Genomic DNA, 72089 nt, shown 5'->3' on the forward strand with positions numbered 1-72089 from the left:
AGGGAAGGAAAACTAGATCGGTTCCTGGCCAATCGGGACGAAGAACCAAGGAAAAGAAGAAGGGATGAAGATGTCGGACGATCTGAACGATCACCCCGCACACCGGAAAGACATGTCCACGTGATACACGGCGGATTCGCTGGAGGAGGAATCTCCAAGTCATCCTGCAAGTGACACCTCAAAGAAGTATACCACGTCGAAGGCAAGAAAGAAGTGCCAGACATCCCAGCAATCACGTTTACCAAAGAAGATGCATCCGGAATCATTTCAGGACACGACGACCCCATGGTCATCACAATTATATTGGGAAACGCCAACCTCCACCGTACATTAATTGATCAAGGAAGCTCCGCCGACATTCTATTCAAAATTGCCTTCAACAAGCTCGGCTTAGAAGAGAAAGAGCTAAAAGCATATCCGAACAGCCTGTTCAGACTTGGGGACACCCAATACAGCCACTAGGATACGTATCATTACACACATGGAAAGGGGAACCAATCCCGAACACTTAAGATATACTATATCGTGGTCGACATAAGCTCAGCCTACAATGCCTTAATAGGTCGGACGACGTTAAATCAACTCGGAGCAATAGTTTCAACTCCACATCTATGTATGAAATTTCCAATTACAGAAGGGATAGCTACAATAAAAGCAGATCAAAAGATGGCGCGTCGCTGTTATAACGAAAGTCTAAATCTCCGAGGCGAAGGAGGAGAGTTCCACACAATCGAACTCGGCAGAGATCAGAGACGAGAAAAACTCCGTCCATGACCCGAAGGAGAAATAGAAAGAGTTCAGATCGGAGATACCTCGGACAAAACAACTAATATTGGCACGATCCTGAAAGGAGACGCAAAAGAATCACTAATACGGTTTCTACGAGATAATGTTGATCTCTTCGCATGGAAAGCTGCCGACATGCCAGGCATAGATCCCGAACTAATGAGCCACAAGCTGGCAGTCTACCTGGGATCTCGACCGGTACAACAAAGATGAAGAAAACTTGGGCCAGAGCGGTCTCAGGCTGTAGAAGAACAAGTACAAGCACTACTGGAGGCAGGATTCATAAGAGAAGTTAAATACCCACTATGGCTAGCAAACGTCATCTTGGTGAAAAAATCAAATGGGAAGTGGCAAATGTGCACTGACTACACCGACCTCAACAAAGCCTGCCCAAAAGACCCTTATCCACTCCCAAGCATCGACGCTCTAGTAGATGCCTCATCAGGATATAAGTATCTCTCGTTCATGGATGCGTACTCAGGATACAACCTGTTCCGGGGGTTACCTGAAACGTACAGCTCGGTCGTCTGGAGAGGCCCGAGGTGGGGGTTCAGGGACCCGAGCTTGATATGTGGGGTGGTTGGTGGTTGTACCTGCAATGACACTCCGATGCTTAAGTTAGCATGGGTCCAAGCAGATATATGTAGAATGTGGAATGAATGCCATACCTGGGTGTTCCAGTGTATTTATAGTAGTTGGTCGTGATCTTCCCTGGATAAGATATTCTTATCTTATCTTATCTTTTGGGAGTTTTATCTCTATCTTTGTGGAACCGCCTCTTCCAGGCCTTTTCGGCCTTTAGGTTTTGGGCTGCGTTCCTTTTGATGGGCCTTCCTTGCTTTATTGTCCGAGGTCCGACCTTTAGGCGCGGGCCTTAGGACGAGGTCGGACCTTTCATGAACTTGCCGAGTTGGAGGAGCCCGGTCAGGGTATGAACAGTGCCCCTGCCCGAGTTCGTCCTTTTTGGGAGGTCGAGCTCGGGCATAGTGGTTTTTCAAAATTCAAAAATGGCCGTTCCTGCATTTATTACATTTTACCGTTTTTCCTCGATTTCCGTTCCGGCCCTGTGAAGGCATTATTTATTCGTTCCTTTCCTTTTTCTTCGTTTATTCTGTTCCCTTCCCGTTTTTCTAAGTTTCGCCATTTCCTTTTTCGAGCACCGCTTCTTCTCTCTCTTTGTTCTTCTTCCCCGAATCTTTCCGTGTGTCTTTCCGGGGTTTCCTCTGCACCGCCGTTTTCGTTCTCCTTGCTTTGGAGCTCTTCGCCTTCGTTTTCTTTCTTCCAGGTTTGTTCCCATGTTTTTCTTTTTTTGTGCGCATATGCTTCTGTTCTTTGTGTGGCTCTTGTTTGTTTCTTTTTTCTTTATGCCTGGGTTGCCCCGAAAAGAGGCGCCGCCATTGCTTGTTGTTTGTATGGGGGGGGCTCTTTTTGTTCTCTCTGGTATTTTGTTTCTTGCTTTGCTGAATGGGTTTTCGCTGTCTGCTTTATGTGATTTTTGCTTGCTGTTGTATTCTTCTTTGTAGGCAAGAATTTTATGTCTCGAAAGGTTCTTCAAGCGATGTCGACCAAGATTCCAAGTGGTCTTGGTTGGGTAGATCCTCTTCCTCTAAGAGTCCCTTCTGTGGTAGATTCTGAGTATTTAGCTAGGTTCCGTAGGCACTGTAGCATATGTGAAAATAGAGAGTCTGAGAGGGATTATGAACTAGTAGCCCCGGATTCCGAGGAGAGAGTGTGCTTCCCGCCCTTAGATAGTTCCGAGAAGCTCTTCTTTTATGCTTATGATTGTTTTTTCTCTAAGTTGAGTGTCCGACTTCCTTTTACCGACCTGGAGTCCGAGGTGTTATGGTCTTGTAACCTTGCCCCTACGCAGCTCCATCCAAATTCTTGGGCGTTTTTAAAGCTGTTCCAACTTTTGTGTCAATTTTTGGGCGTCTCTCCCTCTATTTCTCTTTTTTCCTATTTGTTTGTGTTGACGAAGCCGGGGTCGGGTGGAGGGAAGGTATCTTGGGTCTCTTTTAGGGCTAACCAGGGCAGGAAGTTTTGTACCCTGTATGATGAGTCCTTTCATGATTTTAAGAACTTTTATTTCAAGGTCCGGGCTATTGGAGACGTCCGACCTTTCTTTCTAGATGAGAGTGGGGAGCCTTCTTTTCCTCTTTGTTGGCAGGAGAATGTAGTGTCTGCTAAGTATACTTTTGAGAGTCTAGATGAGGTGGAGCAGGCTTTTGTGGGTGTGGTGAGCAGTTTATGGGGTCGGGCACCTCACTTGGACACGAAGAAAATGTTGGGAGATCCAAGCCTTCTCCGTTCCGAGTTAGGTAGTTCCCGACCTCTCCGAGATTCATCTTTTTTTGGTATTTTGGCTTTGCTTGTTTTGGTGGAATTTCTGTTGTGGTAATCCTTTTTCTTTTATTTCTGCAGAGATGTCTTCTCAGGCGGATTCCATGAAGTTCCTTCGTCGGACGAAGAAGTCTGTGGCTGCTCGGAATATCGAGGCTGGGGAGGCTTCTGCCCGATCTTCTGCGCAGAAGACTACTGTAGGTGTTCAGACTCGGTCGAAGACTATTCCGACTCCCCAGTTCCGACCTATAAATCAGGATCCTCCGACCTCTGGACCTGTTACCTCTTCTCCTCCTTCGTCCTCGGGTCCTCCTCCCAAGAAGCAGAAGACCTCTCAAGAGCTTGCCGGTTTCAATGATAAGGATTTTGATGCTCTTGGTTGGATTGAACAGCATATTCTCCCTCAGACCTTTATTTCTACTGATGATGTGTCTATGGAGCATCATTTTCAGTATATGGCGCGGAGCTGTGTCCGGATGGCTAGTCTTCATGCCGCTATTGCCCGGGAGTTCAAGAAATCCCCCCTTGGGGCGACCAGCTCCCGACTTGAGAAGGCTCAGTCTGAGTTTGAGAGGATTAGTCAACTGAAGGCTGCCAGGATTACTGAGCTGGAGGCCTCTTTGGAGAAAGAGAAAGCTAAAGCTACTGCGGCTGTGGCGGCAGCGAAGACATCTGAGGAGATGGCGAAGGCGGCGACGGAGAATTAAACTCGGATATATACCGAGCTCGTGGAGACAAAGGAGAGGTTGCAATCCGCTCAGGATGGTTTTTACGAGCTAGAAGGTCATGTGGCCAAGGGTATGGATGCTATGTTTGAAAATTTGAAGGCTCAGGTCCGGGTTCTTGCTCCTGACCTGGATCTGAGCTTATTTAGTACGGATAACGTTGTTGTGGAGGGAAAGATTGTTCCTGCTCCCAACGAGGATGAGGTTCCGGTGTCCGACCCCAAAGTTCCGGTTGAGAACCCGACTTCACCTTTGGCCGGGGATGGATCTGGTGTGGAGGTTTCAAACCGGGATGACGTTGCCATCGATGCAGTCCCGATATCTATGTTTCCTCCGCAGCCTTCTGTTGATGTGGAGTCCGGAAAGGACCTTGATCCTCTGTAATCTTTATTTTTGGTGTTTTGCCCGGCCTGTGGGCTCTTTTGTTTTTGGATGGTTTCTGTGAACGCTTTGGACACCTTTTGCTTATAGCTACTTGTAGTAACTTTATTATGCGGTGTTTTTGTTTGCGTTTTGACTTTTTGTCCCGCTTTTATGCTTTTTAGTTGTTTTTGGATAACAACTTTTTAGCTAGCGCTTGGAACTTTTGCTTTATCCTTTCTTTTGATTTCGTTTTTTTCGCTTGTACTTTTTAGTTGTATAGCAACTTTTTAGTAAGCGTTTTCGAAATCTTTGTTTTCGTTTTTTCGCTTGTACTTTTTAGTTGTATAGCAACTTTCTAGTAAGCGTTTTCGAAATCTTTGTTTTCGCCGTTTTAAGGCTTCTTTCTTTGGATCCGGGTTTTTCCTCGGACCTCGGGCATTTCGAGTACCTCCTTTTGTTGGGTCCGACCTTGTTGTTGGTCGGCCTTTTAAGTTATTTTTGTAATCTCTTTTTATTTGGCTTTTTGAGCCTTTTCAGAGTTACTTTATTACTTCTCACATTAATTTGAACCTCGTCGCTTTATCTTTGCCGACCTTGTGTGGCCTCTTGGCAAATGATTTTTTGCGTTTTGCCGAGCATAAATTAATGCGCCTTGGCGGGGTACTTTCTAGGATTTGTTTCATCATGAGGAAGAAGAAAAGAAAATAGAAAAATTTAATTAGTATTAAAAAAGAAAGAATATTTACAGAGTGTTTACCCTTGACTAGGTCGGGTGTCTTACTTTAACCGGGTGTCTCATTAAAAAACCCTTGTAGGGAAAAAGAGTACACCTCGGGTTAAATTTTTCTAGCTGTAGTACCGTCTTAGATTACAGGCGTGCCAGGCCCTGGGCAGCTCATTGCCTTCTAGGTCGGATACTTTGTAATAGCCTGTCCCTAAGACTTATGTTACCTTGTAGGGTCCTTTCCAATTTGCAGCTAGCTTTCCTTCTCCCGACTTTTGTGTTCCGATGTTATTTCGGATTAGAATCAGGTCGTGAATGGAGAAGCTTCGCTTTATTACTTTCTGATTGTATCTGAGGGCCGTTCGCCGTTTTAAGGCTTCTTCTCGGATTCGGGCTCTTTCTCGGACCTCGGGGAGGAGGTCGAGTTCTTCCTTTTGTGCCTGCGGGTTGCCTTCTTCGTTGTAGAAGATGACTCTGGGTGACCCTTCATCTATTTCGATAGGAATCATTGCCTCCATCCCGTAAGCTAGTCGGAATGGCGATTCTCCCGTTGTAGAGTGTGGGGTTGTCCGATATGCCCATAGTACCTGGGGGAGCTCCTCGGCCCATGCCCCTTTGGCCTCTTGGAGTCTCCGTTTTAACCCGGCCAAGATGACCTTATTTGCAGCCTCTGCTTGTCCATTGGCTTGTGGGTGTTCGACTGAGGTGAATTGCTGTTTGATTTTTAGTTCGGCCACTAAGTTCTGAAAGCTTGTGTCCGTGAACTGTGTTCCATTGTCTGTTGTGATGGAGTAGGGGACTCCGAACCTTGTGACAATGTTTTTGTATAGGAATTTGCGACTTTTCTGAGCCGTAATGGTGGCTAAGGGTTCAGCTTCGATCCACTTTGTAAAGTAGTCGACCCCTACTATGAGGTATTTGACTTGCCCCGGTCCTTGGGGGAACGGGCCGAGTAGGTCAAGTCCCCATTTTGCGAAGGGCCACGGTGCGGTGATGCTGATAAGGTCTTCGGGTGGTGCCTTGTGAAAATTGGCGTGTTTTTGGCAGGGGGGGCATATTTTCACAAATTCCGTTGCGTCTCTTTGCAAGGTCGGCCAGTAGAACCCGGCCCGGACTACTTTCTTGGATAATGCCCGAGCTCCGAGATGGTTCCCACACATGCCTCCGTGGACTTCTTCGAGGACGCTCTTTGTTTCTGAGGTCGGGACGCACCTAAGGAGGGGGTTTGAGAATCCTCTTCTGTATAGTTCGCCGTGAATTAGTGTATAATTCTGGGCGTCTTTCGTGAGTCTTTTAGCTTCCTTTCTTTCGGCGGGGAGAGTTCCCGACTTCAGGTAGTTGAGTATGGGGGTCATCCATCCTTGCTGTTGGTTGGATATATTTAGCGTTTCTTCCTCTCTTAGCACGGAGGGGGATTGTAAGGTTTCCTGGAGGAGACTTCTGTTGTTACCTCCGGGCTTGGTGCTGGCGAGCTTTGAGAGGGCGTCTGCCCGGGCGTTTTGTTCCCGAGGTATGTGCTGAATCTGTATCTCTGAAAAGTGGCGTAGTTGTGCCTGTGTTTGGTCCAGGTATTTTTTCATGGTGGGGTCTTTGGCCTGGTAGCTTCCCTTTACTTGTGATGTGACGACCTGGGAGTCGCTGAAGATCGTGATTTTCTGGGCTCCGACCTCTTCGGCTAGCTTTAGGCCTGCTAGTAGGGCCTCGTATTCGGCTTGGTTGTTCGAAGCCTGGAACTCGAATTTTAGGGATAGTTCTATCCGCGTTCCTTGGTCGCTTTCGAGTATAACCCCGGCTCCGCTTCCAGTTTTGTTTGAGGACCCGTCGACATACAGGTTCCATGAGAGTGGGGTTCCAGGGGTCTCAGTGTATTCTGCGATGAAGTCGGCTAGATACTGAGATTTTATGGCAGTCCGGGTTTCATAGTGGAGGTCGAACTCGGACAGCTCCACCGCCCATTGCAGTATCCGTCCTGCCAGGTCTATTTTTTGGAGGATGTGTCTCATGGGTTGGTTTGTCCGGACTTTGATGGTGTGGGCTTGAAAGTAGGGACGGAGCCTCCGAGCTGTGAACACTAGGGCGTAGGCGAATTTTTCTATCTTCTGATAGTTTAATTCGGCCCCTTGTAGTGCGTTGCTTACAAAGTATATGGGGTGTTGTCCTTGGTCATTTTCTCGTATTAATGCTGAAGCGACTGCTCGATGTCCAACCGAGAGGTATAGTACGAGCTCTTCCCCTTTTAAAGGTCGGGTTAGGATTGGTGGCTGTCCGAGGAATTCCTTGAATTCTTGAAAGGCTTTTTCGCACTCCGGGGTCCATGAGAAGGGTTTCCCTTTCTTTAGGAGTGAGTAGAGAGGTAGTGACTTTATTGCTGACCCTGCCAAGAATCTTGATAGGGCGGCTAGCCTTCCATTCAGTTGTTGTACTTCTTTGACACACGTCGGGCTCTTCATATTGAGTATCGCTTGGCATTTGTCCGGGTTTGCTTCGATGCCCCTTTGAGTCAGCATGAAGCCTAAGAACTTTCCGGCCTCTGCGGCGAAGGTGCACTTTGTCGGGTTAAGTCTCATGTTGTGTTTTCTGAGGGTACCGAAGATACTGGTGAGGTCGGTCACCAAGTTTTTGTCTTCTTGTGTCTTTACCAGCATGTCGTCGACATACACCTCTAGCTGTAATCCAATGTGCTCTGAGAACACTTTGTTCATTAGCCTCTGGTAGGTTGCCCCTGCGTTCTTCAGCCTGAAGGGCATTACTATGTAGCAGTAGTTTGCCCTTGGGGTTATGAATGAGGTCTTTTCTTGGTCGGGTCCGTACATCGGGATTTGATTGTATCCCGAGTATGCGTCCATGAAGGAGAGATATCTGTAGCCGGAGGCTGCGTCTACTAAGGCGTCGATGTTTGGTAGTGGATATGGGTCTTTGGGGCAGGCTTTGTTGAGATCCGTGTAATCGACGCACATCCTCCATTTTCCATTGGGCCTTTTTACCAGGACCACGTTTGCGAGCCATAGGGGGTATTTTACTTCCCGAATGAACCCTGCGTCTAGCAGTGCTTGTACTTGTTCTTCTATTGCTTGCATGCACTCGGGTCCGAGCTTCCGGCGTCTTTGTTGGACAGGTCTGGATCCCGGGTATACTGATAGCTTATGGCACATCAGGTCGGGGCTTATGCCTGGCATGTCGGAGGCTTTCCAGGCGAAGAGGTCGAAATTCTCCCTTAAGAGGGTTATGAGTTCCTCTTTTAGGCCTGCTTCGAGGTTTGCTCCTATGTTTGTTGTTTTTTCAAGTGTGTTCCCAATCTGGACTTTTTCGGTTTCTCCCTCTGGTTGTGACCGAAGATCTTCTCGGGCTTGAACTCGTCCGAGTTCTATTGTGTTGACCTCTTTCCCTTTTAGGCTCAGGCTTTCGTTGTAGCATCGCCGCGCCAGTTTTTGGTCGCCTTTTAGGGTAGCGATTCCTTTTGCGGTAGGGAACTTCATACAGAGGTGTGGGGTCGAGACTATAGCTGCCAGTCTGTTTAGGGTTGGTCGTCCAATGAGGGCATTGTATGCTGAAGTGACGTCGACTATAATGTAGTCGATGCTTAATGTTTTAGATTGCTCGCCTCTTCCAAAGGTAGTGTGTAGCGAGATGTATCCTAAGGGATGAATTGGGGTATCCCCTAGCCCGAATAGGTCGGTGGGATAGGCCTTTAGTTCTTTTTCTTCAAGTCCGAGCTTGTCGAAGGCCGTTTTGAATAAGATATCTGCCGAGCTTCCCTGGTCAATCAGGGTTCGGTGTAAGTTGGCGTTTGCTAGAATAATGGTGATCACCATTGGATCGTCGTGCCCGGGTATTATCCCTTGAGCATCTTCTCGGGTAAATGAGATGGTAGGTAACTCGGGTAGGGAACTGTCTTCTCGGACGTGATAGACTTCTTTGAGGTGTCTTTTTCGCGAGGATTTGGATGTTCCTCCGCCTGCAAAACCTCCATTTATCATGTGAACGTGCCTTTCAGGGGTTCGTGGGGTTTGTTCGGCCCGATCTTCGTTATCTCCCCGCCTTCTCTTCCTGGTCTCTTCTCCTTTCTCTGCTATGTATCTGTCGAGTTTTCCTTCTCTGGCTAGCTTTTCTATAACATTTTTTAGGTCGTAGCAGTCGTTAGTAGAATGACCGTAGAGTTTGTGATATTCACAGTATTCGGACCGATCTCTCCCCGCTCTCTTGTGTTTTAGCGGTCGGGGTGGTGGGATCTTTTCGGTGTGACATACTTCTCTGTAGACGTCTACCAGGGAGACTCGGAGGGGGGTGTAGTTGTGGTACTTCCGTGGTTTGTCCGAGTTGGGTTCTTCTTTCTTCTTCTGTTCCCGATCTCGATCTCGGAGTGGGTAGGTTGATTCCTTCCTAGAAGAGTCTCTTAGCTGGGAGGTTTCCTCCATGTTGATATATTTTTCTGCCCGCTCCTGTACCTCGTATAGGGAGGTCGGGTAGCGCTTGGATAGGGATTGGCTAAACGGTCCCTCTTTTAGGCCGTTTGCTAGTCCCATGATGGCTGCTTCAGTGGGCAAGTGTTGTATGTCCAGGCAGGCTTTGTTGAATCGCTCCATGTATTCTCGGAGAGTTTCTTGGTTACCTTGTTTGATCCCGAGCAGACTGGGGGCATGTTTTGTCTTGTCCTTTTGAATAGAGAACCTTGTTAGGAATTTTTTGGTTAGGTCTTCGAAGCTGGTGATTGATCTTGGTGGCAGGTTGTCGAACCACTTCATGGCCGACTTGGTGAGAGTGGTGGGGAAGGCTTTGCATCGAATCGCGTCGGAGGCGTCGACTAGGTACATTCTGCTTCTGAAGTTGCTGAGGTGGTGACTTGGATCGGTGGTGCCGTCGTAGAGATCCATATCAGGTGGTTTGAAGTTTCGCGGTACCTTCTCCTTCATGATCTCTTGCGTGAAGGGATCATGGTTGCCCTCGGGGGTGGTGCCGCGTTCTGTTCGGTCTTTCAGGTTGGCCTCTATTTTCCGCAGTTTTTCTTCTAATTCTCTGCGCTTTCGAGTCTCCCTCCTCAGATCTTGTTCGGTTTCTTTCTACTTCTTTATGTCCTCTTCGAGTTGTTTCAGTCGGTTTTGTTGTGCCCGGACTGCTTCTAGGATTTCCGAGTTCTTTTCTTTTTCGGAATTTTGTGGATCTTTGTTTGGGAGTGATGTCTTTGGGTGATTCTGTTTGTTTCCTCCTGGAGTGCGTGGTGATAGAGGGCTGTCCGGTCGTTCTCCGGTGTCAATTTCGTCCTCTTGTTCAGATGCAGCGCGGTTATTGTCGCGAGGGTCGTCCGCCATGGTAGAGGGATGACTTCCAGGTCCCCGGCAACGGCGCCAATGTTCCGGGGGTTACCTGAAACGTACAGCTCGGTCGTCTGGAGAGGCCCGAGGTGGGGGTTCAGGGACCCGAGCTTGATATGTGGGGTGGTTGGTGGTTGTACCTGCAATGACACTCCGATGCTTAAGTTAGCATGGGTCCAAGCAGATATATATAGAATGTGGAATGAATGCCATACCTGGGTGTTCCAGTGTATTTATAGTAGTTGGTCGTGATCTTCCCTGGATAAGATAATCTTATCTTATCTTATCTTTTGGGAGTTTTATCTCTATCTTTGTGGAACCGCCTCTTCCAGGCCTTTTCGGCCTTTAGGTTTTGGGCTGCGTTCCTTTTGATGGGCCTTCCTTGCTTTATTGTCCGAGGTCCGACCTTTAGGCGCGGGCCTTAGGACGAGGTCGGACCTTTCATGAACTTGCCGAGTTGGAGGAGCCCGGTCAGGGTATGAACACAACCAGATCCCAATGTATCCACCAGATCAAGAAAAAACCTCGTTTCTCATACCAAAAGTGAATTATTGCTACATCGTAATGCCTTTCGGCCTTAAAAACGCGGGAGCCACTTATCAAAGGCTAATGAATAAAGTCTTCTCAAACCACATCGGAAAAATCATGGAGGTCTATGTGGACGACATGTTGATAAAGACACAAAGTGAGGAAACATTACTAACTGACTTGGTTTAAGTGTTCGACACCATACGAAAGCACAACATGCGACTCAACCCGGCTAAATGCACCTTCGCAGTAGAGGTAGGAAAATTCCTGGGCTTCATGCTCACACAAAGAGGAATCGAGGCAAATCCAGATAAATGCTAGGCCATACTCAACATGAAAAGCCCGACCTACGTCAAAGAAGTCTAACAACTCAATGGGAGACTGGCAGCCCTGTCCAGATTCCTAGCAGGGTCAGCAATAAGATCCCTCCCCTTCTACGCTACCTTAAGGAAGGGAAAAAACTTCGAGTGGACATCGGAATGTGAACAAGCCTTCCAAGACTTTAAAGAATTCTTGGGACAGCCCCACATCCTATCTCGACCACGAGAGGGAGAACAACTCATACTATACCTGGCCGTAGGAAGTCGGGCAATAGCCTCAGCATTAATTAGAGAAGATGAAGGGGGACAACAACCCGTCTACTTCATTAGTAAAGCACTACAGGGGTCAAAGCTAAACTACCAGAAAATACAGAAGTTCGCCTACGCTTTAATACTCACAGCCCGACGACTTCGCCCATACTTCCAAGCACACACCATCAGAGTTCGAACCAACCAGCCCATAAAAGGGATACTGCAGAAAACAGATCTAGCAGGAAGAATCCTATAGTGGGCAATCGAGTTGTCCGAGTTCGACCTTCAATACGAGGCGCGGACAACCATCAAATCACAATACCTAGCCGACTTCATTGCAGAATTTACAGACACCACAAAATTCCCCATAGAGTGGAACATATACGTGGATGGCTCCTCAAATAAAGTCGGAAGTGGTGCAGGTGTGATAATCGAAAGCAACCAGGGAACCCAACTTGGGCTTTCCCTGAAATTCGGATTCCCGGCCTCAAACAACCAGGCGGAATATGAAGCGTTATTAGCTGGCTTGAAGCTGGCTAGGGAAGTTGGAGCTCAGAAACTCAACATCTACAGTGACTCATAAGTCATTACCTCGTAAATAACGAGAAGCTACCAAGCCAAAGATCCTACCATGAAAAAATATTTGGATAAAACCAAAGAACAGCTCGGACAACTTGGAGAAAATAGGATCTGCCACATACCCCGCGAGCAAAATGCCCGAGCTGACGCGCTCTTAAAGCTAGCCAGCACCAAACCAGGGGACAACAATAGAAGCCTCATCCAAGAAATACTGCAGAACCCATCGATATCAAAAGAAGAAAAAATCCTAACCATAATAGGTCGAGATCAAGGATGGATGACCCCCATAATTAACTACCTCAAAACAGAAGCGCTCCCCACAGATGAAAAGGAGGCAAAGAGGTTAAAAAAGGAGGCACAGTACTACACTATCATAAATAACATCCTATACAAAAGAGGGATCTCAACACCACTGTTAAAATGCGTATCGACCTCCAACACAAAAGAAGTCTTGGAGGAAGTACACAGCGGCATTTGTGGTAATCATCTCAGAGCGCAAGCTCTCACCAAAAAGATACTCCGAGCAGGATTCTATTGGCCAACTCTACGAAAGGAAGCTACAGAATTAGTAAAGACATGTCCACCGTGTCAGAAGCATGCCAACTTTCACATCGCGCCGCCAGAAAAACTCATTAGCGTGACCTCACCCTGGCCATTTGCAAAATGGGGACTCGATCTTCTCGGACCCTTCCCACAGGGATCGGGACAAGTAAAATTCCTTATAGCAGGGGTCGACTATTTCACAAAATGGATCGAAGCAGAACCCCTAGCCAACGCCACTGCTCAAAGAAGCCAGAAATTCCTATATAGGAACATTGTTACAAGATTTGGGGTTCCATACTCCATCACCACGGATAACGGCACCCAATTCACAGATGCAGGCTTCAGAAAGTTAGTGGCCGACTTGAATATAAAACACCAGTTCACTTCCGTCGAACACCCCCAAGCCAATGGACAAGCCGAAGTAGCCAACAAAGTCATATTGGCCGGGCTGAAATGGAGATTACAAGAAGCAAAGGGAGCTTGGGCCGAGGAACTTCCACAAGTCCTATGGGCGTATCGAACAACTCCACATTCCACTACAAACGAATCCCCATTTCGACTAGCATACGGAGTGGAGGCAATGATTCCAATAGAAGTTGAAGAAGGGTCTCCCCGAGTAGTCCACTACAATGAACAAACCAACTCTCAACTTCAAAGAGAAGAGCTCGACCTACTTCCGGAAATCCAAGAAAGAGCTCGGATCAGAGAAGAAGCACTAAAGCGGTGAATGGCTTCCAGGTATAATCAAAAGGTAGTGCCAAGAGACTTCATGGAGAACGATCTCATCTTAATCCGAAATGATATTGGAACAACTCGACCTGGAGAAGGAAAGCTGGCAGCTAACTGGAAAGGACCCTACCGAGTCATAAAAGTACTTGGGAAGTGCTACTACAGACTGTCCGAATTCGAGGGACGAGAACTCCCCAGATCATGGCACGCCCGTAACCTAAGAAGGTACTATAGCTAGGAAAGGTAAAAGATCTCAAGATGCACTCTTTTTCCTGAAAAGGTTTTTTAATGAGGTGTCAAAGATTGAGATTTAATCCGACTTAAGGGTATGAAAAATTCCCGCCGGTATATATTTGCACTTTCTTTAAATAAAAATACGTTTCAGATATTCTACAAAGTGCTCAAGACGCATTAATCTGAAGCATTCATCATCCGATTATAAAGTAACGGATCGAACAAGAAGTGAAAAACAGATTCACTATACGATCTTGATAGGAATAATCGACCGACAAAGGTGAAAACGCGATTCACCTAAAGGTCGATTAAACTAGGACAAAAATCACAATCTACAAATCGGCAAAATATGAACACAGAATAATGCAAGAAGTTATCGAAAGTGATCCCAAAAAAGAACCTGACGAGGTCTTATGGATTGCTATATAATAACTTAAAAAGACTGGCCGACACCAAAAAGTCAGACCAAGTCAACCCACGTTATCAGTAAATCCCTGGAAAGAGGTCTGACCAACCCTATTAAAGAGGAATTGCTATAACTTAAGAAGAGATCGACCTAACAAAGTCAGTCTCCTACAAAACAAGTTGTAAAAGTAATCCCTGAAAGAGAGCTGACAAAAGGTCCAAGAAAAAGGATTACAAAAAATAATTTAGAAGAGATCGACCTAACGAAGTCGGTCTCCTACAAAGACAAGTTGTAAAAGTAATCCCTGAAAGAGACCTGACAAAGGTCCAAGAAAGAGGATTACAAAAACAACTTAGAAGAGATCGACCTAACGAAGTCGGTCTCCTACAAAGACAAGTTGTAAAAGTAATCCCTGAAAGAGACCTGACGAAGGTCCAAGAAAGAGGATTACAAAAACAACTTAGAAGAGATCGACCTAACGAAGTCGGTCTCCTACAAAGACAAGTTGTAAAAGTAATCCCTGAAAGAGACTTGACAAAGGTTCAAGAAAGAGGATTACAAAAACAACTTAGAAGAGATCGACCTAAGGAAGTCGGTCTCCTACAAAGACAAGTTGTAAAAGTAATCCCTGAAAGAGACCTGACGAAGGTCCAAGAAAGAGGATTACAAAAACAACTTAGAAGAGATCGACCTAACGAAGTCGGTCTCCTACAAAGATAAGTTATAAAAGTAACCCCTAAAAGAAGACCTAACAATGGTCCAAAAAGAGGATTACAGAAATAACTTAGAAGGGGACCAACATAAAGAAATCGGTTTTGAGGCAAAAAGCGAAGAAACCGAGAAACAAGTCGGGCCCCCCATAGTCACGGCCTCAAAAGGATCCAAGCTACAAACAATAAATACGAAAGCAATCTAAAGAGGACAAAGCAGCAAGATCTCAATAGATACCATAAAAAAAACACAGTATGATAAAGCTCCAAGAGGCCACTACAAACCAACCTCGGAAGCTACTTTTGTTTTTCAAAAAAAGTTGCAAGGCAGACAACTAGAAGCGTCAGCAGTTAAGAAGAACAAATAAAACAAGTTCAAAAGCCCACAAACCGGGCTATTTACACAAATATTCAGAAAAAGATCAGCTAAAGATCGGGAGCCTTCCCGGCAGCATCAGTACGGGGAGAAGGAGGGCGAGTCTGAAGGGGTACAGCATCTACAGTTCCATCATCCCGGTTCAGGATCTGGCAATCCGGATCAGACGTAACGGGAGGAACCAAGGAGGTCGACACCTTAAGAGAAGGCACTGGAGGAGGGTCAGCATCATCATCATCCTGGTCATCAGGGACAATTTTACCATCCCTCACAACATTGTCCAGGCTGACAAGAGTCAAGTCGGCATCAGGGGCAACAATTCGAAACTGCTCCATTAGGTTCTCGGAGGCAGCGGTTACGCTGCCCACAAGGTGACCATGAAGCTCGCCATAATTAGTCCGAGCAGTTTCCAACTCATCCCGGAGGCGCATTAATTCCCTATAGGCTGAGACATAGCTATCCTTATGCTTCAGGGCCATGTCCTCAGCCAGCTTCAAAGAAGCAGCAAGGGCAATAGAGCTGGCCTTCTCACCCTCCAGCTCCTTCTCCACTTTTGCCAACTTCACCTCCAACTCCTCCTACAGACCCTTGATCCGATCAAATTCTGACTTGGCCTCCTCCATAAAAGATTTGGTGGCATGAATCGGAATCCCCTGAACTGTTCGGAAAATAGCCGCACCCATATGAGCCATCTTCACATTATTTTTAGTGATAAAATCCAAATGCTGAAGAAGAGACACGTCGTCCATGGAAAGCCCACCATAGGGGGCAATTTGCTGGTCAACAAACTCGATGGCATCAAAGTCTGGGGCATCCAAGTTAAAAAGCTCGGATGTTTTTTGCTTTTTGAAGGGAGGGACACCAGAAGCAGCGGCAAAAGTCTGAGGAGGATCGACCTGATGAAACCGAGGAGTAGGAATTACTTTCCTTGGCCCAAGGGAACTCGGCACAGGAGGCTTCACGGGGACCTGTGAAGATCCCTCGCCGGCCACCTTGGCCGAGATGTTTAGAGCAGCAGTTGCCTTCTTTGCCCTTTTGAAGGCCTTCATGGAGTCGTTGTTCTTTGACATCTCTACAAACACAAAAACAGCCACAACAAAGAGTTACAAAAGAGGAAGAAAAAGGAAATAAGTATAGAAACAAGTCAGGCAAATAGACAAACAAATACCCAAAGCAGTCTGAACCAAGGACGGATCATTCAAAAATCTTTTTGTATCAAGATGGGGTGGTTTCCCCCAGAGATCCTCAAGAACAACTACAAAAGCGCGTTCGACATCATCAAGCATCTCCCAAGTGTAGCGAGACACTCTTACATCCTTCTACCACTCTAGAGGGAAGGAGGGCTCGTCATTTTCATCAAGAAAAAAGGGACGGGCCCCCTCAACAGCTCGAACTTTAAAGAAGTAGTTCTTGAAGTCCTTAAAGGACTCATCATACATCGCAAACACTTTATGGCCCTGGGCGGACCGGAAAAAAACCCAAGAAGCTTTCTTTTTTGAAGAACCGCCAGGCTTGGCAGAAACAAACAAGTAAAGAAACATAGTCTGGGAAGGTGTTACATCTAGTTCACAGCAGAGAAGTTGAAAAATTTTAATAAAACCCCAGGAATTGGGGTGAAGCTGGGATGGAGCAATATTACACGACCACAACAGGTCGGTCTCAAAAGCAGTAAAAGGAAAAGAAACGTTCAACTGACTGAAAAAGTATTCGTGAGCATAAAAGAAGGGACGCTCTCCCTCAACAGAAATCGGAAAGCAAACTCTCTCGTCAAAATCAGGGCAACAAGCTCGTAATCCTCCTCACGGGCATTGTTACCACAAATCCTATGGCGCTTCCTCAGTTCTGTTCAAAACTCAGCATCCACAACAGAAACACACAACAAAACAAAGGAGTCCAGCTAATCGGACATCCCCTCGGAAACTCTGGACGACATCTCTACAATATTATTGCGAGAAGACATGAGGCCAACTAATCCTACAAGTAAGAAAAGAAAATGAGGTTACTACAAACATCTCGGACAAAGGAGAAAACAACTCGGTCAATACTTCTCAGGCAATGAAAAGCAAGAAAAGGAAAACCCCAAGACTCAAACCAAAGTCCTGGGGCATCCTTTGGAGGCAGTAACAAGGCAAGGTTTCCAGAAAAATAGTGTGAAGTTCGCATCCCAGCATTTTTCAAACAAGAAAAAGACTTCAAACAAGCAAGCATTTTCAGAAGCATAAGTCATCACAGTTTACCAAACAAAAAAGCATTCCCAAAACGTCAAAATGCGCCAAGTAGAAATCGCTAAAGGTACGAACTTTCTCAAAATCAGAAACAAAAGCAATCAAGTAAAGCAAGGAACAGATGCAGATTCTCTATCAGAAGCAACAACAAAATCCTAGAAAGCCTCGACGGAAATGCCAAAAGAGCGCACGAAAGAAAGCCAAGGAAAACACGTTTACAGCGACAAACAAACGCAAGATCACGAAAAGGTTCAAACTTTCAAACATGCAAAATCAAAGCTTCACCAAAAAACTAAAAGTAAAGCCACGAAATAAGTAAGAAAGTTAGTACCAACCTGAAAAAAGCAGCAGGCTTCGAGGAAGTTGAAGAGGGAAGGTGAAAATCTGGAATTGCTCTCTCAAAAGTAAAAGAGAAGACACGAGCAAAAGCAACGTCGCTGGGCTGAAACGCGGAACTGCAAAACTCCAGGCAGAGGCTTCAGAAAAATCAAACAACGCCGCAACACGAAAAAAGTTGAAAGCAAGAGAACTGCGAAGAAGTTACGAAAAGGGCGAAGGAGAGAAGCCGTTTCTGGGTTTTCAAAATCAAGATAAAAAAGCCAAAGGGAAACGGGGCAATTAATGTTAAAATTAATGTAGGCATTAAACCCTCGCACGTTTCCAAAGCGCTGATATAAAAGCGCGCGCTTTTAAGAAGAAAAACGTTCTGCATTCAAAAGCTTTTACAAAGGAATCGCCAAAATGCTTGAGTTCGGCTTCACTAAAGAAGGACCGAAGTCAAGGACTCGACCTCAAAATGAAGACCGAGCTCAAGCAGGGGCACTGTTCATACACTGGGTCGAGCTGACCGACCCGGGATGTTCGACAGACAAAGCGACCGACCTCTTCAGGTCAAGACAACCCGATCACTTCCCAAAGAGCTCGGTCAAGTCCCCAGAAAGCCCAAAGAAGGGCCCAAATAGAGGAACACACCCGAAATCCTAAGGCAGCCCAAGCTTACAGAAAGAAGGGCGGTTCCCTTAAAAGATAAAGATGACCTCACTTAAAGATAAGATAAAGATAAGATAAGATAACTAACTTATCTTATCCACAGAAGGCCACATCTCACCATTATAAATACACTGGAGCACCCAGGTATAACTCATACTCTGATTCTACTCAATACCTGCTTAATACCCTTGCTAACTTAAGCATCAGAGTCCCTTACAGGTACCCACCAGGGACGAAGGATCAGCAGCACTTTCAAGTGTCACAAGTCAGACACACAAGCTCCGGCGACTATAAACCCGCCAGACACATCGGCTCCGACCAACGCAGAAGATCTCGACCGAGATCGACCTATAGTTTCTGGTAACCCTCGGAATAGAAACATAGTCAACAGCTAGCAAAACATATATGAAACCATTAGAGTTTGGAAAAGGAGCCATGAAGTCAATACCCCAAACATAAAAAATTTCACAAATCAACATGGTTTGTTGGGGTATCTCATCCCTTTTGGAGATATTTCCAAACCTTAGGCATTGTGGGCAAGAGTTACAAAAAGGAGAAGCATCGTTAAAAAGTGTAGGCCACCAAAATCCGCAGTCTAGGATCTTTCTTGCAGTTCTTTTTGGACTAAAATGGCCACCACCCTCAGAAGAGTGGCAGGCCTCCAAGATAGACTGAAATTCGGATTGTGGGATACACCTTTTAATCACTTGGTCGGCACCACATCTCCAGAAGTATGGGTCATCTCATATATAATATTTGGATTCGCTTTTAAGCTTATCTCTTTGATGTTTAAAGAAATTGGGAGGAAAGGTGCGAGCAACCAAGTAATTTGCTGTAGGTGCATACCAAGGGATCACCATGGATATTGCTTGCAAGCTCTCAAGGGGAAACACATCATTGATAGGAGTGGGATCGCCCTTTGTGTGTTCAAGGTGACTCAAGTGGTCTGCCACTAAATTTTGGGAAACACTTCTATCTTTGATTTTTAGATCAAACTCTTGCAAAAGCAACACCCACCGGATTAACCTTGGTTTTGACTCTTTCTTGGCCAACAAATATTTCAACGCCGCATGGTCCGAATATACTACCACTTTAGAACCAAGTAGATAGGCCCAGAATTTATCCAAGGCAAAGAAAATTGCTAACAATTCCTTCTCAGTGGTAGTATAATTAGACTGGGCTCCATCCAAAGTTTTAGAGGCATAAGCAATGACATAAGGATTTTTACCTTCGCGTTGAGCTAGCGCCGCTTCCACTGCATAGTTAGATGCGTCACTCATGATCTCGAATGGCCTACTCTAGTCAGGCCCTCTCACAATAGGAGCTTAGGTCATATCAAATGCCTCCATGCAATCTTCACTCATATCAAATTTTACATCCTTTTGCAACAACCGGGAGAGAGGTAGTGCAACCTTACTAAAGTCCTTGATGAAACGCCGGTAGAAACCTGCGTGACCAAGAAAAGCACGGACTTCCCTCATAGAAGAGGGGTAAGAAAAACTAGAAATAACATCAACCTTTGCCGGATCAACAAAAATACCCTCATTAGAGACGATGTGACCTAAAACAATGCCTTGTCTCACCATAAAGTGACATTTCTCAAAATTGAGCACAAGGTTTGATTTAGTACACCGCTCTAATACTTTTGAAAGATTGTCTAAGCAAAGTTCAAAGGAGTCTCCATAAACACTAAAATCATCCATGAACACCTCCATGCAATGCTCAAGAAGATCTGCAAATATACTCATCATACTGATGAATCCACATTTCATGGTATTTATTTGCTTTAATTAGGAGGATTTCATTGACTTTTCTTGCATTTATTCATTGAAATAGCATAGTTTCATAATTTCTCCCTAAATTGTACTTGAAAGTGAAAACATTCTTTTTAAGCTTTATAATTGCTAAATTTTATTCACTTTAATTCAATTTGATGCCTTGATGTGTTTGTTGAGTAATTTCAGGCTTACAACGCAAGTATGGATTGAAGAAGTGGAAGGAAAGCATGCAAAATGGGAGAATTCAAGAAATGAAGGATTTGGAAAGCTACCAATCCTGATCTTTCGGTACTAAAGTAATCATAAGTTGAGCTACAGAAGTCCAAATGAGGCGGTTCCAGTGGTATTGAAAAGCTAACGTCTGGGGCTTCGAAATGATATATAATTTGCTATAGTGAACTGGTGCGCGAAATTGTGAACAATACTTTTCACAACTCTCATAATCCCCGGTCATGAACCCCAAAAACTTGGTAGCTCAGTACCATGGCATTACACAACTTCGCACAACTAACCAGCAAGTGCACTGGGTCGTCCAAGTAATAAACCTTACGCGAGTAAGGGTCGATCCCACGGAGATTGTTAGTATGAAGCAAGCTATGGTCATCTTGTAAATCTTAGTCAGGCAAACTCAAATGTATAATGGTGATGAACGAAAATAACACAAAGGTAAGGATAGAGATACTTATGTAATTCATTGGTAGGAACTTCAGATAAGCGCATGAAGATGCCTTCCCTTCCGTCTCTCTGCTTTCCTACAGTCTTCATCCAATCCTTCTTACTCCTTTCCATGGCAAGCTTGTGTAGGGTTTCACCGTTGTCAATGGCTACCTCCCATCCTCTCAGTGAAAACGATTGCATATGCTCTGTCACAGCACGCGGAATTCAGCTGTCGGTTCTCGGTCAGGCCGGAATAGAATCCATCGATTCTTTTGCGTCTGTCACTAATGCCCCGCCTGCTAGGAGTTTGAAGCACGTCACAGTCATTCAGTCATTGAATCCTACTCAGAATACCACAGACAAGGTTAGACCTTCCGGATTCTCTTGAATGCCGCCATCAGTTCTAGCCTATACCACGAAGACTCTGATCTCACGGAATGGTTGGCTCGTTTGTCAGACGAGCACTCGGTTGTCAGGCGATCAACCATGCATCGTGCAATCAGGAATCCAAGAGATATTCACCCAATCGAAGGTAGAATGGAGGTGGTTGTCAGCCACACGTTCATAGGTGAGAATGATGATGAGTGTCACGGATCATCACATTCATCAAGTTGAAGAACAAGTGATATCTTAGAACAAGAACAAGCGGAATTGAATGGAAGAACAATAGTAATTGCATTAATACTCGAGGTACAGCAGAGCTCCACACCTTAATCTATGGTGTGTAGAAACTCCACCGTTGAAAATACATAAGTATAAGGTCTAGGCATGGCCGAATGGCCAGCCTCCCAATGATCTAAGAACTAGACGTCCAAAGATGATCTAGAGATCTAAAGTGATCAAAAGATTCCAAAGATCAAAAGATTAAAATACAATAGTGAAAGGTCCTACTTATAGAAAACTAGTAGCCTAGGGTGTACAGAGATGAGTAAATGACATAAAAATCCACTTCCGGGCCCACTTGGTGTGTGCTTGGGCTGAGCAATGAAGCTTTTTCGTGTAGAGACTCTTCTTGGAGTTAAACGCCAGCTTTAGTGCCAGTTTGGGCGTTTAACTCCCATTTTGGTGCCAGTTCCGGCGTTTAACGCTGGGATTCCTGAGGGTGACTTTGAACGCCGGTTTGGGCCATCAAATCTTGGGCAAAGTATGGACTATCATATATTGCTGGAAAGCCCAGGATGTCTACTTTCCAACGCCGTTGAGAGCGCGCCATTTGGGTTTCTGTAGCTCCAGAAAATCCACTTCGAGTGCAGGGAGGTCAGAATCCAATAGCATCTGCAGTCCTTTTTAGTCTCTGAATCAGATTTTTGCTCAGGTCTCTCAATTTCAGCCAGAAAATACCTGAAATCACAGAAAAACACACAAACTCATAGTAAAGTCCAGAAAAGTGAATTTTAACTAAAAACTAATAAAAATATACTAAAAACTAACTATATCATACCAAAAACATACTAAAAACAATGCCAAAAAGCATACAAATTATCCGCTCATCACAACACCAAACTTAAATTGTTGCTTGTCCTCAAGCAACTGAAAATCAAATAAGATAAAAAGAAGAGAATATGCAATGAATTCCAAAAACATCTATGAAGATCAGTATTAATTAGATAAGCGGGGCTTTTAGCTTTTTGCCTCTGAACAGTTTTGGCATCTCACTCTATCCTTTGAAATTCAGAATGATTGGCTTCTTTAGGAACTTAGAATCCAGATAGTGTTATTGATTCTCCTAGTAAAGTATGATGATTCTTGAACATAGCTACTTATTGAGTCTTGGCTGTGGCCCAAAGCACTTTGTCTTCCAGTATTACCACCGGATACATACATGCCACAGACACATAATTGGGTGAACCTTTTCAGATTGTGACTCAGCTTTGCTAGAGTCCCCAACTAGAGGTGTCCAGGGTTCTTAAGCACACTCTTATTGCCTTGGATCACAACTTTATTTCTTTCTTTTTCTTTCTTTTCTCTTTCTCTTTTTTTCGTTTTCTTCTTTTTTTTTTCATTGCTTTTTCTTGCTTCAAGAATCATTTTAATGATTTTTCAGATCCTCAGTAACATGTCTCCTTTTTCATCATTCTTTCAAGATCCAACATTCATGAACCACAAATTCAAGATACATATGCACTGTTTAAGCATACATTCAGAAAACAAAAATATTGCCACCACATCAAAATAATTAATACTGTTATAAAATTCAAAATTCATGCAATTCTTTTCTTTTCAATTAAAGCACGTTTTTATTCAAGAAAGGTGATGGATTCATAGGACATTCATAGCTTTTAGGCATAGACACTAAGACACTAATGATCACAAGACACAGACATAGATAAACATAAGCACTAAAATTCGAAAAACAGAAGAATAAAGAACAAGAAAATCAAGGAACGGGTCCACCTTAGTGATGGCGGCTCTTCCTTCCTCTTGAAGATCCTATGGAGTGCTTGAGCTCCTCAATGTCTCTTCCTTGTCTTTGTTGCTCCTCTCTCATGATTCTTTGGTCTTCTCTAATTTCATGGAGGATGATGGAGTGTTCTTGGTGCTCCACCCTTAGTTGTCCCATGTTGGAACTTAATTCTCCTAGGGAGGTGTTCAGTTGCTCCCAATAATTTTGTGGAGGAAAGTGCATCCCTTGAGGAATCTCAGGGATCTCATGATGAGTGGGGTCTCTTGTGTACTCCATCCTCTTCTTAGTGATGGGCTTGTCCTCATCAATGGGGATGTCTCCCTCTATGTCAACTCCCACTGAATAACAGAGGTGACAAATGAGATGAGGAAAGGCTAACCTTGCCAAGGTAGAGGACTTGTCTGCCACCTTATAGAGTTCTTGGGCTATAACCTCATGAACTTCTATTTCTTCTCCAATCATGATGCTATGGATCATGATAGCCCGGTCTATGGTAACTTCGGACCGGTTGCTAGTGGGAATGATTGAGCGTTGGATAAACTCTAACCATCCTCTAGCCACGGGCTTGAGGTCATGCCTTCTCAATTGAACCGGCTTCCCTCTTGAATCTCTCTTCCATTGGGCGCCCTCTTCACGTATGACTGTGAGGACTTGGTCCAACCTTTGATCAAAGTTGACCCTTCTAGTGTAAGGATGTTCATCTCCTTGCATCATAGGCAAGTTGAACGCCAACCTCACACTTTCCGGACTAAAATCCAAGTATTTCCCCCGAACCATAGTAAGATAATTCTTTGGATTCGGGTTCACACTTTGATTATGGTTCTTGGTGATCCATGCATTGGCATAGAACTCTTGAACCATCAAGATTCCGACTTGTTGAATGGGGTTGGTAAGAACTTCCCAACCTCTTCTTCGGATCTCATGTCGGATCTCCGGATATTCACTCTTTTTGAGTGAAAAAGGGACCTCGGGGATCACCTTCTTCAAGGCCACAACTTCATAGAAGTGGTCTTGATGCACCCTTGAGATGAATCTTTCCATCTCCCATGACTCGGAGGTGGAAGCTTTTGCCTTCCCTTTCCTCTTTCTAGAGGTTTCTCCGGCCTTGGATGCCATAAATGGTTATGGAAAAACAAAAAGCAATGCTTTTACCACACCAAACTTAAAAGGTTTGCTCGTCCTCGAGCAAAAGAAGAAATAAGAGAGTAGAAGAAGAAGAAATGAGGGAAAAGAGAATGGCTTTTGTTTTCGGCCAAGAGGGGGATAAGTGGTGTGTATGTTGTGTGAAAATGAAGGAGTGAAGGAGGGTTTATATAGGAGAGGGGGATGGTAGGGTTCGGCCATTTGAGGGTGGGTTTGGGTGTTAAAGTGGTTTGAATTTGAATGGTGAGGTAGGTGGGGTTTTATGAAGGATGGATGTGAGTGGTGAAGAGAAAGATGGGATTTGATAGGTGAAGGGTTTTTGGGGAAGAGGTGTTGAGGTGATTGGTGAATGGGTGAAGAAGAGAGAGAGTGGTAGGGTAGGTGGGGATCCTGTGGGGTCCACAGATCCTGAGGTGTCAAGGAAAAGTCATCCCTGCACCATATGGCATTCAAAATCACGTTTTGAGCCATTTCTGGCGTTAAACGCCGGGCTGGTGCCATTTCTGGCGTTTAACGCCAGCTTCTTGCCCATTTTTGGCGTTTAACGCCAGTCTGGTGCCCCTTTCTGGCGTTAAACGCCCAGAATGGTGCCAGACTGGGCGTTAAACGCCCAACAGCTAACCTCACTGGTGTTTAAACGCCAGTGGGTGCGTCCTCCAGGGTGTGCTGTTTTTCTTCCTGTTTTTCATTCTGTTTTTGCTTTTTTCATTGATTTTGTGACTTCTCATGATCATCAACCTACAAAAAACATAAAATAACAAAAGAAAATAGTTAATTATAAAACATTGGGTTGCCTCCCAACAAGCGCTTCTTTAATGTCATTAGCTTGACAGAGTACTCTCATGGAGCCTCAGAATTGCTTAGAGCTATGTTGGAACCTCCCAACACCAAACTTAGAGTTTGAATGTGGGGGTTCAACACCAAACTTAGAGTTTGGTTGTGGCCTCCCAACACCAAACTTAGAGTTTGACTGTGGGGGCTCTGTTTGACTCTGTTTTGAGAGAAGCTCTTCATGCTTCCTCTCCATGATGACAGAGGGATATCCTTGAGCCTTAAACACAAGGGATTCTTCATTCACTTGCATGATCAACTCTCCTCTATCAACATCAATCACAGCCTTTGCAGTGGCTGGGAAGGGTCTGCCAAGGATGATGGATTCATCCATGCACTTCCCAGTCTCTAGGACTATGAAATCAGTAGGGATGTAATGGTCTTCAACTTTAACCAGAATATCCTCTACAAGTCCATGGGCTTGTTTTCTTGAGTTGTCTGCCATCTCTAGTGAGATTCTTGCTGCTTGTACCTCAGAGATCCCTAACTTCTCCATTACAGAGAGAGGCATGAGGTTTACACTTGACCCTAAGTCACACAAGGCCTTCTTGAAGGTCATGGTGCCTATGGTACAAGGTATTGAAAACTTCCCAGGATCCTGTCTCTTTTGAGGCAGTTTCTGCCTAGACAAGTTATCCAGTTCCTTGGTGAGCAAAGGAGGTTCATCCTCCCAAGTCTCATTTCCAAATAACTTGTCATTCAACTTCATGATTGCTCCAAGATATTTAGCAACTTGCTCCTCAGTGACATACTCATCCTCTTCAGAGGAAGAATACTCATCAGAGCTCATGAATGGCAGAAGTAAGTCCAATGGAATCTCTATGGTCTCATTTTGAACCTCAGATTCCCATGGTTCCTCATTGGGGAACTCATTGGAGGTCAGTGGACGTCCATTGAGGTCTTCCTCAGTGGCGCTCACTGCCTCTCCTTCCTCCCAAAATTCGGCCATGTTGATGGCCTTGCACTCTCCTTTTGGATTTTCTTCTGTATTGCTTGGGAGAGTACTAAGAGGGAGTTCAGTAATTTTCTTGCTTAGCTGACCCACTTGTCCCTCCAAATTTCTGATGGAGGACCTTGTTTCAGTCATGAAACTTTGAGTGGTTTTGATTAGATCAGAGACCATGGTTGCTAAGTCAGAGGTATTCTGCTTAGAACTCTCTATCTGTTGCTGAGAAGATGATGGAAAAGGCTTGCTATTGCTAAACCTGTTTCTTCCACCATTATTGTTATTGAAACCTTGTTGAGGTCTTTGTTGATCCTTCCATGAAAGATTTGGATGATTCCTCCATGAAGGATTGTAGGTGTTTCCATAGGGTTCTCCCATGTAATTCACCTCTTCTATTGAAGGGTTCTCAGGATCATAAGCTTCTTCCTCAGATGAAGCCTCCTTAGTACTGCTTGGTGCATTTTGCATTCCAGACAGACTTTGAGAAATCATATTGACTTGTTGAGTCAATATTTTGTTCTGAGCCAATATGGCATTCAGAGTGTCAATCTCAAGAACCCCTTTCTTCTGACTAGTCCCATTGTTCACAGGATTTCTTTCAGAAGTATACATGAATTGGTTATTTGCAACCATTTCAATCAGTTCTTGAGCTTCAGTAGGCGTCTTCTTCAGATGAAGAGATCCTCCTGCAGAGCTATCCAAAGACATCTTGGATAGTTCAGAGAGACCATCATAGAAAATACCTATGATGCTTCATTCAGAAAGCATATCAGAAGGACACTTTCTGATTAATTGTTTGTATCTTTCCCAAGCTTCATAGAGGGATTCTCCTTCCTTCTGTCTGAAGGTTTGGACTTCCACTCTAAGCTTACTCAATTTTTGAGGTGGAAAGAACTTTGCCAAGAAGGCATTGACTAGCTTTTCCCAAGAGTCCAGGCTTTCTTTAGGTTGAGAATCCAACCATGTTCTAGCTCTGTCTCTTACAGCAAAAAGGGAATAGCATAAGTCTGTAGACCTCAGGGTCAACCCCATTAGTCTTGACAGTGTCACAGATTTGCAAGAACTCAGCTAAGAACTGATGAGGATCTTCCAGTGGAAGTCCATGGAACTTGCAATTCTGTTGCATTAGAGAAACTAATTGAGGCTTAAGCTCAAAGTTGTTTGCTCCAATGGCAGGGATAGAGATGCTTCTCCCATAGAAATCGGGAGTAGGTGCAGTAAAGTCACCCAGCACCTTCCTTGCATTGTTGGCATTGTTGTTTTCGGCTGCCATGTGTTCTTCTCCTTTGGAGAATTCAGTCAGGTCCTCTAAAGAGAGTTGTGCTTTGGCTTCTCTGAGCTTTCTCTTCAAGGTTCTTTCCGGTTCAGGATCAGCCTCAACAAGAATGCCTTTGTCTTTGCTCCTGCTCATAAGAAAGAGAAGAGAACAAGAAAATGTGGAATCCTCTATGTCACAGTATAGAGATTTCTTGAAGTGTCAGAGGAAAAGAAGAGTAGAAGACAGAAGTAGAAAATTCGAACTTATCAAAGGAGATGGAGTTCGAATTTTGCATTAAGGAATAGTGTTAGTCCATAAATAGAAGGATGTGAGAAGAAGGTAATTGATTTTCGAAAATTAAGTAAAAATTTTGAAAACATTTTTGAAAAACATTACTTAATTTTCGAAAATGAAAGTGGGAAAGAAGTGAAGTGATTTTTGAAAAAGATTTTGAAATTAGAAATAAAAAAGATTTGATTGAAAATTATTTTGAAAAAGATGTGATTGAGAAAATATGATTGGTTTAAAAAGATGTGATTGAGAAGATATGATTTGAAAAACATTTTAAAAAGATTTGATTTTGAAAATTAAAAACTTGGCTAACAAGAAAAGATATGATTCAAACATTAAACCTTTCTCAACAGAAAAGGCAACATACTTGAAATGTTGAATCAAATCATTAATTGGTAGCAAGTATCTTTTAAAGATAGAAAGAAATCAATTTTGAAAACATATGATTGAAAAGATATGATTTGAAAAAGATTTGATTTTGAAAAACTTTGAAAACTGAAAAGAAATTGCATTGAAAAACAGAATCTTCCCCCTTGTGCCATCCTGGCGTTAAACGCCCAGAATGGTGCACATTCTGGCGTTTAACGCCCAAAACTATACCTTTTTGGGCGTTAAACGCCCAACCAGGTACCCTGGCTGGCGTTTAAACGCCAGTCTGTCCTTCTTCACTGGGCGTTTTGAACGCCCAGCTTTTTCTGTGCAATTCCTCTGCTGTATGTTCTGAATCTTCAATTCTCTGTATAATTGACTTGAGAAGACACAAATTAAAATATTTTTGGATTTTTAATAATAAGGAAAAATCAAAATGCAACAAGAATTAAATAACAATGCATGCAAGACACCGAACTTAGCAGTTTGTATACTACTGACACTAATGAAAATGCATATGAGACACACAAAACACTCAAGTCAAGAGAATTCAAAGATCAGAGTAAGAAATCATCAAGAATTACTTGAAGATCACTAAGACACATGAATGAATGCATGCAATTGACACCAAACTTAAGATGAGACACTAGACTAAACAAGAAATTTTTGGATTTTATGATTTTTTTGATTTTTTTTTTGTGTTTTTCGAAAATTAAGTGGAAAAAGGTATCAAAATTCTTAATGAGAATTCCAGGAATCAGTGCAATGCTAGTCTAAGACTCCGGTCCAGGAATTAGACATGGCTTCACAGCCAGCCAAGCTCTCAAGAAAGCTTCGGTCCAAAACACTAGACATGGCCAATGGCCAGCCAAGCCTTAGCAGATTACTGCTCCAAAAGCAAGATTGATAAAGATCAACAAGCTCTTGTGATGATAAGTTGAAACCTCGGTCCAATGAGATTAGACATGGCTTCTCAGCTAGCCAGACTTCAACAAATCATCTTGAAACTCTAGAATTCATCTTCAAGAATTTCGAAAAAAAAAATAAATACCTAATCTAAGCAACAAGATGAACCTTCAGTTGTCCAAACTTAACAATCCCCGGCAACGGCGCCAAAAACTTGGTGCTTGTTGCCGGATCTTGGCACTGATGTTACCAAAAGCTTGCTCAAAACTTGAACAATCCCCGGCAACGGCGCCAAAAACTTGGTGCGCGAAATTGTGAACAATACTTTTCACAACTCTCATAATCCCCGGTCATGAACCCCAAAAACTTGGTAGCTCAGTACCATGGCATTACACAACTTCGCACAACTAACCAGCAAGTGCACTGGGTCGTCCAAGTAATAAACCTTACGCGAGTAAGGGTCGATCCCACGGAGATTGTTAGTATGAAGCAAGCTATGGTCATCTTGTAAATCTTAGTCAGGCAAACTCAAATGTATAATGGTGATGAACGAAAATAACACAAAGGTAAGGATAGAGATACTTATGTAATTCATTGGTAGGAACTTCAGATAAGCGCATGAAGATGCCTTCCCTTCCGTCTCTCTGCTTTCCTACAGTCTTCATCCAATCCTTCTTACTCCTTTCCATGGCAAGCTTGTGTAGGGTTTCACCATTGTCAATGGCTACCTCCCATCCTCTCAGTGAAAATGATTGCATATGCTCTGTCACAGCACGTGGAATTCAGCTGTCGGTTCTCGGTCAGGCCGGAATAGAATCCATCGATTCTTTTGCGTCTGTCACTAACGCCCCGCCTGCTAGGAGTTTGAAGCACGTCACAGTCATTCAGTCATTGAATCCTACTCAGAATACCACAGACAAGGTTAGACCTTCCGGATTCTCTTGAATGCCGCCATCAGTTCTAGCCTATACCACGAAGACTCTGATCTCACGGAATGGTTGGCTCGTTTGTCAGACGAGCACTCGGTTGTCAGGCGATCAACCATGCATCGTGCAATCAGGAATCCAAGAGATATTCACCCAATCGAAGGTAGAACGGAGGTGGTTGTCAGTCACACGTTCATAGGTGAGAATGATGATGAGTGTCACGGATCATCACATTCATCAAGTTGAAGAACAAGTGATATCTTAGAACAAGAACAAGCGGAATTGAATGGAAGAACAATAGTAATTGCATTAATACTCGAGGTACAGCAGAGCTCCACACCTTAATCTATGGTGTGTAGAAACTCCACCGTTGAAAATACATAAGTATAAGGTCTAGGCATGGCCGAATGGCCAGCCTCCCAATGATCTAAGAACTAGACGTCCAAAGATGATCTAGAGATCTAAAGTGATCAAAAGATTCCAAAGATCAAAAGATTAAAATACAATAGTGAAAGGTCCTACTTATAGAAAACTAGTAGCCTAGGGTGTACAGAGATGAGTAAATGACATAAAAATCCACTTCCGGGCCCACTTGGTGTGTGCTTGGGCTGAGCAATGAAGCTTTTTCGTGTAGAGACTCTTCTTGGAGTTAAACGCCAGCTTTAGTGCCAGTTTGGGCGTTTAACTCCCATTTTGGTGCCAGTTCCGGCGTTTAACGCTGGGATTCCTGAGGGTGACTTTGAACGCCGGTTTGGGCCATCAAATCTTGGGCAAAGTATGAACTATCATATATTGCTGGAAAGCCCAGGATGTCTACTTTCCAACGCCGTTGAGAGCGCGCCAATTGGGCTTCTGTAGCTCCAGAAAATCCACTTCGAGTGCAGGGAGGTCAGAATCCAACAGCATCTGCAGTCCTTTTTAGTCTCTGAATCAGATTTTTGCTCAGGTCCCTCAATTTCAGCCAGAAAATACCTGAAATCACAGAAAAACACACAAACTCATAGTAAAGTCCAGAAAAGTGAATTTTAACTAAAAACTAATAAAAATATACTAAAAACTAACTATATCATACCAAAAACATACTAAAAACAATGCCAAAAATCATACAAATTATCCGCTGATCATGAACTTAAGTTAAAGTGTGCGGACACACAAAATTTGTGCGTACGCACAAGTCAGAAAATAGCAAGTGTGCGGACGCACACATCTGTGCGTCCGTACAGGTCCTGGCAGGTGAGCTCATTAATTGCAAATCGCTGGAGGCGATTTCTGGGCCCCCAAAACCCAATCTAACTCATTTTTGAAGCTATTTCAAGCCAAATTGAAGATGAATGAAGGGGGAGCACTTAGGTTTAGGTTTTATCATGTTGTAGGTCATTTTCTAGAGAGAGAAGCTCCCCCTTCTCTCTAGAATTAGGGTTCTTATCTTTATTCTCTCTTTAATTTCTCTCTTTAGTTCTTGTTTAATTGTAGTTTCATTTACATTTTCTTGTTCTATTGCCTGTACTCCCTTTGTTTCCTTTGTTAATTTCTCTTTTATGCTCATTTTAGTTGTATGAACACACTTGTCACTTTTAATTTCCTTTAATGCAATTTTGATGTTTATATTTTTTTATTTCCTTATTGAGTTGCTATCTTTATTTTTCTTGCTTGGTAGTTGTAGCATTTATTATTTCTTGTTATTTACCATGTTTTCTTTTCATACCCACCAAGTGTTTGATAAAATGCTTGGTTGGGTTTTTACATAGTTTTTCTCACTCTTGGTTGAGAAATTGAGTGGTTTGGGTGAACTTGAGTGGTGGATGTCCATTCCACATTGTGTGAGGGTTGTTAATTAACTTGGTTTCCACTAACGCTAGCCTTTCACTAAGTTAATTAGTGAGTTGGTTAGGACTTGTGGATTGAGGTTAATTATGCCCTTTTGACTTATCCTTGATGTAGGATTGACTAATTGGGATTAATTCACACACAATTACCATATTTGTGGTCCACTATTAGGATAGCAAGCTCTACTTACCAAATCCTCACCAAGAGCTCTTTTAGTATTTAAATTCTATTTTCATTGTCTTTACTTGCCTTTATTTAATTTCTTTCATGTTATGTTACCTTCTTGCCTTTTAAATTTATTGTCACTTGCAATCGCAACCCCCAATCCCTCATAGCCAATAATTGAGCACTTAATTGTAATTCCTAGGGAGAACGACCCGGGACTTCAAACTCCCGGTTATTGTGTTTTGATTGTGACTATCTTTTGAATTAACATTTGATTAAGAGAATTCATTGTTGGTTTGGACTATGCTACTAACGAATTGATGCTTATATTTTGATTGATTCTAAACTGACGATATTCTCTTATCACATACACCTTTGGAACATAGCCGGTGCATTGTACAAGCCAGAGAAGGCATTCTCTTGTAGGCATAAGTTCCAAAGGGGCATGTGAAGGTAGTTTTCTCTTGATCTTCCAGAGCAATGTGGATTTGAAAGTAACCGGAATAGCCATCTAAGAAACAGTAATGAGATTTACTGGACAAATGATCAAGCATTTGATCGATGAATGGGAGTGGATAGTGGTCCTTCCTAGTGGCCAATTCAACTGCCTATACTCGATACAAACCCTCCATGAGTTTTGCACCCTTGTGGCTACAAACTCCCCACTCTCATTCTTGATTGTGGTAACACCGGACTTCTTTGGAACCACTTGCACGGGGCTCACCTATTCACTATCCGAAATCGGATAGATAATGTCGACTTCAAGCAAGCGGGTGACCTCCTTCTTCACAACCTCTAGAATAGTGGGATTCAAACGCCTTTGAGGTTGTCGAATAGGCTTGGCTCCTTCTTCAAGAAAAATGCGGTGTTCACAAACTTGAGGGCTTATGCCCACTATGTTTACCAAGCTCCACCCAATAGCCTTTTTGTTCCTCCTCAAGATATGAAGCAATTTCTCCTCTTGTTGGGTGGTAAGCTCCTTTGCAATAATCATCGGGAGCTTTTGATTTTCTTCAAGATAGGCATATTTTAGGTGGGGTGGAAGTGGTTTCAAATCTACACTTTGTTCATGACTCGGCACTTGATCATCCGGCAACATTGGAGGTGGCAAGGTGTCCTCTTTACATTCATGGGAGTTCCCCACACTTGGACCTTGAATCATGCTCTTCTCATCAAAACCATTATGGTGGACTTCAGCCACAACATTATCAATCAAATCACACCGGAAAATAGAATGGTCCTCCGGTGGATGCCTCATGGCTTCATCAAGACTAAAGCTCACAGCTTTTCCATCAATCTCAAAAGAATAGGTACCCGAAAAAGCATCCAATTTAAACCGGGAGGTCTTCAAAAACGGCCTCCCAAGCAACATAGATGATGTCCTTCCAGTGTCACTAGGGGGCATCTCAAGAATATGGAAATCAATCGGGAAGACCAACCCCTTTATACTCTCTAGAACATCTTCCGCAATACCAACCACAGATATTATGCTCTTATCCACCAAAACAAAACGGGCCGCCGACCGTTTCAACGTTGGAAGCTTCAATATATCATAAACAGATAGAGGCATAATACTAACACAAGCACCTAGATCACACATGCAATCAACAAGTTATACACCATATATAGTGCAAGTGACTAGACAAGGACCGGGATCACCACATTTCTCTGGTATAGCACCCATAAAAGCGGAAATTGAGCGTCCCAATGGAATAGTTTCTAAATCATGAATCCTTTCCTTGTTTATGCACAAATCCTTTAGAAGCTTAGCATATTTAGGGACTTGGCGAATAGCATAAAAAAGGAGAATAGTTACCTCAACCTTTTTGAATATCTCCACCATCTTGGGATCTAGTTCTACTTGCTTCTTAGTCTTTCTTGCCAATGGAGGAAATGGAATTGGAGTAGCTTCTTCCAAGACATTTCCATCCTTAGAAACTCCATCCCTTAGTTGAGCAACTTCTTCTTCAACTACCTCTTGTACCTCATCCTCCTCTTCGATTCTTCTACCTCAACCACATCCTCATCTTGAGTGACTTCCTTTGGGCTTGGCTCCTCGAGATTTCTTTCTTGCAATTTAATGCTGGACCTTAATGTGATGGAATTGATGCCACCCTTGGGGTTGGGTAAAGGTTGAGAGGGTAGTGCACTAGAACTTGAAGGTTGAGTAGTGGAGGTAGAGGGTTGTTCCATACGGCATAGAAGTGCTTAGATGGTAGAGGTAAGTCTGGTGAGACTAGAGGAAAGTGTGGTTTGAAGCTCTTTTTGTCTTTGAAGAATAGAACGGAGTGTTTCATCTTAGTTGGAGGAAAAATAAGGATAAGTGATTTGGGAGACTTGTGGTTGGTTGAGTTGAGGTGCTTGCGTTTGGTGAGGTGGTTCCTAAGTTTGGTAGGTTTTTCCTTGGTTTTGTTATTGGTATGGAGGGTTTTCTTGGTACCGGTTTTGTTGGTGGTTATTATTCCACCTTTGGTTCCCACCATTGTCTCTACCTCCTTGGTTGTAGTTGTCCCTCTATCCTTGGTTGGGATTGTCTTGCCAACCTTGATTGTAGTTACCCCCTTGATTATAGTTGCTTCCTTGTGGATGATACCCTTGATTTGGACAGTTGTAATAGGCATTAGTAGCCATTAAGGTATTGTCCTCTTGGAGACTTGGGCATTCATCAGTGTAATGGGAGTAACAAGAGCAAATTCCGCATATTCTTTGAGGGACCAACTATTGACATTATTGTTGTTGATGAGGTAGAGGTTGTTGTTGACTGAGTTGGAGTTGCTTGAGAATATTGGTCATTTCTCCCAAGGTCTTGGTAAGGGTGGTGGTCTCACCACTAGAAGAAACTTCATTTATGGCTCTTGGATAATTGTTTTTTTGTCTAGCATGTTGGGTGGACTCGGCCAAATCGGTGAATAAGTTGTCATGCTTCCTCTTCCGTTCTATACTTTATCAAGGAACCATTACTTAAAGCATCCAAAAGGATCTTATCTTGAGGTTTCATTCCTTGGCAAAAGTAGCTAATCAACACTAGAGTGTCAATCATGTGGTAAGGGCATGAGTCAAGAAGCTTCCAAAAACATTCCCAATACTCATAGAGAGTCTCCAATTCACCTTGGACTATGCATGAAATTTCTTTCCTCAACCTATCCGTCACTTCTGGGGGAAGAATTTGTCTAAGAACTCCCTCCTAAGCAAATCCCAATCGCCAACAATCTCATCAGCCAAAGTGTAGAACCACTCCTTAGCTCTTCCCTCAAGAGAGAATGAAAAGGCAAATAACCAAATGGCAACCTCATCGGAACCCTCCCGCCTAGTTATTGAACATACACCTTGAAAGTCTCTAAGGTGTCTAATAGGATCTTGAGCGGGAAGACCATGGAACTTGGGTAGAAGATTAATCAAGGCGGTTTTGAGCTCAAAATTAGCATTCAAATCTGGATGACGCACTTGAAGCGGTTGAAGAACAAAATCCGGAGCACCGGCTTCCTTAAGAGTGACTCTCCTTGGAGCGGCTATGGTGTCGGTACCTAATTCAGTGGAGGACATATTAGTAGTATCAATGGAAGAGTAGATGGTTCCTTCCTCAAATGACGCTTCGGATTCAACCTTGGATAAGGTTGGTGAATTGGTAGCAACCCTTTCACCATCTCCAAATGCTAACCGACGTCGAGCTTGCCTAATATAGAGTAAAGTCCTTTCAATCTCAGGATCAAATGTGGCAAAGCTTGGATCCGGTAATGAACACATCATTCAATGAAAGAAGAATAGAGCTCATGACAACAAAATGCACTAAAAAAATTAATCCTAAGTAACAATTGAACTAGCAAACAATCAAGGAAAATGCAAGTATTCACATATCAACATATTTACACTAACCAATAACATGGCACACATATGTAACTCCCCGGCAGCGGTGCCAAAATTTGATGCGTTATATTTTGTCGGTATAGAATTTACCAATGAAATTCCGTTGTGAGTATAGTCTAAACCAACAAGTTACCCGCACATCAAATTTAGAAAATGTGTCACCACAATTCAAAATCAATAACTGGGAGTAGAATCCCAGGTCGTTCTCCCTAGGATTTACCCTAAGATGCACATCATTGGTTAGGAGTTCTCTTGGTATTTTAAGTTGAATACAAGAAAAGTAAATGAATATAAATTAAAACAATGAGCAATTAACAATTGGAATAAGAGAACCAAGAAATTGAACTAATAAAGGTGAATGACAATCAATCAATGTAAAATCCTTGGCTAGGGGTGAGAATTAGGAGTCCTATCATTACAAAATTGAAAGACATTGTGAAATTGAGAAGCAAATTCAGATCAAGGTTATCTACTACAAACAACTAACAACAATCAAGCAATTAACAATAATGAATCATGAAATTCCTCAATGCATTAATAGAAATCAATGTAACAAGATCCAAATCCAAGATCTAAAATAAATAGAGTAACAAGAACACTAAATGAGAGTAGGAGAATTAGATCTACGAATTAAAGCAATGTAAAATTGAATTCAAAATAGATCTAACCAAAGGATCCAAATGAATTTGAAATTGAGAAAGCCAAAACCGAGAGAGAAGTGAGAGTTTCTCTCTCTAGAAACATAAACTCCAAAAAACTAGCTAAAAATTGTGTATAGTGTGAATCCCCCCTCTCTCCTTGGTTCCTTGGGTCTTTTGCATGCAGAATTCCACTCAGATTGGGCCTGGAGCTCCCAAGAAATAACCAGCCATGATTTCCTTAATGATGTCACGTGCTACGCATCACGCGTACGCATCTGCCACACGTGCGTGTCGATGAGCTTTTCAAGCCACGCGTACGCGTCGATGGGGTTTTTGCTCAGCCACGCGAATACGCCAACTTTTGCGCACCAATCCCAGCATCACACACCCACGCGTGCGCGTCAGCCACGCGTACGCGTCAATGCCAAATCTCCAAAGCTCCACTCTTCATGCTCCTTCCACTTGTGCATGCTTCCCTCCTCTCTTCTATGTCATTCTTGCCCTATAAACTCTGAAATCACTTAACAAACACATCACGGCATCAAATGGTAATAGAAGAGGATTAAAATATAGCATATTTAAGGTCAAAGAAGCATGTTTTCAACCATGAAACAAAATTAAGAAGGAGACACAAAACCATGCATTTTATATGAATAAGTGTGAGAGAATATTGATAACACCCCCTAAATTCCATACAAGATAAACCTTAAAATTGGGTTTTATCACTTCACCCTCAATCAGAATGGATCTGCACTAACCCTGGGGTTCAGATTTGACGGAGTATTGGCGGCTGCTCAAACCAACGTCAATCACATATAGCCTGCCATTGAAGAAATCACTCACAAGCAAAGAAAATAGTACTACCAGAGTTAATTCAGAAAGACAAAGCAACTCCAATCCTTAACCATGCTATTTTCATAGTTTACATGACTTCTGAGTTCTAATTACCCTATTTCTTTATTCCTTTTTATACAATTAAAAATAACATACCAACATCTCCTAGTCTTCCATCAACTTGACTAAGACCTGCATGATAACCATAACTTGCTTCAAACTACAATCCTCATGGGATCGACCCTGACTCGCTCAGGTATTACTTGGATGATCCAGTGCTCTTGCTGGTATAGCTGTACGAAGGTGTGGGGATTCGTGCACCAGTGTTGTGATGAGCGAATATTTTATACACATTTTGACATCATTTTCTTATAGTTTTTAGCATGTTTTGTTCAGTTTTTATTAAGTTTTCATAGGTTTTAGTGTTAAATTCACATTTTTTGGATTCTATTATAATTTTGTGTATTTTTATGCAATTTCAGGTATTTTTTGGCTAAAATTGAGGAGCTGGGGCAAAAGTCTGACTCAGAGATACAGAAAGCACTGCAGATGTTGTTTAGATCTGTCCTGCTTGCACTCAAAAAAGCTTTTTTGGAGCTACAGAGTCCAAATAGAGCATTCTCAATGGCTATGGAAAGCTGACTCCTAAAGCTTTTCAGCAATGTATAATAGTCCATACTTTGCTTCAGATTAGAAGGCCCAAAACTGACATCCAACGCCAGCCTCCTGCCCCCTTTCATGCATCCAGCACCCAATGAGAAGAGACCATCATCCAAACACCCAAAGAGGACCCCCTAGCCAGCGTTCAACGCCCTAGAGGCCTCATAACACATTGATATCATCGAAGCTTAGCCCAAACACTCACCAAGTGGGCCCTAAAAGTGGATTTTAGCACTAATAGACTATTTTACCGTTACTAGTCATTAGTTTAGTATTTAAAGCAGAAGATCACTCTTTGTTAAGGATCTTCAGCTAATTTACACCATATTTTCCTTTATCACATTGTATTTTCTATCAGTATGAGTTTCTAAACCTCCTAGGTTGAGGAGAGGAGCCCTGTTGAGTTTTATGAATTAATAAAAGAATTATTGTTTCTCTTCAATCCGTGTTTGATTCAATTCTAAGATGTATACTTGTTCTTCAACATGATGAATGCGATGATCCGTGACAATCAGCTCCATTCTTCATACCAAGACTGCATGCCTGACAATCATCCACGTCTTCTTGGGTTTATGTGAATACGTGACTGGAAAGCATCGAACTGTCAGCTTGATTATACATCTCTTAGACGACTAGTCCACAACTTCATTGGGGACTTCTCGAGACATCATTTCAGCCGAGGTATGGGGAGATTAGGGTCTCTGTGGTAGAGGCTAGAACAAAGGCGCAACATCCTCTGATCTGGAAGATTCGACCTTGTCTGTGGTGTTTTGAGTAGAATCACCAAAGAGAATGAACTGCAGAAGCTACACACCCATTCAGATTGGATAACCACGGCCTATGGTGTTTGATCTGAAGCAAAGAAGATTAATGACCGTAAACATACGGCGTTGATCAGATACAGCCTGCCATAAAAGAAATCACTCACAATTGAAGAAGACAGTAAGACCAGAGTTAATCCAGGAGGACAAAGCAAGTCCAAGCCCTAACCATCTAAGTTTTAAGATTATCATTGTAAATATATCAACCCAGTTCAGATCTCATAAATCCAACAACTCTTCTATCCACTTGACTAAGACCTACAAGATAATCATAGCTTGCTTCAAACCACAATCCTCGTGGGATCGACCCTAACTCACTTAGGTATTACTTGGACGACTGATGAGAGAACTTTTGCGTGGTCTAGAAATTTCCGGATAAATCCTCGTTGCAAGTATAGTTTCTAAACCTTCAAAAGTTCTTTCATACAAATTTTTTGGGTGTCACAAGTAACAAACCCCTTTAAAAATTGTTAACCGAGTATTCAAACCTCGGGTCGTCTTCTCAAGGAACTGCAAGGAGGTATGTTCTTATTATTGGCTATGGAGATTGTGAATTCGGGGTTTCAAGAATGAGGAATAAGTAATATAAATGGCAAGTAAAATAAATGGCAATTAAAATAAATAAATACTGTAAAGTAACTTTTGGCAAGGTGAGAGAAATTAGAAGTCCAACATAGTTATCCCTCTCAACAATAATGAAAGTTGTATCTTAATTCCATTTAGTTAACCTTTGAAGCAAATGTAAGTCAAGGGACTAATTAGTTTGACCTTCGAATCCTATTTATTTCCTAAGAAAAAGTTGGGATTATTGAAGTTCAGTTCAATTAGCAAGATAACGATTATCACTTACGCTGAGTTTGATAACTGTTGAGTTATTGATTTCTTAACCAAGACCAAAAGGGGGAAAAAGTAAATTGCTGGAATAAAATATCTTCAGAATGGTAGCAATGGTAACGTAAATAAAAGCAAGCAATCATAAAATGAAAATACCTCAATTATCATTAATTCAAACAATAATATGTGACATGGAATAATTCATAAATTAAATTATAAAAGTAAATAATTAAGTCAAATGCTGGAATAAATAGATAAAGTGAAAGGGAAGCTTAAAAACAAAAGAACATAAAAACCTGGATCGAGAGTCACTCTTACAAGCTAAGAGAAGTCCTAAATCCTAATCCTAAGAGAGAGAGGAGATAACCTCTCTCAAAACTAAATCTAAATCATGGGAAGTAACAAAAATGCGAGCCCCCTCTGAATGGATGCATTCACACACTTTATAACCTCTAGTCTGTGTTGTCTGTACTTGGATCTGGGCCAAAAAGGGCTTCAGAAATCGCTGGGGGTGTATTCTGTAAATTATGATTCATGGCCTCTGTCACGCGTCCGCGTGGGTCACGCGGTCGCGTCATTCGGAACTTTTCCTTGCCACGCGATCATGTCAGTCACGTGTCTGCGTCGTATGCGTTCTGCTTAAGGCGCGCGGTCGCATTAGTCATGCGGCCGCGTCGTTGCTTCTTCGCTTCTGGCACGCGATCGCGTCGTCCATGCGATCGTGTGGGTACCAGTTTCTTCAAAGCTCTGTTTCACACTTTCCTTCCATTTTTGTATGTTTCCTTTTCCATCCTTTAAGTCATTCTGCCTTAGAAAATCTGAAACTACTCAACACACTAATCACGGCATCAAATGGAAATAAAGGTAATTAAAATAATTAATTTTAAAGCTTAGAAAACATGTTTTTCACATACATCACATAATAAGAAAGGGAAAGTAAAACCATGCAATTAATATGAATAAGTGGGTGAAGGATTGAATAAATCACTCAAACTAAGCACAAAATAACTCGTGAAATATGGGTTTATCAACCTCCCCACACTTAAACAATAGCATGTCCTCATGCTAAATCCAAGATGAAGATTAAGGTTAGGTTAAAGTGGTGGAATGTTATGCAATGCAACCTATTCTAAATGCATCTACCTAAATGAGTCATGCAATTCCAATTTATCCACTCATATATAAAGCTTACATGTAGCCAAATTAATTCACATTCTCAAGGAGTCATATATATATATATATAGCCAACCCTCAAATAATAAAGCATTTTAGCAATTGAGATAGGGAAGAAAAATATTGTACAAACTTGCAAAACAATTAGTAATTTAAGCATAAATATATGTTGATGAGTTATTGAACCCTCACTGGATTTTGTGTTTGCTCTCTAGTCACTCAGTGTTTATTGGGTTTATTCACTCTACTTTTCTTTTTATTCTTACTTTCTATAACTTTGTTCTTCATCTAACCAATCAACAATTATAGAATATAGTCATACCAAAAATCATGAGGTCTTTAATTAAGGTTGTAATTGAGCTAAGGTAAAGGTAAGGATATATGTATAAGGTTAAGTGAGCTAATAAGTGAATCCTTAATTAGACTAAGATCTCACCTAACATACATATTTAGTAAAACAAAACTTGTTTACCTATTTTCCCATATTCTTCCACTTGTTGTTACATGCTCATGCTTCAATTTTTATTTTTATCCCATGTGCATTGCTTTTATTTTGCATTGGGGAATTCTTTTGTATCCCCTTTACTAAATACTGAAAAATAACATTTTTTTAATGCACATGGTGACTTAACTTCGATTTCTCATGAGCATGCTTTCCAAAGTTTTCTGAGTTATTTTATTTCTTTTCAACTTTTTCTACCTTTTGTTTCTATCATCCATATTCCCAATAGGTTTCCCACATTTTAATCTATTCATAATTTTCTATCTTTAGCTAACCAAGGATTCAACTTGGGATTTTATTTTGTTTTTCTGCTTAAGGCTAGTAGTGTTGCTAAATAGAATAAAAGGGATTTTAAAGGCTCAAGGGGGCTAACAAAGGTGATGTAAAAGGTAGGCTATTTTTGGGGCCAGTGGGTTAAAATCAAATAATGGCCTCAATCATTCTTTTTGGTATGTACCTATATTCTATATTCTATATTCTATAATTGGACATATAGATTAAAACAAAGTAAAGAAAACCAGAATAAAAAAGAAGCGAGACACACAGGAATGAAATTATGGTTTGAATGTAACCATACAATTAAGCTCAAGACTCACAGGCTGTGTGTTCTCTAACTCAAGCATCATATATCATTCATATATGTTATGCAGGTTTAGTTAAAAATTCCCATTATTCTCATAAAAAAATTATTTAGGGTAGCCTTTAAAGTTTTAATGTTTCTCCTTGATGAAATGTTGTTAACTTAACTATATGATGTAATGCTATATATACAAGATTTATGGATTTAAATCTGTTATGTTCAATTTCCTAGCTTACTTTCTTTTTATATTTTCAATTTAAACTATGCTATCTTAAGCTAAAAAGGGTAAACTATACTAATTAATCCACTAATAAGTCAGAATTGCAAACGAAACTAAATAGCTAAAATATGAACTAAAAATGCAAAATACGAAAATAGAGTAGAAATACATAAAAGTAGCAATGTATAAGTACTCAGAAAATAACAATAAAAAGAAAAATACAGAAAAATAACCAAAATAAAAGAAAAAGAGATGTAGTGGTTCACCAAAATAAAACTCCAGAGATAGCGACCTCCCCACACTTAAAGTGAAGCATCGTCCTTGATGCTCAGTCAAGCCGGGTGTGAAGGGGTGTCATCACTGCTAGGGATGGTAGCTGGAGGCTCTGTGGTGGTGGTGGGCTGAGGGTCTGGCTGCTGTAGAGGAGGGGCGGACTGGATCGGGATCTCCGGATCTGCAGCCGCAATCTGATGTGGGACTGGAGAATGTTCTCTATGGCCTCCTCAGTGACCAGAATCTGTTTTCCTCTCAGGTTCACTGCATCTAGGGTAGTAAGGTAGTAGTTGCAGTAGAATTCCCGAATCCAAGATGCATTGACATCTGTCAGTGCTCTCTCCAGAAAGAACCAGCCTCTTTGCTTGATTTGCTCAGTGGTGTACTGCTGGAGTGCTTCTGGAATCTTCAGAGTTCTCTCCAGGTATAGGTTTCTGGAGTCTGCAAATGCCGGATACTTCAGCTCACAGTACCGGTTTGCAATTTTTATGGAATCATTCGCAGGGAGTAGCTGGTCAGCTTTTTCCTGCCGTGTAAAGTTCTTCTCCCGCCATGAAGAATCATGCATTAAGTCAATGATGGACTGGGAGGAATCTCCTCTTTTGCGCTTGCCAGTAGCCTTTCCTTTTCCTTTCTTCTGTGAGGTAGACATCCTGAAAAATGGAAAATCAGAATATGGATACGGACGGCGGCGGTGGGTGGTGGCGCGGAGGGGGGAAACAGTGGTGGAGGAGGGGGGAGGAAGAAGAAATAGGAAGAAAGAAGAGGGGGTTGGGTGCGGCTGGGGGCGGCTAGGGTCGGATGGCGGCGGTGGGTGGTTTCTGGCGGTGGTTGGTGCAGCGGTAATGGTGGTTGGGTGGTGGTGGTTGAGGGTTGGAGAGAGAGAGAGAGAGGGGGTTGAGAGTGAAGGGGTGGGGCGTGAGGATAGGGTTTCGCGTGCCCTGGGGGTTATATTTTGAAATTCACGCCGCCGCGTGGGGCATGCGGTCGCATGGTAGGGGTGAAAATGGGGGTGATGCGATCGCGTGGATTGCACGATCGCATAAGAGGGTAGGAGAGGGGATGGTGCGATCGCGTCGCTGGAATTTGTGCTAAATCCACGATTCCAGCGCCGTTTCAGCGCAACTCTCTGTCTCCTTCTGGTGTGATGTGCAATCTATGCGACGCGATCGCGTCGCTCACGCGGTCGCGTGGGATTGGTTTTGTGCAAGTGGCGCGATCGCATTGGGCATGCGATCGCGTGGGCCAATTTGTACAAAACGCACAAGGGCCGCACGATTCCAGCCCAACTTTCTGGACGTTGGATCTTTACGCCGATGTCTAGGTCACGCGGCCGCGTGGGTGACGCGGTCGCGCGGGTTGTGTTTTCGCAATATGACGCGATCGCATGGGGCATGCGGTCGCGTCGTGCACCCCTTTTGTTTTGTTTTGTTTTTTTTTTATGCATGAAAAATGCAAAATGCAGTGATTAATATGAATGCTATGCATGATGCCAGGTTCAATAAAAATAAAAAGAAAATAAAAATAAAAACAAATAATATGAAATAAACTGAAAAAGAAGTGACCATACCATGGTGGGTTGTCTCCCACCTAGCACTTTTAGTTAAAGTCCTTAAGTTGGACAGTGGAGGAGCTTCCTGTTATGGCGGCTTATGTTTAAACTAGTCCAAAAATCTCCACCAGTGCTTGGAATGCCAATAGCCTCCGGGGTCCCAAACTAGGCATGTAAAGCTTCTGAGCGGCTTCAAACAGATTGTTAGGCTCCCGGGTGCTTTTAAATCCGCCTCCGTCTTGATCTATATGTTTCCATCCGGGCGGTTTAAAAAGTAGAATCTCACCATGGTGACCAAATGTTCTCCGTGATCCATGCAATTGAGCATGATACCAATCCGTATACTTCGAGGTGAAGCGTGGAACCTTATTGAACCTTGTGCACCAACTCTGAGTACGAGCCATTTCCCTCTTACTCTTAAAGCCGCAAAGAGCTCTAAGCTGGCCATCTGTTTCAAGCAAATCATATTCAAGTGAATAAGTAAAGTTATAGGTTAAGGATTGTACCCTCTTGAAGCTTGTATTAGATGGTAATGGGCTTGGGATGGGTGTTTCCGGTGGTTCTGTAAGTTCTATCCCTTGTACTCTTCTGTGAATTCCTCCACTTCATTGCAAGAGTCTTCAAATGTATCTGTGTCCTGGTCAAAGTCTCCTATGTCTTCCTCATCACTTGAGTCATAGATTGGAGGTTGAGAGAAATCTATCTCCGCATCATCTTCGCATTCACTTGGGGAAGATTCTTCGATCTTAGAGAATTCACTTGCGGATGCAAGTTTATTACTAAGAGAGCTAGACTTGTGACTATCATCATCAAGGGAATTTGCTTCTTGGATTATTCCGTTTGATTCTTCATAAGCGACTTGCCTTGGGGGTTGTGTACTATCCTCCTTAGCATCAACTGTAACGTCCCTAACGGAGTTATCCTCAGCTCTGGATTCCCATGGAGGTTCAGCATCTTCTAGATCTTCAACCAACTCTTCTTCTTGAAGAATGACAGCTTCTTCTACTTGTTCTAGTACAAATTCATTTCCTGTCTTGTCCACTAGAGTTTCTGGTATCTCTTTCATGCTCCGCTCTTCATTAGACTGTTCACATGGAGTTGTGGCTGATCCTTGTATATTTGAGTGCCTAGAAACCCATTGAATTACTGCTTGCTCCAGTTGTCGAATGGTGGTTTGAAGATTATCTACTGTTTCCTTTAGGCGAACCTCTGCTTCTCGGGTTGCCGGACTTGGACATGATACATAATAAAGTGGTGGTGATTGGGAGGGATTGGATTGGTAGTGGGGTAAGGAAGGATCATATGGTGGCGAATGGTGAAAAGAAGCTTGTGAGTGTGGTGGTTCGAGGTTATGTTGAAAGGGTGGCCTATATGCACGGGGTGGGGCTTGTTGGTAGTTACAAGGTTGTCCACCGTATCTTTCAGCTGGGTATGCATTGTAGAATGGTCTTTGTCCAGGATATCTTGGAGGTTGTTGTTGCCTAAAGGATTGATTAGATCCTCTTGGCTCCATCCATCCTTGATTGGTCTGACCTTGATGCATATTCCTGCTGTAACTTCTATTTCCTTCAACAAAGTTAGAACCAAACTCAAAGCGAGAGGGGTGAGAGTTCATGGTAGCAAATAAAATTAAAAAGGAAAATTAAAAATAAATAAACAAACAAAAGAAAAATATTTACAATAATCAATAATAAGGCACACGTTAGCAGTTCCCCGGCAACGGCGCCATTTTGATGAGAGAACTTATGCGTGGTCTAGAAATTTGCGGATAAATCCTCGTTGCAAGTAGAGTTTCTAAACCTTCAAAAGTTCTTTCATACAAATTTTTTGGGTGTCACAAGTAAAAGACCCCTTTAAAAATTGTTAACCGAGTATTCAAACCTCGGGTCGTCTTCTCAAGGAACTGCAAGGAGGTATGTTCTTATTATTGGCTATGGAGATTGTAAATTCGGGGTTTCAAGAATGAGGAATAAGTAATATAAATGGCAAGTAAAATAAATGGCAATTAAAATAAATAAATACTGTAAAGTAACTTTTGGCAAGGTGAGAGAAATTAGAAGTCCAACTTAGTTATCCCTCTCAACAATAATGAAAGTTGTATCTTAATTCCACTTAGTTAACCTTTGAAGCAAAGGTAAGTCAAGGGACTAATTAGTTTGACCTTCGAATCCTATTTATTTCCTAAGAAAAAGTTGGGATTATTGAAGTTCAGTTCAATTAGCAAGATAACGATTATCACTTACGCTGAGTTTGATAAATGTTGAGTTACTGATTTCTTAACCAAGACCAAAAGGGGGAAAAAGTAAATTGCTGGAATAAAATATCTTCAGATCGGAAGCAATGGTAATGTAAATAAAAGCAAGCAATCATAAACTGAAAATACCTCAATTATCATTAATTCAAAAATTAATCTGTGACATGGAATAATTCATAAATTAAATCATAAAAGTAAATAATTAACTCAAATGCTGGAATAAATAAATAAAGTGAAAGGGAAGCTTAAAAACAAAGGAACATAAATACCTGGATCGAGAGTCACTCTTCCTAAGAGAGAGAGGAGAGAACCTCTCTCAAAACTAAATCTAAATCATGGGAAGTAACAAAAATGCGAGCCCCCTCTGAATGGATGCATTCTCACACTTTATAACCTCTAGTCTATGCTGTCTGTACTTGGATCTGGGCCAAAAAGGGCTTCAGAAATCGCTGGGGGCGTATTCTGTAAATTCTGATTTGTGGCCTCTGTCACGCGTCCCCGTGGGTCACGCGGTCGCGTCATTCGGAACTTTTCCTTGCCATGCGGTCGTGTCAGTCACGCGTTCGCATCGTATGCGTTCTGCTTAAGGCGCACGGTCGCATCAATCATGCGGCCGCTCGCTGCTTCTTCGCTTCTGGCACGCGATCGCGTCGTCCATGCGATCGCGTGGGTGCCAGTTTCTTCAAAGATTCGTTTTGCACTTTCCTTCCATTTTTGTATGTTTTCTTTTCCATCCTTTAAGTCATTCTGCCTTAGAAAATCTGAAACTACTCAACACACTAATCACGGCATCCAATGGAAATAAAGGTAATTAAAATAATTAATTTTAAAGCTTAGAAAACATGTTTTTCACATACATCACATAATAAGGAAGGGAAAGTAAGACCATGCAATTAATATGAATAAGTGGGTGAAGGATTGAATAAATCACTCAAACTAAGCACAAAATAACTCGTGAAATATGGGTTTATCAACGACCCAGTGCACTTACTGGTATAGTTGTACGAAGTGTAGAGATTCGTGCACCAGTGGTGATAATAACAATGACAACAACGATATTGAAGAAAGAAGCGTGCAAAGAAGAAGAAGAAGATAACGACGACGATGATAAATAAGGAGGAGGAAGAAGAGGAAGAAGTATCCGTGTGTATATAAAGAAGAAGGGAACGAGCTTAATTAAAAACTTGGTTTAAAAAATACTAGAATGCTTAGTATTTCTCAAAATAAAATACACCAACTTGTAAAAAGATTGAGTGCTAAGACATATTATTATAACAAAACTATGGATGCAATCATGGAAAAGGTTTTTTTTATGGTAAGTTATTTTGTATATCAAATTTTCATATATTATCATTAAAAGAAAAATGTTGAGTGTCATCAGATTTACTGGCAGAATAACAAAAATAATTTATTGGAAAATTGATTACCGTCAGATTGCATCCGATGGTAAAAATCTTGCTAGAAACTGTTTACTAGCGAAAATCTGATGTGAGTTGCTAGCAAAAATTATTCAATGATAACTTTTCCACATTATCAGCAAAAAAATCTTACGGTAAATCTGAAGAAAAACTTTATTTTTTATTTTTTTATTAACCTGGATGATCTTTATCGTAGGTAAATTTCAACAGTAAATCTGACGAAAACGTAAAATTTTTTTATTGTTTTCTTCAATCTATAATTGACCCTGATAGTTAATAATTTATAGGAATAAAAACAGTGAAGGAAGAAAATGCTGCTAAACTAATTTATTTGAAAATAATGATATATATATATATATATGATGTAAAATATCGAATATACATAATAAAAAAACAAAAGGAGTAAAATGATTCTAAACTAATCAAAACAAAGCCCTAATGACTATGGAACCTGATAATCTTTGTTGTCGTAATTAAAACAAGGCGGTCGTGAGACATCAACCTATTATCATCCTTACCTGAAACAATGTAATTATATTACAATCTAATCAAAGTTTTGATAAAGAAATACATAAGATAGAACTAAAGCTAACGTGCATTGTAATTATATATTCTTACTAAAATAAAGTTTAAACATACAACAAGCTAGTTAAATTATATTTAGGTTAACCATATTCAGATTCACCATCTTCTTCTTTTGGTTCATCATCCTCCTCTTCCAAGTAATTTCCTGATCATCAAACTCATTTTCTTTTTCTTTGTCTTCATCGACCCCCTCTTCTTCTTAAAGATCATCATCCTCTAGTGGTAGTGTGTCGTCATCTACCCTATGGTTAATGATATCATTATCCATAACAGCTAACCTAAGTGTAATCGGATCACCAATATCAACCACCATTTTCAAAGGAGTTGGGTCATCAATTTGGTAAGGTTCCTAACCCTCTGTCCCATCAAACTCGATGCGACTGGTGGACGAAATTGCAATCACACTTTTGCAATCCGCACAACTAACCAGCAAGTGCACTGGGTCGTCTAAGTAATACCTAACGTGAGTAAGGGTCGAATCCCACGGAGATTGTTGGCTTAAAGCAAGCTATGGTTATCTTATTATTCTTTGTCAGGATACCAATAGGGTTCTTTAGCCTCGATTGTAAAAGATAAAAGAGCATGAAATAAATACTTATTATGCAATAATGGAGAATATGTTGGAGTTTTGGAGATGCTTTGTCTTCTGAATTCGTGTAACATAATGCTTCCTCACTTTCAAAAGTGCAAAGTTCCTTCTATGGCAAGCTGTATGTAGGGCGTCACGTTGTCAATGGCTACTTCCCATCCTCTCAGTGAAAATGGTCCAAATGCTCTGTCACAGCACGGCTAATCATCTGTTGGTTCTCGATCATGTCGGAATAGAATCCATTGATTCTTTTGCGTTTGTCATCACGGCCAACAATCGCAAGTTTGAAGCTCGTCACAGCCATTCAATCCTTGAATCCTACTCGGAATACCACAGACAAGGTTTAGACTTTCCGGATTCTCATGAATACCGCCATCAATTCTAGCTTATACCACGAAGATTTTGATTAAGAAATCTAAGAGATACTCATTCAATCTAATGTAGAATGGAGGTGATTGTCAGGCACATGTTCGTGGATTGAGGAAGGTGATGAGTGTCACGGATCATCACCTTCTTCATGGTGAAGCGCGAATTAACATCTTAGATAGGAACAAGCATGTTTGAATGGAAAACAGAATAATTGCATTAATTCATCGAGACGCTGCAGAGCTCCTCACCCCCAACAATGGTGTTTAGATAATCATGCCATCAAAGAGTATAAAATTCAGATCTAAAAATGTCATGAGTTACAAAATAAATCTCTAAAAGTTGTTTAAATACTAAACTAGTAACCTAGGTTTACAGAAAATGAGTAAACTAGGACGGATAGTGCAGAAATCCACTTCTAGGGCCCACATGGTGTGTGCTGGGGCTGAGACTTAAGCTTCTCACGTGCCTGGGCTGTTTCTGGAGTTGAACGCCAGGTTGTAACCTGTTTCTGGCGTTGAACACCAACTTGCAACCTGTTTCTGGCGTTGAACGCCAAACTACAACATGGAACTGGCGTTCAACGCCAGTTTACGTCGTCTATTTTCATGCAAAGTATGGACTATTATATATTGCTGGAAAGCCTGGATGTCTACTTTCCAACCAAATTGAGAGCGCGCCAATTGGACTTCTGTAGCTCCAAAAAATCATTCCGAGTGCAGAGAGGTCAGAATCCAACAGCATCAGCAGTCCTTTTTCAGCCTAAATCAGATTTTTGCTCAGCTCCCTCAATTTCAGCCAGAAAATACCTGAAATCACAGAAAAGCACACAAACTCATAGTAAAGTCCAGAAATATTATTTTTTCCTAAAAACTAATAAAAATATACTAAAAAGTAGCTAGAACCTACTGAAAACTACCTAAAAACAATGACAAAAAGTGTATAAATTATCCGCTCATCACAACACCAAACTTAAATTGTTGCTTGTCCCCAAGTAACTGAGAATCAAATAGGATAAAAAGAATAGAATATACTATAAATTCCAAAATATCAATGAATATTAGTTCTAATTAGATGAGAGGGACTTGTAGCTTTTTGCTTCTGAACAGTTTTGGCATCTCACTTTATCCCTTGAAGTTTAGAATGATTGGCATCCATAGGAACTCAGAGTTCAGATAGTGTTATTGATTCTCCTAGTTAAGTATGTTAATTCTTGAACACTGCTACTTTTATGAGTCTTGGCCGTGGCCCTAAGCACTTTGTTTTCCAGTATTACCACCGGATACATAAATGCCACAGACACATGACTGGGTGAACCTTTTCAGATTGTGACTCAGCTTTGCTAAAGTCCCCAGTTAGAGGTGTCCAGAGTTCTTAAGCACACACTTTTTGCTTTGGATCATGACTTTAACCACTCAGTCTCAAGCTTTTCACTTGGACCTGCATGCCACAAGCATATGGTTAGGGACAACTTGATTTAGCCGCTTAGGCCTGGATTTTATTTCCATGGGCCCTCCTATCCATTGATGCTCAAAGCCTTGGATCCTTTTTACCCTTGTCTTTTGGTTTTAAGGGCTATTGGCTTTTTCTGCTTGCTTTTTCTTTTTCTTTCTCTATTTTCTTTTTTCTTTCTCTATTTTCTTTTTTCTTTTTTTTTTGCCATATTTTTTTTCGCAAGCTTTGTTCTTCACTGCTTTTTCTTGCTTCAAGAATCAATTTTTTGATTTTTCAGATCATCAATAACATTTCTCTTTTTCATCATTCTTTCAAGAGCCAACAATTTTAACATTCATAAACAACAAGATCAAAATTATGCACTGTTCAAGCATTCATTCAGAAAACAAAAAGTATTGTTGTCACATCAATATAATTAAACTAATTTCAAGGATGAATTTGAAACTCATGTACTTCTTGTTCTTTTGTATTAAAACATTTTTCATTTAAGAAAGGTAAAGGATTCATGGAATTATTCATAGCCTTAAGACATAGTTACTAAACACTAATGATCGTGTAATAAAGACACAAACATAGACAAACATGAAGCTCAAAAACCGAAAAATAGAAAAATAAGAGCAAGGAGATTAAGGAATGAGTCCACCTTAGTGAGGGTGGCGTCTTCCTCTTGAAGAACCAATGGTGCTCCTATCCTTACTTGCTTCCAATAGTTGTGTGGAGGAAAATATATCCCTTGAGGTATCTCAGGGATTTCTTGATGAGAGAATTCCTCATGCTCATGCCAAAAACTTGGTGCAGTCAAATGCTCTATTACTGAGCTATGGACCCTTGAGATGAATCTCTCCATCTCCCATGACTCGGAGGTGGAAGCTTCTGTCTTCCCTTTCCTCTTTCTAGAGGTTTCTTCGGCCTTAGGTGCCATAAATGGTTATGGAAAAACAAAAACGCTATGCTTTTGCCACACCAAACTTAGAATATTGCTCGCCCTCGAGCAAAAGAAGAAGAATAGATGAGGAAGAAGATATGGAGGAGAGGGAGAGGGATGTGTATTCGGCTATTTAGGGTAGGTTTGGGTGTGAAAGAGATCTTGAATTTGAAGGTAGGTGGGATCCTGTGGGATCCACAGATCCTGAGGTGTCAAGGATTTACATCCCTGCACCAATGAGGAGTGTAAAACGCCCTCTGCATGCAATCTTGGCATTTAAAAAGGTCACTCCACACCTCTATAAATACACTAGAGCATCCAGGTATAACTCATACTCTGATTCTACTAAAAACCTGCTTAACACCCTTGCTAATTTAAGCATCGGAGTCCCTTGCAGGTACTACCACATTCCGGTGACAAAGGATCAGCAGCATAGCTAGTCAAACAAGTCGGACACAACAGCTCTGACCACCACCCACCAGTCGGACACGTCAACGTCGACCAGTACAGAAGATCTCGTCCGAGATCGACCTACAGTTTTAGGTTACCCTCGAAACAAGAACCAACCTGGAAAAAGGGAGAAAACTCTGGAGAAAGCTGAAAGCAGAAGCGGTAGGGTTTAGAGTCACCTCTCGAATAGAAAGCCTCACAGAAGTTGAAAATGGAAGATGGAATCTAGAGTCACCCTTTCACAGTAAGGAAAGCACTAATGATCGCCAAGAATACGGCACAGAGAAGAAATATGAAAACTGCAAACTTCAGAAAATAGAAAGAGAGAAAGAAAAGGAAAGTTACGGAGAAGAGAAACCATTTTTTAAGCGTGAAAATCAAAATAGAGAGGCTAAGGGAAACGGGGCAATTAAAAACAAATTAATGAGGGTACTAAACCCTCACATATTCCCAAGGCTAAGAGCGCTAATGCAAAAGCGCGCGCTTTTAAGAAGAAGCAAAAGAAAACGTTCCATATTCAAGAAGGAGAACACTACAAAGATGAAGTCGACAAGATGCTCGAGTTCGGCTTCGCCAGAGAAGGATCGAAGTCCTAAAACTAAAACTCGACCTCAAAAAGAAAGATCGAGCTCGAGCAGGCGCACTGTTCATACCCTGGGTCGAGCTATCCGACTCGGGATGTTTAGCGACAAGGTGACTGACCTCTTCAGGTAAGACTATTCGACCTCTTCTCAAAGAGCTCGGCCAAATTACCAAGAAAGCCCAAATAACATACCCGAATAGAGGAACACGACCCAAATCCAAAGGCAGCCCAAGCCTATAGAGATAAGGGCAGTTCCCTTGAAGATAAGCTGACCTCACCCAAAGATAAGATAAGATAAGATAAGATAAGATAACTAACTTATCTTATCTAAAAAGGTCACTCCACACGTCTATAAATACACTGGAGCACCCAGGTATAACTCATACTCTGATTCTACTAAAAACCTGCTTAATACCCTTGCTAACTTAAGCATCGGAGTTCCTTGCAGGTACCACCACCCTCCGGTGACAAAGGATCAGCAGCATAGCTAGTCAAACAAGTCGGACGCAACAGCTCCGGCCACCACCCACCAGTCGGACACGTCAACACCGACCAGTATAGAAGATCTCATCCGAGATCAACCTACAGTTTCAGGTTACCCTCGGAACACTTTCCTTTAATGCCTTGCAAGTGTTTGATGAAATTCTTGGAAGGATGTTATAGTAGAATTTTATGCTCTTGGCTAGGAAAGGTAACTTTGGAACTCTTGAGTTACTAATGTCCAGGTAATTGATGATTGGGAGCCATTGACTCTAGTTTTCACTAATTGAATTAGTGGAAAGCTAGGACTTATGGACTTGGATTGATATAGCTTATTTGACTTTCCTCTACTACTAGTTAGAGGATGACTTAATGAGATTGATCCTTGCCAATTCTCAAGTTGTGGTTAGTGATTAGGATAGAGATCCTTGACCACCAACCCTAGCCAAGACCTTTTTAGCCATTAGTTTACTTCCTTGCCATTTATCTTTCATGTCTCTTATCAAAACCCCAAAACATACTCCATAACTAATAACAAGACACTTTATCACAATTCCTAGGGAGAACGACCCGAGGTTTGAATACTTCGGTTATTAATTTTAGGGGTTTGTATGAAAGGATTATTGTTGATTTAAAGACTATACTTTACAACGAGGTTTCATTAGTGAAATTCTAGACCACACAAAAATCCAATCATCAGTGACCAGATGCATCATTCGACCGACGCGTACGCGTGGCTGATGTGTGCCCGTGACAAGCGGCACATGCCTCACTTAAGGAAACACGCTGGCCCAGTTTCAAGCCCATTCTACAGATTAAAGGCTGGGAGTGAAGGAGGATGAGAGATACATGTCATTAGTTTAGTTTTTAGATATTTTTGAATTCTAGAGAGAAAAACTCTCACTTTTCTCTAGGTTTTGGTGTTCTTGTTCATTTTTATTTGAATCCTTGGATCATTTTTAATTTTCAGTTCTTGTTATTTTAATTGTAGTTTCTACTCTCTAATTTTACTTAATACTCTTGCAATTTTACTTGTTTTGGTTTTTATTTTGGATCTTGTTGGATTTTGATTTTATCAATGCATTAGAGTTTTTCATGTTCATTAGTGTTATTTGGTTTGTTATTATCATTTATTGTTAGTGAGTAGCTTTGATTTGGATTTATTTCTCAATTTTATAATGTCTTCTTTTAATGCACACAAGGTGTTTGTGAACTTCACTAAAGCTAGTCTTTCATTAGGAGTTGACTAGGACTTGTGAACTCAGGTTAATTGTATTCTCTTGACTTTTCTTCATTTTTAGAGGATAACTAAGTGAAGGCAATAGACAATTTCTATCACAATTGGTAATGACAATAAGGATAGGAACTTTAATTCTCTCCCGTAGCCAAGACCTTTATATTAATTGATTGTCATTCACTTTTACTAGTTTTGATTTCCCACTTTTCTCATTCTAAATTCATATCTCCTATTATTATGTGCTTTTAGTTATAATTATCTTGATTCATGCTTGTTAGTTAGACAATGCTTGCTTGATATTTCTAGTTATATCAATTTAATTGTTAGTTGGATGTTGCTTTTATATACTTGTCATTTTACTTCTTCCGTAATCAATCCAAACCCCTAAAATTCCTAACCAATGATATGCATCATGTTGTAAGTCCTAAGGAAGACGATCCGGGATTCTACTCCTGGTTATTGATTTGATTATTGTGACATTCTTGTAAACTAGTGACTTGAGGATAATTTGTCGGTTAGGACTATACTTTGCGACATTGAATTGGAAAAATCCTTTGGTCAATTCTTAACCGGCATTTATCCTCTATCAAGGAGTTTTAGAATTGTCATAAGATATATAAAAGAAACTTGTTTTCAACCGCTGTGATCATCGCTCGTCTTATGAAATTTTTGAAAATCGAAAATTAATTATCTAAGATCCAGATTTATATTTTAATTATAAAAATCTTAAAATTTACTTAAATTTTATGAATAATCAACATATTCCAAGCATAAGTTCATTAAGTCTATGCTGAACCAGTTTAATTTTTCATAATTTGCTAAACCTCAAACATAAATCAATCACGGCCTTTGGCCCATCACATAATCAATCACGGCCTCCAGCCCAAGCATAGTCAATCAACACTCAAACCACTATAATAATCCAAAATAACCAGTCATAATCACAAGTAATGAAGTTCAAATACAATCAAGAGTAATTATATCAAGTATGGCAATTAGTAGTTAAACAGAAATATTCACATAGACAAACTAAATACAATACGCACACCCAAATAATATCACATAGATGCATATGATGCATGCATGTCCTACTAGTCATGAGTTTACATGTCGGTTATCTTGCCAGAACCTGACACGAATAAGTGGGATTAACCACCGTCCTTACCCAAATATTCTACAAACAAGCAGGATTTATCATCGTCCTTGCCCAGAACATGCAAGCAGGATTAACCACTGATGAGCAGATATTTTATACGCTTTTTGGCATAGTTTTCATATAGTTTTCAATATGTTTTGTTTAGTTTTTATTAAGTTTTTACAGGTTTTAGTGTTAAATTCACATTTTTGGATTCCACTTTCAGTTTGTGTGTTTTTGTACTATCTCAGGTATTTTTTGGCTGAAATTGAGGAGATAGAGCAGGAGTCAAATTCAGAGACAGAGAAAGCACTGCAGATGCTGTCCAGATCTGACCTCCTTGCTACAAGTACAAATAGAGCATTCTCAACGGCTATAGAAAGCTCAATTTCAGAGCTTTTCAGCAATGTATAATTGTCCAAACTTTGCTTCGGATTAGAAGGCCCAAAACTGGCGTCCAACGCCAGCTTCTTGCCCTCTTTCTGGCGTTCAGCTCCCAAGAAGCAGAGTGCAGCATTCCACACCCAAGAGACCTCATAGCACATGGATCACATTAAAGAACAGCCTGAACACTCACCAAGTAGGTCCCAGAAGTAGATTTTAGCACTAAAAAGACTGTTTTACCCTTACTAGTCATTAGTTTAGTATCTAAAAGATTTTATTTATGTTATTCGGACATCTTTACCATCATTCAACATATTTTTGTCTATCACATTATTTTTCACATCAGTATGAGTTTCTAAACCTCCTAGGTTGAGGAGAGGAGCCCTGCTCAGTCCTATGAATTAATAAAAGTATTACTGTTTCTCTTCAATCCGTGTTTGATTAATTCTAAGATGTATATTCATTCTTCATCAATATAGATGTGTTGAACTGGCATAAGCTTATAACATTCTACATGGGTTCAGAGTGCGTTAAGGACTTCTCGAGACATCAGTTCAGTCGATTTATGGGGAGACTAGAGTCTCTGTAGTAGAGGCTAGAATCAAGGGCGCAGCATCCTCCAATCCGGAAGATTCGACCTTGTCTATGGTGTTTTGAGTAGAATCATAAAGGAGAATGAACTACAAGAGCTTCACCCTCAATCAAAATGGATCCGCACTAACCCTGGGGTTCAGATCTGGAGGAGTATTGGCGGCTGGTCAAACCAACATCAATCACATACAGCCTGCCATTGAAAAAATCACTCACAAGCAAAGAAAACAGTACTAGAAAAGTTAATTCAATCCTCTTTTCATAGTTTACACGACTTTTGAATTCGAATTATCCTTTCTCTTTATTCCTTTTTATGCAAGTAAAAATAACATACCAACATCTCCTACTCTTTCATCTGCCTGACTAAGACCTGCAGGATAACTATAGCTTGCTTCAAACCACAATCCTCGTGGGATTGACTCTGACTCACTGAGGTATTACTTGGATGACCCAGTGTACTTGCTGGTACAGTTGTACGAAGGTGTGGGGATTCGTGCACTAATTTTTTGGCACCGCAACCGGGGTTTGTTGAGTTTGGACAAACTGACGGATTGTCTTGCTCCCTAAATCAAGTACTTTATTTCTTGATCATTTTTAGTTGAGTCTTTTTATTTTATTTGAGTCTTTTAATTTTTTTTCTTCTTCTCTATTTTTAAAAAAATAGAGACTTTTTCAAAAATATTTTTCTTTTCTTTGTTTAATTTTTGTTCTTGGTTTGTGTCTGTTTGTTTATTTTCTTGGTTAATGTTTCGAAATTTAGAGTCTTTGATTTTACTCTCATTGCAATTTTCGATTTTTTGGTATCTTTCTTTCAAAAATTTATCAAAAATAGTTTCTTTGGTTAAATCCTGTTTCAATCTTTAAGTTTGGTGTCTTTTTGTGCTTTTCTTTTGATTTTTCGAAAATTTGATGTTTAATGTTCAAAGGTTTTAAGTTTGGTGTTCTTGTTAGTCTTCAAAGTGTTCTTGAATTTTCTTTGTGTTTTGATCTTAAAATTTTTAAGTTTGGTGTCCCTTTGTCTTTCCCTCCAAAAATTTTCGAAAACATGAGACATTAGATCTCAGAATTTTAAGTCTTGTATCTTTTTTATTTTTATTTTAACTATATTTTTGAAATTTTAAATTAAAAATTTAGATTTCAATTTCAAATTTTTATCTTATCTTATCTTAGTTGTCAAATTTCAAAAATCAAATCTTTAAAAAAAAAACTTATCTTTTTCAAAATTTTATCATATCTTATTTTAAATTTTAAAGTTTAACTTTAAAAATTTTAAAATTTAAAATTCAAAATTCAAAATTCAATCTTAAATTTCAAATTTTAATTTTCAAAATTAAACCTTTTCAAAAATCAAATCTTTTTCAAATCTCTATCTTATCTTTTTGACTTTTTCAAAAATTCAAAATTTAAGATTTCAAAATTTAAAATTTCAAATTCAAATTTTAAATTCAAATTTCAAAATTTAATTTTTTAGTTTGAATTTTCAAATCTTGAATTCAAATCTCTTTTTAATTAGTTGTTTATCTTCTCTCTCCTCTCTTTCAGAACTTCCTTACTGATTCTTCTCTCTCCTAATTTTCGAAATATCCTCTTCTACTCTTCTTTCTTCTTTTTTTTCTTTTTAATTAATTAATTTTAATTTTGGATTAAATAAATAAATAAAATAAAAACAAAAATATTTTAGTTTTTATTCATCTTTTCTACTTCTATTTCTTCTTCTATTCTTATTTCTTCTTCCTCTTCTTCTACCTTTCTTCACTATGAACCCAAGTGGGAATGAAGAGTTCAAGAAAACTCTGGGATCTTATACAAATCCCACTGCTAACTTCTATGAAAGAAGTATTAGCATACCTCACATCAGAGCAAGTAGCTTTGAATTAAACCCTCAACTCATTACCATAGTGCAGCAAAACTGCCAATTTTTTGGACTTCCATAGAAAGAACCTACAAAGTTCCTAGCAGACTTCTTAAAAATTGTTAATACTGTACAACATGAGGGAGTGGACCAAGAGGTCTACAGATTATTTCTCTTTCCTTTTGCTGTAAAGGATCAAGCAAAAAGGTGGTTGGATAACCAGCCCAAATCTAGTTTAAAAACTTGGAAACAGTTAGTAGACAAGTTTTTAAATCAATACTTTCTCCCAAGGAAGATGACCCAGTTGAGACTGGACATCCAAGGCTTCAAACAAGGAGATAGTGAATCTCTTTATGATGCTTGGGAAAGGTATAGAAGGATGGTAAAAAATGCCCCAATGAAATATTTTCAGAATAGTACAGTTGGACATCTTTTATTATGGACTTTTAGTCATGGCTAGAATGTCCTTGGACCACTCTGCTGGAGGTTCCATACACATGAGAAAGACTATTCAAGAAGCTCAAGAGCTTTTCAAGACAGCTGCTATCAATCAACATCTGTACTCATCTGCTGAGACTTCTATAAAAATAGAGGCTAAGGCAGTTTCTACTGAACCTAACCCTCCAGAATAGGATGACCCATTGACTCACTGATAAACCACTATTTTATGATTTATATTGTGTTTAATTGTGTGGTTTTATCATGATCCTTACCCACTTATTCATTAATTTAGCATGCATTTATATTTCTGTTCATACCCTGGGTCAAGCTGTTCGACTCGGGATGTTTAGCGACAAGCTGACCGACCTCTTCAGGTCAGACTATTCGACCTCTTCTCAAAGAGCTCGGCCAAATTGCCAAAGGAGCCCAAAGCAGGCCCAAAACGAAGGAACACAGCCCAACCTAAAGGCAGCTAAAGCCCAGAAAGATAAAGGCAGTTCCGCTAAAGATAAGATGACTTCACTCAAAGATAAGATAAGATAAGATAAGATAACTATCTTATCTCCAGAGAGGTCACTCCTCACCATTATAAATACACTGGAGAACCCAGGTATAACTCATACTCTGATTCTACTAAATACCTGCTTAATACCCTTGCTAACTTAAGTATCAGAGTCCCTTGCACGTACCCCCACCCTCCGGGGAGGAATGATCAGCACCACCACCAAGTCCAACAAGTCAGACACAACAGCTCTGACCAGTACAGAAGATCTCGTTCGAGATCGACCTACAGTTTCAGGTAACTCTCGGAACATTGGCGCCGTTGCCGGGGATCCTGGAAGTCATCCCATTACCATGGCGGACGACCATGACAACGACCACAATTCAGATCTAGAGGATAGAACGCCGCACAAAAATACGGACACTACACCAAAGGATACTCCTCAACTCAACAACGAAAAGAATTCTCCAAACACGGGAGCCATGGAAGCGCTTCAAGACCGTCCGAAATAACTTGAAAAAGAAGCCCTACATCAACAAGAGGCTGAGAAAGACCTACAAAGGGAAATAATGCGACGCCGAGAATTGGAGGACAAACTCCTAAAACTCGAAGCAGATCTCAAGACCAAAGCTAATCGATCCTCTCATGAGGATAGCTCTTGCAAGGACCAAAATCCATTCACCAAAGAGATCATGAAAGCTAAAGGTCCCAAAGGACTTCAAAGCTCCAGACATGACTCCGTACAAACGGCACATCAGATCCAAGCCATCATCTTAGCAATTTCAGAAGCAGGATGTATCTCACAGAGGCCTCAGATGCAATCCGTTATTCTCCATCCAAAAAGATATGGCTAAACACGCCCCAAGTCTATTAGGGATCAAGCAAGGAGATCGGGAAAGTCTTCACAACTACATGGAAAGATTCAACAAAGCATGTTTGGACATACAAAGTCTGCCAACTAAAGCAGCCATTATGGGTGATGAGCGGATAATTTATACGCTTTTTGGCATTGTTTTTAGGTAGTTTTTAGTAAGTTTAAGCTACTTTTAGGGATGTTTTCACTAGTTTTTATGTTAAATTCACATTTCTGGACTTTACTATGAGTTTGTGTGTTTTTTTGTGATTTCAGGTAAATTCTGGCTGAAATTGAGGGACTTGAGCAAAACTCTGAAGAAGGCTGACAAAAGGACTGCTGATGCTGTTGGAATCTGACCTCCCTGCACTCGAAATGGATTTTCTGGAGCTACAGAACTCCAATTGGCGCGCTCTCAACGGCGTTGGAAAGTAGACATCCAGAGCTTTCCAGCAATATATAATAGTCCATACTTTATTCGAAGAATAACGACGTAACTTGGCGTTGAACGCCAAGTACAAGCTGCTGTCTGGAGTTAAACGCCAGAAAAACGTCATGATCCGGAGTTGAACGCCCAAAACACGTCATAACTCGGAGTTCAACTCCAAGAGAAGCCTCAGCTCGTGGATTAATCAAGCTCAGCCCAAACATACACCAAGTGGGCCCCGGAAGTGGATTTATGCATCAATTACTAACTCATGTAAACCCTAGGAGCTAGTTTATTATAAATAGAACATTTATCTATTGTATTAGATGTCTTTGATCATTCGGTCTTGTGACCACATGGGGGCTGGCCATTCGGCCATGCCTGAACCTTTCACTTATGTATTTTCAACGGTGGAGTTTCTGCACACCATAGATTAAGGGTGTGGAGCTCTACTGTACCTCAAGTATTAATGCAATTCTATTTTCTTTTATTCAAATCTCTCTTATTCTTATTCCAAGATATTCATTCGTACCCAAGAACATGATGAATGTGATGATAAGTAACCCTCATTATCATTCTCACTCATGAACGCACGTGATTGACAACCACTTCCGTTCTACATGCAACAGAGCTTGAATGTGTATCTCTTAGATTCCCCAACAGAATCTTCGTGGTATAAGTTAGATAGATGGCGGCATTCATGAGGATCCGGAAAGTCTAAACCTTGTCTGTGGTATTCCGAGTAGGATCCTGGGATTGAATGACTGTGACGAGCTTCAAACTCCTGAAGGCTGGGCGTGATGACAAGCGCAAAAGAATCAAGGGATTCTATTCCAACCTGATTGAGAACCGACAGATGATTAGCCGTGCTGTGACAGAGCATAGGAACGTTTTCACTGAGAGGATGGGATGTAGCCATTGACAACGGTGATGCTCTACATACAGCTTGCCATGGAAAGGAGTAAGAAGGATTGAGTTGAAGCAGTAGGGAAGTAGGCGTCCTTGAGCCATACAGTATCTCCATATGCTTATCTGAAATTCTCACCAATGAATTTACATAAGTATTCTTATCCCTTTTATTTATTTTATTTATCCAATTTAATTCCATTTGACTCTATGATTCCAATCACTAACTGAGATCTACAAGGTGACCATAGCTTGCTTCATACCAACAATCTCTGTGGGATCGACCCTTACTCGCGTAAGGTTTATTACTTGGACGACCCAGTACACTTGCTGGTTAGTTGAACGGAGTTGTGAACTTCTCTAACAGTGCCTGAAACTCTTTTATCACAATTTCGTCCACCAAGTTTTTGGCGCCGTTGCCGGGGATTGTTCGAGTATGGACAACTGACGGTTCATCTTGTTGCTCAGATTAGGTAATTTTCTTTTCAAAAAAATCTTTTTCAAAATTTTTCTTTTCTTTTTCGTTTTTCTAAACTTTATTTTCGAAAAAAAATAATAAAAATACAAAAAATTAAAAAATCATAAAAATCAAAAATATTTTGTGTTTCTTGTTTGAGTCTTGAGTCAAATTTTAAGTTTGGTGTCAATTGCATGCTTTTAAAAATTTTTTCTTGCAATTTTCGAAAATCTCATGCATTCATAGTGTTCTTCATGATCTTCAAGTTGTTTTTGACAAGTCTTCTTGTTTGATCTTGATGATTTCTTGTTTTGTGTCTTTTCTTGTTTTTCATGTGCATCTTTGCATTCATATTTTTCATGCATTAAAGATTTCTAAGTTTGGTGTCTTGCATGTTTTCTTTGCATCAAAAATTTTTCAAAATTATGTTCTTGATGTTCATCATGATCTTCAAAGTGTTCTTGGTATTCATCTTGACATTCATAGCATTCTTGCATGCATTCATTGTTTTGATCTAAAAATTTCATGCATTGAGTATTTTTGTTGTTTTTCTCTCTCATAATTAAAAATTCAAATATCAAAAAAATATCTTTTCCTTATTTTCCTCCAAATTTTTGAAATTTTGGGTTGACTTGGTCAAAAATTTTCAAAATTAGTTGTTTCTTACAAGTCAAGTCAAAATTTCAATTTTAAAAATCTTATCTTTTCAAAATCTTTTTCAAAAATCATATCTTTTTCATTTTTTATATAATTTTCGAAAATTTCAAAAATTATTTTTCAAAATATTTTTAAAATCTTTTTTCTTATCTTTTTATCAAATTTTCGAAAATTAACTAACAAGTAATGTGATTGGTTCAAAAATTTGAAGTTTGTTACTTTCTTGTTAAGAAAGATTCAATCTTTAAGTTCTAGAATCTTATCTTGTAGTTTCTTGTTAGTTAAGTAATTTTAAAAATTAAATCTTTTTCAAAATATCTTTTTCTTAAAAATCTTTTTATCTTTTTATCTTATCTTTTTCAAAAACTTTATCTTTTTCAAAATTTGATTTCAAAATATCTTATCTAACTTCTTATCTTCTTATCTTTTTCAAAATTTGATTTCAAATCTTTTTCAAATCAACTAACTAACTTTTTATTTGTTTCTTATCTTTTTCAAAACCAACTAACTACCTATCCCTCTCTAAATTTCGAAAATTCTCCCTCTCTTTTTCAAAAATTCTTTTTGTTTTAAATTTTAATTTTAATTATATTTTGTCTTTGATTTTCGAAAATTACTAACCTCTTTTTCAAAAATTATTTTCGAAATTTTTCTATCTCTCCTCTTCTTCTATTTATTTATTTATTTACTAACACTTCTCTTCACTTCTCTTCATCTCAAATCACCACCTCTATCCTTACCCATTCTTCTTCACTCTTCTTCCCTTTCTTCTTCTACTAACATAAAGGAATCTCTATACTGTGACATAGATGATTCCACTTTCTTTTCTTGTTCTCTTCTTCCCTATATGAGCAGGAACAAGGAAAAAGACAAAAGCTTCCACCTCTGAGTCATGGGAGATGGAAAGACTAATATAAGCCGTCATAGCTCAGTGGCTGCAAATCAAGAGATCCCTGAGATACCTCAGGGGATAAATTGTCCTCCACACAACTATTGGGAGCAAATAATGATAAAAACACCAAAATCACTAGGGATCATGCAACAGAAGCAAGGAAGAGACATAAAGGAGCTCAAAAAGCACCATTGGATCTTCAAGAAGGCGCCACCCTCACTCAGGTGGACTCATTCCTTGTTCTAAAATTTTTCTTTTTCCTACTTTTCGTTTTTTTTATATGTTTATCTACTTCATGATCATTAGTATGTAGTAACTATGCCTTAAAGATTATGAATAATTCCATGAATCCTTCACCTCTCTTAAATGAAAAATGTTTTAATTCAAAAGAATAAGAAGTACATAAATTTCAAATTTATCCTTGAATTTAATTTAATTATATTGATGTGGTGACAATACTTTTTGCTTTCTGAATGAATGATTGAACAGTGCATATGTCTTTTGATATTGTTGTTTATGAGTGTTAAAATTGTTGGCTCTTGAAAGAATGATGAACAAAGAGAAATGTTATTAATGATCTGAAAAAATCATGAAATTGATTCTTGAAGCAAGAAAAAGCAGTGAAAAAGCAAAAGCTTGTAAAAAAAATGGCGAAAAATTGAGAAAGAAAAAGAAGGAGCAGTAGAAAAAGCCAATAGCCCTAAAAACCAAAAGGCAAGGGTAAAAAGGATCCAAGGCTTTGAGCATCAATGGATAGGAGGGCCCAAGGAAATAAAATCCAGGCCTAAGCGGCTAAATCAGGCTGTCCCTAACCATGTGCTTGTGTCATGAAGGTCCAAGTGAAAAGCTTGAGACTGAGTGGTTAAAGTTGTGATCCAAAGCAAAAAAGAGTGTGCTTAAGAGCTCTGGACACCACTAACTGGGGACTCTAGCAAAGCGGAGTCACAATCTGAAAAGGTTCACCCAGTCATGTGTCTGTGGCATTTATGTATCCGGTGGTAATACTGGAAAACAAAGTGCTTAGGGCCACGGCCAAGACTCATAAGTAGCTGTGTTCAAGAATCAACATGCTTAACTAGGAAAGTCAATAACACTATCCGAAATTCTAAGTTCCCAGAGACGCCAATCACTCTAAACTACAAAGGAAAAAGTGAGATGCCAAAACTGTTCAGAAGCAAAAAGCTACAAGTCCCGCTCATCTAATTATAATTAATATTCATTGATATTCTGGGATTTATAGTATATTCTCTTCTTTTATCCTATTTGATTTTCAGTTGCTTGGGGACAAGCAACAATTTAAGTTTGGTGTTGTGATGAGCGGATAATTTATACGCTTTTTGGCATTGTTTTTAGGTAGTTTTTAGTAGTTTAAGCTACTTTTAGGGATGTTTTCACTAGTTTTTATGTTAAATTCACATTTCTGGACTTTACTATGAGTTTGTGTGTTTTTCTGTGATTTCAGGTAAATTCTGGCTGAAATTGAGGGACTTGAGCAAAACTCTGAAGAAGGCTGACAAAAGGACTGCTGACGCTGTTGGAATCTGACCTCCCTGCACTCGAAATGGATTTTCTGGAGCTACAGAACTCCAATTGGCGCGCTCTCAACGGCGTTGGAAAGTATACATCCAGAGCTTTCCAGCAATATATAATAGTCTATACTTTATTCGAAGAATAACGACGTAACTTGGCGTTGAACGCCAAGTACAAGCTGCTGTCTGGAGTTAAACGCCAGAAAAACGTCATGATCCGGAGTTGAACGCCCAAAACACGTCATAACTCGGAGTTCAACTCCAAGAGAAGCCTCAGCTCGTGGATTAATCAAGCTCAGCCCAAACATACACCAAGTGGGCCCCGGAAGTGGATTTATGCATCAATTACTAACTCATGTAAACCCTAGGAGCTAGTTTATTATAAATAGAACATTTATCTATTGTATTAGATGTCTTTGATCATTCGGTCTTGTGACCACATGGGGGCTGGCCATTCGGCCATGCCTGAACCTTTCACTTATGTATTTTCAACGGTGGAGTTTCTGCACACCATAGATTAAGGGTGTGGAGCTCTGCTGTACCTCAAGTATTAATGCAATTCTATTTTCTTTTATTCAAATCTCTCTTATTCTTATTCCAAGATATTCATTCGTACCCAAGAACATGATGAATGTGATGATAAGTAACCCTCATTATCATTCTCACTCATGAACGCACGTGATTGACAACCACTTCCGTTCTACATGCAACAGAGCTTGAATGTGTATCTCTTAGATTCCCCAACAGAATCTTCGTGGTATAAGTTAGATAGATGGCGGCATTCATGAGGATCCGGAAAGTCTAAACCTTGTCTGTGGTATTCCGAGTAGGATCCTGGGATTGAATGACTGTGACGAGCTTCAAACTCCTGAAGGCTGGGCATGATGACAAGCGCAAAAGAATCAAGGGATTCTATTCCAACCTGATTGAGAACCGACAGATGATTAGCCGTGCTGTGACAGAGCATAGGAACGTTTTCACTGAGAGGATGGGATGTAGCCATTGACAACGGTGATGCCCTACATACAGCTTGCCATGGAAAGGAGTAAGAAGGATTGAGTTGAAGCAGTAGGGAAGTAGGCGTCCTTGAGCCATACAGTATCTCCATATGCTTATCTGAAATTCTCACCAATGAATTTACATAAGTATTCTTATCCCTTTTATTTATTTTATTTATCCAATTTAATTCCATTTGACTCTATGATTCCAATCACTAACTGAGATCTACAAGGTGACCATAGCTTGCTTCATACCAACAATCTCTGTGGGATCGACCCTTACTCGCGTAAGGTTTATTACTTGGACGACCCAGTACACTTGCTGGTTAGTTGAACGGAGTTGTGAGCTTCTCTAACAGTGCCTGAAACTCTTTTATCACAATTTCGTCCACCAATGGGTCTCATCAATGGCCTACGAGAGGGACCTTTTAGTCACTCTATATCAAAGAAACATCCCACATCTCTGAACGAGGTGCAAGAACGAGACGAGAAGTACATCAACATAGAGGAAAACTCTCAACTAGGAGAGATCTCAAAAACCGAACATTCCTACTCCTCCCGGGATAAGGATAAAGAGTCCAAGAAAAAAGAAGATCAACATGGAGAGAAGCCTAGAAAATACCACAATTACACCCCTTCGGGTGTCTCTTGTGGATGTCTACCGAGAAATATGCAACACAGAGAAGATCCCACCACCTCGCCCAATCCAAAACCAAAGAGGTCAAACGGGTTGAAGGTCCACCTCACACCAAAGAGGTCGGACGCGTTGAAGGTCCACCTCACACCAAAGAGGTCAGACGCGTTGAAGGTCCACCTCACACAAAGGAGGTCAGACGCGTTGAAGGTCCACCTCACACCAACGAGGTCGGAGGCGTTGAAGGTCCACCTCGCACCGAAGAGGTCGGACGCGTTGAAGGTCCACCTCGCACCGAAGAGGTCGGACGCGTTGAAGGTCCACCTCGCACCGAAGAGGTCAGACGCATTGAAGGTTTACCTCGCACCGAAGAAGTCGGACGCATTGAAGGTCCACCTCGCACCGAAGAGGTCGGACGCGTTGAATGTTGACCTCGCACCGAAGAGGTTGGACGCGTTGAAGGTCCACCTCGCACCGAAGGTTGAAGGTCCACCTCCCACCAATGATGTCGGACGCGTTGAAGGTCAACCTCACACAAAGGAGGTCAGACGTGTTGAAGGTCCACCTCACACCAACGAGGTCGGACGCGTTGAAGGTCCACCTCACACTGACGAGGTCAGACGCATTGAAGGTCCACCTCACACCAAAGAGGTCGGACAAAGTTGAAGGTCCACCTCACACCAAAGAGGTCGGACAAAGTTGAAGGTCCATCTCACACCAAAGAGGTCAGACGAGTTGAAGGTCCACCTCACACCAAAGAGGTCGGACAAAGTTGAAGGTCCATCTCACACCAAAGTGGTCGGACAAGTTGAAGGTCCACCTCACACCAAAGAGGTCAGACAAGTCAAACGTCTCACACCAAAGAGATCAAACGAGTTGAACGTCCACCTCACACCCCTGAGAGACATGTTCATAGAGGATTCGTAGGAGGAGGGATGTTTAAATCATCTCACAAAGGACACCTCAAAGAGGTATATTAAGGATGGGAGAGAGGTTTGAATAGGACAACGGGGTGCAAACAAGCCTTCTGAGATTTTGAAAATTCTTGGGGCAACCACCCATTCTTACCCGACCAAGGGAAAGTGAAAAGCTCATATTATACCTCATAGTGGGAAGTCGGGCAATAGCCTCATCACTAGTTAAAGAAAACAAAAGTGGGCAATAACCCGCCTACTTCATCATCAAGGCTCTACAAGGGGCCGAACTAAACTATCAAAAGATAGAAAAGTTCGCATACGCCCTCATACTCTCTTCTCGACAACTCTGCCCATATTTTCAAGCTCACACTATCAGAGTTCGGACCAACCAGCCCATAGAAGGCATCCTACAGAAAATAGACTTAGCAAGAAGAATCCTATAGTGGGCAGTCAAGTTATCCGAAATCGATCTTCGACATAAAGCTCAGACAGCCATCAAATCATAGTATCTGGCCGACTTTATTACAGAGTACACTGACACCCCGGAAAATCCTATAAAATGGAAACTCTACATGGATGACTCTTCAAACAAAACCGGGAGTGGTGCAGGTGTAATTATAGAAAGCGATCAGGGAAGCCAAATCAAGCTAATTGACCAAGCTGAATACGAGGCACTACTGGCTGGTTTAAGGCTAGCTAAGAAGGTAGGAGCTTACCATGTCCAGTGATTCACAAGTAGAAGGGAGCAACTAAGCTGAGGATCCCACTATGAAAAAATACCTCGGGTAATTCGGCGGACCCTGGACAAAACCAGAGAATAGCTCGGACAATTCAGGGGACCCTGGACAAAAACAGAAAACAGCTCGGACATTTCATGGAATATGAAGTCCGACACATACCTTGGGAGCAGAATGCCCGAGCTGATGCATTTTCAAAACTAGCCAACACCAAACCAGGGGGCAATAACAGAAGCCTCATCCAGGCCACTGATGAGCGGATAATTTATACGCTTTTTGGCATTGTTTTTAGTATGTTTTTAGTATATTTTAATTAGTTTTTAGTATACTTTTAGTAGTTTTTAGTTAAAATTCACTTTTCTAGACTTTACTATGAGTTTGTGTGTTTTTCTGTGATTTCAGGTATTTTCTGGCTGAAATTGAGGGTCCTGAGCAAAAATCTGATTCAGAGGCTAAAAAGAACTGCAGATGCTGTTGGATTCTGACCTCCCTGCACTCGAAGTGGATTTTCTGGAGCTACAGACACCCAATTGGCGCGCTCTGAATGGCGTTGGAAAGTAGACATCCTGGGCTTTCCAGCAATGTATAATAGTCCATACTTTGCCCGAGATTTGATGGCCCAAACCGGCGTTGCAAATCAGCTTCAGAATTCCCAGCGTTTAACGCTGGAACTGGCATAAAAGCTGGCGTTTAACTCCAGAAAAAGTCTCTACACATGAAAGCTTCAATGCTCAGCCCAAGCACACACTAAGTGGACCCAGAAGTGGATTTTTACGTCATTTACTCATTTCTGTATACCCTAGGTTACTAGCTTACTATTAATAGGATCTTTTGACATTGTTTCTGTACCTCATGACACTTTACACGTTTCCTTGTGTACCTTCCACGGCATGAGTCTCTAAACCCCATGGTTGGGGGTGAGGAGCTCTGCTGTGTCTTGATGGATTAATGCAATTACTACTGTTTTTCATTCAATTATGCTTGCTTCCATTCCAAGATATTACTTGTTCTTAAACCGGATGAATGTGATGATTCGTGACACTCATCATCATTCTCAATTATGAACGTGTGCCTGACAACCACCTCCATTCTACCTTAGATTAAGTAGATATCTCTTGGATTCTTTAACCGGAATCTTCGTGGTATAAGCTAGAACTGATGGCGGCATTCAAGAGAATCCGGAAGGGTCTAAACCTTGTCTGTGGTATTCTGAGTAGGATTCAATGATTGAATGACTGTGACGAGTTTCAAACTCCTGAAGGCGGGGCGTTAGTGACAGACGCAAAAGAATCACTGGATTCTATTCCGGCCTGATTGAGAATCGACAGATGGATAGCCGTGCCGTGACAGGGTGCGTTGAACATTTCCACCGAGAGGATGGGAGGTAGCCACTGACAACGGTGAAACCCTTGCATACAGCTTGCCATGGAAGGAGCCTTGCGTGCTTGAAGAAGAAGACAGTAGGAAAGCAGAGATTCAGAAGATGGAGCATCTCCAAAACCTCAACCTATTCTCTATCACTACAAAACAAGTACTTATTTCATGTTCTTTTACTTTTCACAATCAATCCTGATAATTTCTGATATCCTGACTAAGATTTACAAGATAACCATAGCTTGCTTCAAGCCGACAATCTCCGTGGGATCGACCCTTACTCACGTAAGGTATTACTTGGACGACCCAGTGCACTTGCTGGTTAGTTGTGCGGGGTTGCAAAAGTGTGATTGCAATTTTGTGCACCAAGTTTTTGGTGCCGTTGTCGGGGATTGTTCGAGTTTGGACAACTGACGGCTTATCTTGTTGCTTAGATTAGGACTGTTTTATTTTTGTTGGTTTAAGAGTCTTTTAGTTAAGTCTAGTTTCATATTTTAAGTTTGGTGTCAATTGCATGCTTTTATTTTTCTTTTAACTTTCGAATTTGCATGTCCTTAGTCCCTTTTTGATCCTTAAAAATTCTAAGTTTGGTGTCCTCTTTGTGTTTTTCCCTTAAAATTTTTGAAAATTAGTGTTTAATTTTCTAAAAATTTTAAGTTTGGTGTCATTTTGTTGTTTTTCTCTTTCATCTTTTCAAAAATCAAATCTTTTTCAAAAAAAAAATTTTCAATCATATCTTTTTAATTGCTGATTTCAAAATCTTTTTAATTAACTAATTGATTCAGTTTTCAATTTGCTTTGATCTTATTTTCTTTTAATTTTCGAAATTTTATTTTATTTTCCAATTATTTTATTTTATTTTTCGGTCACCTTAATATATATATATATATATATATATATATATATATATATATATATATATATATATATATATATATATATATATATATATATATATACTTTGCTTGTGAATTCATATCATATTCCCTTTTTCCATCATGGACCTAAGTGGAATTGAGCAGTCTAGAAGGACTCTGGGGTCATATGCTAACCCCATTACAGTTGCATATGGGAGTAGCATCTGTACACCTCCCATCAAAGCAAGCAGCTTTGAGCTAAATCCTCAACTCATTATCATAGTGCAGCAAAATTGCCAGTATTCCGGTCTTTCACAGGAAGAGCCTACTGAGTTTCTGGCACAGTTCTTACAAATTGCTGACACAGTACGTGATAAAGAGGTGGATCAGGATGTCTACAGACTATTACTGTTTCCATTTGCTGTAAAAGATCAAGCTAAGAGGTGGTTGAATAACCAACCTACAGCAAGCATAAAGACATGGAAACAGTTATCAGACAAATTCCTGAATCACTTTTATCCTCCAAAAAGGATGACACAGCTAAGGCTGGACATCCAAGGCTTTAAACAAGAGGATAATGAATCCCTTTATAATGCCTGGGAGAGGTATAGAGGTATGCTAAGAAAATGCCCCTCTGAAATGTTTTCAGAGTGGGTGCAGTTAGACATCTTCTACTATGGGCTTAGAGAAAAAGCTCAGATGTCTTTAGACCACTCAGCTGGTGGATCTATACACATGAGGAAGACAATTGAAGAGGCTCAAGAGCTTATAGACACTGTTGCTAGAAATCAACATTTATACTCTAGCAATGAGTTCTCTACAAAAGAGGAAGTCATGGCAGTGGCCACTGATCCTAATCCTCAAGAATAGATGATTGAGCTTAATCAACAATTGCACCTGATGACAAAACAATTAGCAGAATTTAAAGAGATGCTCCAAGAAACTAAAATTGCTAACAAGAACATAGAACTGCAATTGAATCAAGCAAAACAGCAGATATCTAAACAGATAACAGAGGAATGCCAAGCAGTTCAACTGAGGAGTGGGAAGACATTGAATAACACTGCTCAAAGTAGCAAAAAGCCAAATAAGGAACAATTGACAGAGGATGACCAAACCACTGTTCAGAATCCCTCTAAGGACAGTAAGAGCCCAGAGAGGAGCACTTTTGGCGTTCAAACGCCAGAAAAGGGAGGAGAGCTGGTGTTAAACGCCCATTCCCTGCCCAATTCTGGCGTTCAAACGCCAGAGAAGGGAGAGAAGTTGGCGTTAAACGCCCAACCTTCACCCAATCCTGGCGTTCAGACGCTAAGGGAGGATCAGACACCTGAGAGTGCTGACAGTAATCCCTCTAAAAAGGCTTCTTCAACCACTTCTGTAAGGAATAAACCTGCAGTAACTAAGGTTGAAGAATATAAAGCCAAGATGCCTTATCCTCAGAAACTCCACCAAGTGGAACAGGATAAGCAATTTGCCCGCTTTGCAGACTATCTAAGGACTCTTGAAATAAAGATTCCGTTTGCAGAGGCACTTGAGCAAATACCTTCTTATGCTAAGTTCATGAAAGAAATCTTAAGTCATAAGAAAGATTAGAGAGAAACTGAAAAAGTATTTCTCACTGAAGAATGCAGTGTAGTCATTCTAAAAAGCTTACCAGAAAAGCTTCAAGATCCAGGAAGCTTTATGATACCATGCACATTAGAAGGAGCTTGCACCAAGACAGCCCTGTGTGATCTTGGAGCAAGTATCAATCTAATACCTGCATCCACTATCAGAAAGCTTGGGTTGACTGAAGAAGTCAAACCAACCCGGATATGCCTCCAACTTGCTGATGGCTCCATTAAATATCCATCAGGCATAATAGAGGACATGATTGTCAAGGTTGGACCATTCACTTTTCCAACTGACTTTGTGGTGCTGGAAATGGAGGAGCACAAGAGTGCAACTCTCATTCTAGGAAGACCTTTCCTAGCAACTGGACGAACCCTCATTGATGTACAAAAAGGGGAA

At 40.9% G+C, this 72089-nt stretch overlaps 1 protein-coding gene and 1 non-coding gene across 2 annotated transcripts; one reads left to right on the top strand and one right to left on the bottom strand.

The window, feature by feature from the left end:
- The first annotated feature begins 26660 nt into the window (after positions 1-26660).
- On the top strand, positions 26661-26768 carry LOC112719229 (small nucleolar RNA R71). The gene has a single exon (XR_003161539.1). It is a non-coding gene; the product is annotated as a small nucleolar RNA R71 (small nucleolar RNA).
- Positions 26769-32364: 5596 nt separating this feature from the next.
- On the bottom strand, positions 32365-33483 carry LOC140175612 (uncharacterized). Its single transcript, XM_072204138.1, has 2 exons — positions 33291-33483; positions 32365-33227 (listed from the first exon to the last, which is right to left on the bottom strand). The coding sequence occupies exons 1-2, from the start codon at positions 33481-33483 to the stop codon at positions 32365-32367; spliced, it is 1056 nt and encodes a 351-aa protein (XP_072060239.1).
- Positions 33484-72089: the final 38606 nt, after the last annotated feature.

Source organism: Arachis hypogaea, chromosome 10, assembly GCF_003086295.3.
Source record: "Arachis hypogaea cultivar Tifrunner chromosome 10, arahy.Tifrunner.gnm2.J5K5, whole genome shotgun sequence".
Lineage (NCBI taxonomy): Eukaryota > Viridiplantae > Streptophyta > Magnoliopsida > Fabales > Fabaceae > Arachis > Arachis hypogaea.

What these genes read in the sequence shown, in the direction of transcription:
- LOC140175612 (XM_072204138.1), bottom strand. Translation starts at nt 33,483, where the DNA reads ATGGTGGAGATATTCAAAAAGGTTGAGGTAACTATTCTCCTTTTTTAT. An exon ending in AGAGAAATGTGGTGATCCCG is followed by an intron (nt 33,228 to 33,290) that starts GTCCTTGTCTAG and finishes TGTGTGATCTAG; the next exon opens with GTGCTTGTGTTAGTATTATG.